The sequence below is a fragment of the Triticum aestivum genome, chromosome 1D (genome assembly GCF_018294505.1).
Source record: "Triticum aestivum cultivar Chinese Spring chromosome 1D, IWGSC CS RefSeq v2.1, whole genome shotgun sequence".
Classification (NCBI taxonomy): domain Eukaryota; kingdom Viridiplantae; phylum Streptophyta; class Magnoliopsida; order Poales; family Poaceae; genus Triticum; species Triticum aestivum.
In genome coordinates this window covers 72345270-72413885 of record NC_057796.1, presented here as the reverse complement: position 1 = coordinate 72413885, position 68616 = coordinate 72345270, and the positions used below count along the sequence as shown (strand labels likewise).

The following is a 68616-nucleotide window of genomic DNA, read 5'->3' as shown; positions in this document are numbered from 1 at the left end:
GGCGGTGGGGTGGGATGTTAAGTTTTTGCCAAACGGGCAGGGGGTGGGGGCCACCTCTCTCTTTGTCGTCTGCCAGCGGACGGCAAAGATTCTTTGCCGTCTGCTAGCAGACGGCAAAGAGCTCGCAGATGGCAAAGACCTGTTTTGTCGTCTGCCATTTCTTTGCCGTCTGCTTTTGGGTAGCTGATGGCAAAGAGCCTCTTTGCCGTCAGCTAGCAGACTCTTTGCCGTCAGCTAGCAGACGGCAAAGAGCTGGCAGATGGCAAATTAGCTGATTCCAGTAGTGTATCATGCCTTGTTTGGGCGGCCGGCTTATGCTAAGTTTATGGCAAGGCCCTATTATGTCTATCTGCAGCTCAAGATGCTGGGTCATAAGGGGACCATCACGGTACATGGGAGTCGTAAGATCGCTTTGGAGTGTGAAGAAGGTGATGCGGCTTATGCTGAGTCGGTTTGTGCAACAGAGGAGTTGAAGTTCTACAAAGACAATGTTGATCCGGCGGATATGACTTCTTTGAAGAAGCCAACTATAGAGCATGATCCGGCCTTGAAGTTTAAATCAGCTGATGAGACTAAGCTGGTTGATTTTGTTCCTGGCGATTCATCCCAGCAGTTTAGCATCAGCGCTAACTTGGATCCAAAATAGGAAAGCGCGCTCATCGAGTTCATCCGTGAAAACCGGGACATCTTTGCATGGAAACCTTCTGACATGCCAGGTGTACCGAGGGAACTCGCTGAGCACACTCTTAATGTTGATCCCAAGTTTAAACCGGTCAAGCAGTTTCTCCGCCGTTTCAATGAGGAAAGACGCAAGGCCATTGGTGAGGTGGTAGCTAGGCTCTTGGCGGCTGGGTTTATCATTGAAGTATTTCATCCTGAGTGGTTGGCTAATCCGGTGCTAGTACTTAAGAAGAACGGCACTTGGCGTATGTGTGTGGACTACACAGATTTGAACAAGGCTTGTCCAGCAGATCCTTTTGCTCTTCCTCGTATTGATCAAATCATCGATGCTACGACGGGTTGTGAGCGTTTGAGCTTTCTGGATGCTTACTCCGGTTATTATCAGATCAAAATGGCAGTTAAGGACCAGGAGAAGACAACTTTTATAACTCCCTTTGGAGCCTTTTGCTATGCGTCTATGCCTTTTGGGCTTAAGAGTGCCCAGGCGACTTATCAGCGATGTGTGCAGAATTGTCTTCATAATCAGATCGGGCGCAATGTTCATGCTTATGTGGATGATATTGTGGTGAAGTCCAGAAAAGAGGAGACATTGATAGATGATTTGAAGGAGACCTTTGATAACCTTCGGGTTTATAAGATGATGCTTAATCCGGCTAAGTGTGTCTTTGGTGTACCGGCGGGCAAGCTCTTGGGTTTTCTGGTGTCTAAACAGGGGCATTGAAGCTAATCCGGAGAAGATGAAGGCTATTACCTCGTTGGCTAAACCGAAGTGTGTCAATGATGTTCAACGCTTGGCAGGCCGGATTGTAGCCTTAAGCCGGTTTATCAGTCGCCTTGGGGAGAAGGCCATCCCTTTGTATCAGATGCTGAAGAAGATGGATGATTTCGTCTGGAGTGATGCCGCCAATGAAGCATTTGAGGATCTAAAGCGGCAGTTAGCTGAGCCGCCTGTCCTTGCTGCTCCCGTCGATAAAGAGCCCTTGTTGTTATATGTGGCTGCTAATGCCCGGGCTGTTAGCGTGGCGATTGTGGTGGAGCGCAAGGAGGCTGGAAAGGAATATCCGGTTCAGCGGCCGGTTTATTATATCAGTGAGGTGTTATTGAGTCTAAGCAGAGGTACCCACATTGGCAGAAGCTGGTGTATGGAGTTTTTATGGCGAGCCGGAAGCTTAAACAGTATTTCCAGGGTCATCCTATCATTGTGGTCAGCTCTGCCCCTTTGGGGGATATAATCCAGAACAGGGAAGCAACTGGCCGGGTTGCCAAGTGGGCCATTGAGATTGGACCTCATGGGTTGAAATATATGCCTCGAATGGCAACCAAGTCCCAAGCATTGGTGGATTTCATCAATGACTGGACAGATTTACAGGCGCCAGAAGAGAAGCCGGATCATACTTATTGGACTATTCATTTTGATGGGTCCAGGCAATTGGAGGGCTCGGGGGCTGGAGTCGTGTTAACTTCCCCACGAGGTGATAAGTTTTGTTATGTTCTCCGTTTAATGTTCCCTTGCACTAACAATGCAGCTGAATATGAGGCCTTGCTCCACGGTCTTCGGATGGCTAAGGAGATGAACTTAAGCCGGGTTAAGTGCTTCGGTGACTCGGACCTGGTGGCTCAACAAGTATCTGGTACTTGGGATTCCAAGGACCCTCTCATGGCAGCATATCGTCGAGAGGTGCATATTGTTGCTGGTCACTTCAAAGGTTATTAGGTTGACCATGTGGACCGGCAAAAGAACGAAGCGGCGGACGCTTTAAGCCGTTTAGGTTCCCAACGTAAACCGGTTCCACCCAATGTTTTCCTGGATGTTTTACATAACCCGTCGGTCAAGCTACCTACAGAGGAGGATTTGGCTGTTCCTGATCTAGAGGCTCAGCTGGTGGCAGCTCTTCATGTCATCCCGGATTGGACGGTCCCATATTTGGCGTATATGAACCGGGGCAAGTTACCGGAGGATGAAACTTCGGCCAGGCAGATAATCCGGCGGTCCAAGTCAATGACTATTGTCAATGGAGAATTACATCATTGCAGTGTGACGGGGGCATTTCAGCGTTGCGTGTCTCCTGAAGAAGGTCGTGAGATTTTGCGGGAGATCCACGAAGGAGATTGTGGTCACCACGCTGGTTCAAAGTCTCTGGTGGCCAAGGCTTTTCGTCACGGTTTCTATTGGCTGACGGCTCATGCCGATGCTGAGGACTTAGTCAAAAAATGTGATGGCTGTCAAAAATTCTCACGACGCGCTCATGTACCGGCTCAAGAGTTGAGGATGATTCCGATCACTTGGCCGTTTGCGACTTGGGGGCTGGATATGGTTGGGCCCTTTAAGAGATCTAAGGATAAGAAGACCCACCTTCTGGTGGCGGTTGATAAGTTCACTAAGTGGGTGGAGGCAGAGCCAGTTAGTAAGTGTCACGCAACTACGGTGGTTCAATTCCTCAAGAAGGTGATTTTCCGGTTTGGCTTTCCACACAGCATTATAACTGATAATGGCACTAATCTGTCCAAGGGTGCTATGAAAGAATTTTGTCAACAAGAGCACATCCGGCTTGACGTGTCATCAGTGGCCCACCCCCAATCTAATGGTCAAGCGGAGAGAGCCAATCAAGAGATTTTGAGAGGCATCAAGCCCCGGCTTATGGTTCCCCTGCAGAGGACGCCGGGTTGTTGGGTGGAAGAGTTACCTTCCGTATTATGGAGCATTAATACCACCCCCAACAGATCTACGGGTTACACGCCTTTTTCATGGTTTACGGAGCAGAGGCGGTTCTCCCTAGTGACATCCGTCATGACTCGCCTCGTGTGGCGGCTTATGTAGAAGCTGACAATGAGAAGGCACGACAGGAAGCACTTGACCTGTTAGATGAGGAGCGTGACATTGCAGCAGCTCGTTCGGCGATTTACCAGCAAGATCTGCGTCGCTATCACAGCCGCCGGGTTAGAACCAGAACTTTTCAGGAAGGCGATCTGGTGCTCCGACTCATCCACGATCAGTCTGATAAGCACAAGTTATCCCCGCCTTGGGAAGGACCCTTTGTGGTCAGCAAGAATCTGCATAACGGGTCATACTACCTTATCGATGTTCGAGAGCACAAAGACTCACGTAAATCAGAGGAGGAGACCCACCGGCCGTGGAATATCGCTCATCTTCGGCCTTATTACACTTGAGCCACAGGCTCTTCTTATGTACATAGTTATGACAATGTATATATTATGATCAATATAATAAACCGGAGTCTCAGCTAAAGCGGGGTCTCTGTTGTTGTTTTTTTACATCATGTGCGGTTACACGGGGGCTTCTGTTTATAAAGCGGAGTCCTGTTTACCCATTGATCCGACTTATAAGGCCATATATATATATCACTTGGGGGCTTGGTCATATTCGAACCATAGATACACCTCTTGATCGGCGCAAGGCCACCAGGGAAATCACTTGGGGGCTTGGTCGTATTTGAACCATAGCTACACCTCTTGATCGGTTTACAGCCAAAAGGAAATCACTTAGGGGCAAAAGAGAGTGTTGCAAAAGCACAAGTCAAACATAGGCACCCACTGAGCACAGCTCAAAATATTGCTTGGGGGCTCTTTGCTTCTCAAAGAACAAAGAGTCTACACCCTTGTAATAGGCTATCAAGCCAGGCTTGGAAGCCAGGTGTATTCACCTAAAACCCCGGGTTATCCTGCCTCTTTAAGTAAGCCACTCCGTCCAGGTAATCCTGGTATGACCCGCCGAACGTTTGACAAGTCAATCTCATAGACCCTGAACTTGTCAAAGTTAAAACGACGATTGGTTAATGTGAGGTCCATCTTGAAAGGCTTTGTAAAATGGTTTAACTCAGTGGCCTGGCAGCCCATGAAAAGCCTCGCATGATCTTTTTTGCTTATTTGCCAAGTTTTTTCTCCTTTGATGAGGTTTATAATATTTTATGATAGACCGGCGTTTATTGACCCGGCTTGGCTTTCAACTACAAGTTGTCAGTACATGATCAATTATAATCCGGCGTTTATTAACCCGGTCTGGTTTCGACTATAAGTCGCCAGTGTTATATATGGTTAATCCGGTGTTTATCACAACCCGGTACGGTTTTATCATAAACCGGCACAATATGGAAGGAGTTATCAATACTCAAGATTGGGGTTATCACCCTTACTACAATAAAGTTGGCCAACCAACGATGTGATTCAATGTCACAGGTATCATCTATTTCATATTTGATTATTTTCACATACAGCCTTGGTTATAAACCCTAGCTGTATATTTGGGCATCATGACCCGTCCGGTGGTAAACCGCCAGGACACTTTCAACTTCTTGTATGCAGGAACAGCTTGAATAAACCGCTATGGATTATGAACATAATATATCCTAAGCATGGCAGATTAACAGTGTCAGGCAAAATAAATATGCGCGATGGCATAGCAGACCAAGTGTTTGAACTAGCCTATTACAAGGCGCTTTAATGCCCAAAAGGATAATTGTTTTCAGCAAGTGTTGCAGTACGCAGAAGGCTAAACCGGCCTCCGGATCATGACTCATCACAAGGCTGACTTGACGGCTGCGGATCACCTTGCGCCGGTTCATCCTCCTCCTCTCTACCCAGTGGCTGGAAGTCAATGGTTGCCCAATCGATCCCAGTTAGGGCTTGGAATACAGCTTCATCACTTATAAGTGTGGACGGTTCAACGTCAGGGGCATAGGTATGCTTACGGATTGGCGGGATAAGATTTTGAGCGTCCGGAGTTGGTGCAGCAACCCGTTTATTGTTGACGTCATAAATCGCATGATAGTATGACATATCAGTTTCTTCAGCCAATTGGCAAGCCAGTGGACGCACTTCTTTGGTTATGGCTCGGAGGGCATCATTGTCAAAATCTGATCCGTCTTCCTTTAAGCTTGGATACCCTTTACCCACATCCACCGGATCAAGATCAGGCACCCATGCTTTGTCCCAGGTTAGCGCGGTCAGAGCACCTGCCCTTGCAGCCGATCTTTTTAACTCTTCAACCCGGGCAGGCAGCATTGACAACCTTTCTAAGGTTTCCTTGATTAAGGTTGGGGCGCCTTGTTCTGAGAAGTAGTGCAGATGATCCGTTGCGCGCCAGTATATAATTGCTCTATAAGAGTATAGGCAGCCTTCAACTTCTTCTGCATGTCAGAGCCCAGATGGGTAATGCGAGTTCCTGCATCATTACAAGCATCAGTGAACCGGCAACGGATAGGTTAATATATGTTAAAAACTTAAAGTGAGGATATTTACCAAACACAGCAGCGGTCATGGTATTTATCTACCGCTTCAAGCCGTTCAATTCTTCTGTCACTGGTTTAAGGGCTGCTTCTGCATCCTCAGCCCTTTTCTGCAAAGTGGATTTCTCTATATCCCAATCCGCCCACTCCTTCTTGAAATTTTCCTTCAACTTCTCCATGGCTGATAAGGCACTGGTCAGCTCATCTTTGGCTTTGGAGGTTTTTGCTTGCTGGGACTTGATGTTTTCTTGAAGATCAGCGGTTTGGGCTTCTTTTTTGCTCAGCTCAGCCTATAAGAGACAGACATATCATGAGTTGATAATACATATTTGAAGTACCAAGAACATAACAAGTTATACACTTGGTACTTGGGGGCTAATGCCTATTTGCTTGTTATCAGAAATTTTTACAAAGTCCCAAGCACAATACAAGTATTACTCTTGGCACTTCGGGGCTAATGTATATTTGCTCAAAGTAAACAGTGGTAAAAGTCCTGGTTCAGCTTGGAAAGATAAACCGGCCCTTGGGGACTACAGAGGCAAAAGTGACAAGATTATTATTCTAAAGTCCCGGCTCATCTTAATAAGTTAAACCGACCCTTGGGGCCTACGCAAGCAAAGTTCAAGTATTCTAAAGTCCCGAACCGGCCCTTGGGGGCTACTGGAGTTAGTATTTGGACAAAAGAGGAACAGATATGCAGAGTTCAGCGGTAGTTACCTCATATCGTTCTTTCATCAAGTTCACTAAGCCGGCTTCATAGTTGCGGCTTGTGTATAGACGGTTCAAGAAGCCAGAGTGAATATCTTGGGCGTTGAGATGGGCGTAGCTTGATAGATCTGTATTCCACTTGCCTTTGTTCAGGACAGAAGCTTCTTCGTTGGCACTATGCTTTGATAAAGCGACAGGATTGCCAGGGGTGGTATGACCGAAGCCGGTAATCATAACATCATCCGTCGTGTCATTAGCAGCCTTCACTGGACTTGACGGTTTATCGGCAGCCTTAACTGGGCTTGACGGTTTATCAGTGTCTCGGACCGGGCTTGTCGGTTTATCGGACTGGCCTGTTGGGTCAACCTCCGCTTGTTCAACAACAAAATCATAATCTTGCAGCGGCGGGTCATTAAGCATGGCGTCAGCAATTGTATCCTCCGGATCTGGAGTTTTTTCCGGTTCAATAGCTACATTGTCGCCAGCCGGTTTATTTAACCGGGCCTTCTTGCTGGGTCTAGGTTTGGCACTGAGGAGAACAAACATAAAGGTCAATACATTAGACAAATATAATATATCAATGATAAAACTAAACCATAACTCCCCAGGAACCGTCTTGAGGGGTGGAAGTTGTGTGGCCGTTGACTCGCCAGAGGATGAATGAGGGGTTCCCTGATAATTCGAATCAGACGGATTAAGAGGCTGTCGGAAACAACCTGCCTTGGGGCAAGAAGTATTAGGAATATAAGAGACCTCTGATCGACGTTTCCGGACTGGAGTATTCGGTAAACCGGCAGAGGTAACTACCTGGCCACTGTGCCGGGTTGTGCGGTGAGCTTCGTGTTGCTGCTTCTTCAAAAGAAAGTTTGGGTCCAAGTGAGCTAGGGGGTGAGAAAATCTTACTTTCCGGTTTGCTTGACGGATTTTCTGTGTTGGCAGAGGATCTGAACCGGAGGAAGGAATAATTACCTCTACATCGTCAGCATGGCTGCCTTCAGCGTCATCCTGATAATAGTCATTGTCAATGGGGTGTATGAAAAATGAACCAAGAGAGTCAAGTTGTACCTCTGAATCCGGATTATCCAGATCATCATCAGCATTTGGTTCAGAGGACTCAGTGGTTTTCTTCTTGGTAGGTTTTTTAGTAACCTTGGTCTTGGGGCGAGATGTCTTGGCCGGTTTATCCTGTGATTTTTTCTTCCAGAACGGATCATCACCCTGTCAAAGATTAACACAATTTTGAGGGAATATTTAAAAGGACCGAGTTAAAGCAGGAGTTATATGATTCTTACAGCTGGCGATTTATTGGAGGTACAGAAGGGGTTCAGCCCTGTTTTGCTGCAGACAGCCATCGATTCATCCAATATTTTCTTAACAGCTTCAGTAACTTCATCTTCTGTTAGCTGAATGTCGATATGTCGTTGAGGATCTTTCAAATCCCCTGTGTACTCACACATTAAACCGGGGCGTCGGCTTAAAGGTAGAATGCTCCAGGAGATCCAGCATCGAACAAAATCGACGTCTGTTAAACCGTTTGCAACGAAGGCCCGAAGCTTTGAAAACGGTGGTGCGTATTTGGATCATTCCTTGGCGTTAAGACGTTGGGGAATGGATGTGTATTGCTAAGCCGGTGAGGACGATAACCCGGCAGAGGATTTTCGTCAGTTGGAGAAGTATCTCGGCAGTAAAAGAAGGTCTGATTCCAGTCCTTGGGGTGACTGTGATGCTTGGCGTGAGGGAAGCTGACATCTTTCCTCTTCTGAATTGCCATCCCGCCAAGTTCAGTATTGGGTCCATCTGTGAATTCTGTACGACGGTTCAAGTGGAAGAAATCCCTAAACAGTTCAACTGTGGGCTCCTCTTGAAGATAAGCCTCGCAAAATACTTGGAAGTTGCAAATATTGGACACAGAGTTTGGTCCAATGTCTTGAGGATGGAGTTGGAAGCTAGCAAGCACATCTCGGAATTTTTTTGATCCGGGAGGGCTAAACCCTCGACCCAAATGATCAACGAACACAATCACTTCTCCGTCCTTAGGCTCAGGAGGATTTTCTGGGCCAGGGACCCTCCAGTGGATGGCCTCCTTTTTTGCTAAAGTGCCCATGTTGACTAAGTTGTTCAATTATTCCTCGGTAACCCGGGATGGAACCCAATTGCAGGAGTAAAATTGCTTGGCCATTTCAAGGAAAAGCTGAAAGATTGAATGCTGGTTTAAGATTTATGACGGACAGACATAAAGCGACACAAGATCAGAAGGAGAAGACAGAGGCATATACACATTGTTAAACTGGAGTCTGATATTGGAAGGGGTTACAAAGATAAACGAATTGGCGGTTTAAGAGGGGACTAATGGTACCTACCGGATTATTATTTTCTAAAAAGTTAAACCACCTACATTGGTGTGGAAGGTACAGATCTCAAATATCTAAGTAAGGGAAAAAACAAGTTTCACAGATTGATACGGTAATTTCAGATCTGCAGCGTATCAATAAATCAAAATATATTCAGATTTAAAATACAGGTGTTTAAGTAGTTCATCAGGTCCAGATGAGTTTTTTCTATACGAAGAAGATGTTTTAAGGAGGAAAAAGGGGATTATGACTGCGACTGCGTAAGAAAATATCGGATCTGAGGTCGCCGCTTGCACTACGGAGATGAACAGAGAAGAACAACTTCGAGCTTTGAGGAACACCGAAACCCTAATGGCGGATCTACAACAAGGAAAGGGGAGACTTACTGTTGCTGACGGAACAGCGAACGCGCCGCGTTTCTCTGGTACGATCAGGTTGATGCAGCGGCCGGAGATGAGGTCGAGGGCGGAGCTTGACGACGACGGCCGCGCGTGAGGGTCAGGTCGGCGCAAGGAGGAAGAAGAAGTGAGGGGGCACGGGGGGGGGAATGAAAAGGACCCCCCGGTCTTATTTATAAGGTGAAGGGATAAGTGACAGGCGCGAAAATCGAGGAGCCCAAAAGTTGGATATGTGACAGAGCTGTCGCCTCGATTGTCGGAGGCTCATTAATGAAGGTGAGGTATATGCCATTTTTTATAACAGGTGACGTCATGGCGGTTTATTGTGATCTTGGAAGATGACGTCATGGCGGTTTACAAGATTTACGTAAAGGTGCCGAAGGAGGAATTTTACAAGTGTTGAAGATTGCCATGAACAGGTTCAAATCAATCTGGGGCCTAATGTTGGGGATATTACTACTGAGTATAAACCGGCCATGAGGGGCCGGGTTATACCCATAATGAATTATTCATATTTGAAGCCCATGAAGACAAGGAGTATGGCGCTTTACGGAGGAGATCTAACAAGGAGGCCCAGGGCCCAAAAGACGGATTAGGGACTGTAGATGTAAACCGCCATATGATATGTAACTTGTGTTGTAAAAGAAACCGAGCCGGACACGTTTATGAGCCGGCCTCGGGATTCTGTAAACCGACGGGCGTCAACCTATGTATATAAAGGGACGACCCGGCGGCGGTTTAGGGACAAGAAACAACAACTCGAGAGCCAGGCATAGCGGATTCGCTCCCTGGTCATCAAAACCCTAGCAATTCCACATCAACTAGATTAGGCCTTTACCTTCACCGCAAGGGGCCGAACCAGTATAAAGTCCCTGCGTCCTTTGTCCGCTTTAACCCCTTTAAGATAACCCGTCGCAATGGCTCCACGACTAAGTCCTTTCCCTAGGACATCTGCCGTGACAAAACCACGACAGGTTTTGTTTGCCCAACTTGATCTATTTATCTTGCAATGGGAAGAGGTGCTTTGTAGTGGATTCAATCTTACGGTGCTTGATCCCAGTGACAGAAAGGGAACCGACACGTATGTATCGTTGCTACTAAGGATGAAACGTTGGGGTCTATCTCTACATAGATAGATCTTGTCTGCATCATGTCAGCGTTCTTATTGCATTACTCCATTTTTCATGAACTTAATACACTAGATGCATGCTAGATAGCAGTCGATGTGTGGAGTAATAGTAGTAGATGCATGCAAGAGTCGGTCTACTAATCTTGGACGTGATGCCTATGTAATGATCATTGCCTGGATATCGTCATGATTATTTGAAGTTCTATCAATTGCCCAACAGTAATTTGTTCACCCATCGTTTGCTATTTTTCTCGAGAGAAGCCACTAGTGAAACCTACGGCCCCCGGGTCTCTTTCTCATATATTTGCCTTTGCGATCTACTTTTCCTTTGCATTTATTTTCAGATCTATTAAACCAAAAATACAAAAATATTTTGCTGCACTTTACTTTATTTGCGATCTATTTATTCAATCTATTACAAATTTCTCCCGTCCACGCACCAATTTCTGGCGCCGTTACCCGGAAGGGGTTGACAACTCCTTTAACACGTCGGGTTGCGAGGTGTTGTTATTTGTGTGCAGGGGCTGTTTACGTTGTGTAGCTTGGTTCTCCTACTGGTTCGATAACCTTGGTTTCATATCTGAGGGAAATACCTACCGCTGCCGTGATGCATCATCCCTTCCTCTTTGGGGAAATACCGAACTAGCTTCAAGCCGCATCAAAAGGAATTCTTGGCGCCGTTGCTGGGGGGGATCTTCAACATATACCAGGTTCCTAATCACAAATCTCATCTCCTCGCAATTTACATTATTTTCCATTTGCCTCTCATTTTCCTCTCCCCCACTTTACAAAAAATTGTCGTTTTATTCGCCTCTCTTTTTCGTTTGTCGTTTTCTTGTCGGATCTGTTTTTGGGTGCAATCTTTTTGTGTAGTCATCATGACTCAAGAGAACACCAAGTTATGTGATTTCTCAAATACCAACAGCAATGATTTTATTGGCACTCCGATTGCTCCTCCCGCCACTAGTGCGGAGTCTTGTGATATTAATGTCGCTTTGCTGAATCTTGTCATGAAAGATCAATTTTCCGGTACTCCTAATGAGGATGTCGCGTCCCATCTGAATACCTTCATGGAATTATGCGATATGCAAAAGAAAAAAGATGTGGACAATGATGTTGTGAAGATGAAATTATTTCCATTTTCTTTGCGTGATTCTGCAAAAATTTGGTTCTCTTCTTTGCCTCGCAATAGTATCGATTCTTGGAATAAGTGCAAAGATGATTTTATCACTAAGTATTTTCTGCCCGCAAAAATTATTTCCCTTAGAACCCAGATCATGAATTTCAAGCAACTTGAACATGAGCATGTTGCACAATCTTGGGAAAGGATGAAAATGATGCTAAGGAATTGCCCAACTCATGGGTTAAATCTTTGGATGATCATACAAAAATTTTATGCGGGATTGAATTTTGTTTCTCGTAATCTTTTAGATTCCACCGTGGGTGGTACTTTTATGGAAGTTACTTTGGATGAAGCTACCAAATTTCTTGATAATATTATGGCAAATTATTCACAATGACATACCGAAAGAGCTCCTACTAGTAAAAAAGTTAATTCGATTGAAGAAATTTCTTCTTTGAGTGAAAAAGTTGATGCTCTTATGAAATTGTTTGCTAGTAAAAGTGCTCATATTGATTTTAATAATATGCCTTTGCCTACTTCGATTGAGCAAAATAGTGATGCCATTGATGTGAATTTTATCTCTCGAAATAATTTCAACAACAATGCTTATGGAGGTAATTTTAATCATATGCCTTTTCCTAGTAATTCCTCTAATAATTATTGTAATTCCTATGTAAATCAATCTTATAATAATAATAGGAACACCTCTGATCTTGAAAATAATATTAAAGAATTTATCAACACGCAAAAAGTTTTCAACACTTCCATAGAAGAAAAGTTGAATAAGATTGATGGTTTATCTAGAAGTGTTGATAGAATTAATCATGATGTGGTTCTCAAGATGAATAAGAAAAGTTTAATAAGATTGATGGTTTATCTAGAAGATTGATGGTTTGTCTAGAAGATTGATGGTTCTCAAGATGAAAATTTGTGTGCCTAAGGTTGATGAATCAATTAAAGCTCTTTATGTTTCTATGGATGAAAGTAAGAAAAGAACCGCTATGCTTAGAGCTAAAAGAGAATTTTTAGAAAAAGCGTTTTCTAGTGATTACTTTCGCAAAAGTGATGAAGATCTTAAAACGATTGGTGTTTCTTCTATTGATTCCTTGTTTAGTAAAGTTAAGATTGATGAAAAAGGGACTGGAGAAGAGTCAACTTTAGCTAGAAGGCGTCCCTATAACTCGGAGGGTGAAAATCTTGTTGAGAAAATTGATGAAAGTGGGTTTGAAGAGGTCAAAACTTTAGCTAGTGATGTGCCCACTCTTTTGGATTACAAATACTTTAATTACGATAGTTTCTTTGTGATTGATTGTATTTGTTTGTTGCAATCCATGATAAATCCACCCCATGCCTATGAACAAAATAAAGTTGTTACTAAACATATTGTTGATGTTATGATGAAAGCTTTTGAAGAAAAATTGGAATTAGAAGTTTCTATTCCTAGAAAATTGCATGATGAATGGGAACCTACTATCAAAGTCAAGATTAAAAATTATGAGTGTTTTGCTTTGTGTGACTTGGGTGCTAGTGTTTCTACAATTCCGAAATCTTTATGTGATGTGCTTGGTCTTACCGATCTTGAAGAATGTTCTTTGAATTTGCACTTGGCGGATTCTACTATTAAAAAGCCTATGGGAAGAATTAATGATGTTCTTATTATTTCAAATAGAAATTATGTGCCCATATATTTTATTGTTCTTGATATTGATTGCAATCCGTCTTGTCCAATTATTCTTGGTAGACCGTTTTTACGCACTATCAGTGCCGTGATTGGTATGAAAGAAGGCAATATTAAGTTCCAATTTCCTTTGAGGAAGGGTATGGAACACTTTCCTAGAACAAGAATTAGGCCACCATATGAATCAATCATGAGGGCATCTTATGGATCTCGAACCAAAGATGACAAAACTTAGATCCTTGCTTTATGCCTAGCTAAGGGCGTAAAACTATAGCGCTTGTTGGGAGGCAACCCAATGAATAAAATTTATTTTTGCTTTTTGCTTTCTGTTCTTAAGTGTTTGCACAATTATGATACTGTTATGATTGTGTTTTTTGTGTTTTAGTTAGTGTTTGTGCCAAGTAGAACCTATAGGATCTTCTTGGGTGATAGTTGTTTGATCTTGCTGAAAAACAGAAACTTTTGCGCTCATGAAAACAATTCTTATTTTTTACCAGAGCGTGATAAAATGCCAATTCTTTTTGCAGAAGATTAATATACAAAGGTCATCCTATTTTTTCATAATTTTTGAAGTTCCAAAAGTTTTCGAAATAGTCAGATTACTACGGACTGTTCTGTTTTGACAGATTCTGTTTTCTTTGTGCTGTGTGCTTATTTTGATGGCTCTATGGTTTTCTTTGATGAGTTTTTGCCATAGAAAAGTTGGAATACAGTACATATAATGCAAAAACTAAATATGAATTGGTTTTATACAGTACTTATAGTAGTGATTTTTTTTCTTACACTAACGGATCTCATGAAGGTTTTGTTGAGTTTTGCGTGATTGAAGTTTTCAAGTTTTGGGTTATCTTACGATGGATGAAGGAATAGGGAGTAAGAAGAGCCTAAGCTTGGGGATGCCCCGGCATCCCAAGCTATTATTCAAGAATGAGCAACCGACTAAGCTTGGGGATGCCCCCGAGTGGCATCCCCTCTTTCTTCCAACGACCATCGGTATTTTACTCGAAGCTATATTTTTATTCGTCACATACTATGTGTTTTGCTTGGAGCGTCTTGTATGATATGATTCTTTGCTTGTTTTATTTTGTGTTTTAAGTCTTGATTCCTTGCTGGACACACCTATTTGAGAGAGCCAAAATTATGTCATGACTTGTTAGAATTGCTCTCTATGCTTCTCTTAAACCTTTTATGAGCTATGGACTTGCTCTAGTGCTTCACTTATATCTCTTTTAGCACGGTGTGCTTAGTTATTTTTGAAGAAATGCTCTCTTGCTTCACTTAGATTTATTTGAGAGTTAGTAAAATTTTCAAGAAATTCTCTCTTGCTTCACTTAAATTATTTTGAGAGAAAGAAAGAAAAAATTATGCTCATGATCTTCACTTATATTTGTTTGAGCTTATCAAAAGCAACATATTAAAATTAGTTCCAAAGTGATAGATATCCAAGAGGGGTATATAAAAACTTTCATGAAGATCATTGGACAAAATAATCTTGATTCTTAGTAATAGTTTTGAGATATGATGATGTGATATCTGAGTTATGTTGGTGAGTAATTATGCTTTAGTAAGAATATTGTTGTTAAGGTTTGTGATTCCCTATGCAAGCACGAAAGTCAATAATTATGCAATGAAATTATATCCTACTTGTGGTGCATTATTTGGTGTTAATTATGCTTAATGCTCGCTTATGAGATTATTCGTTTCTTGGTTGGTCGCTTCTCAATCTTTTGCTAGCCTTCATTTTGCACTAAGTATGATCTCTACTTGTGCATCCAAAAACCTTTAAACCAGTTTTGCCACATGAGTCCACTATATCTACCTATATGCGGTATTCTTTTGTCGTTCTAAGCAAATTTGTATGTGTCATCTCTAACTTTCAAAATAAACTTCTCCTTTGTGTGTTCGTTTCGCTCACGGAGCAGTGAGGGGTGGCTAATATTTTCCATGCTAGCTGTGTTATTCTCAAGATGAGTGTTTATTCACCTGTCATTGCACGAGAGTCATGCAAAGGTACTAGGGATGCCCAGTCCCGAAATGAAAAATTAATTAACTTTATGTTGTCAAATAATAAATCCTTGGAAAGTGTTGGTATGGAGGGCAACCGTGGATACGGCTAGCCATGGAAAGTGAAAGTATGGTTGAAAAAGTAATAAACTTTATTTTCTGTTTGGAAACCGCCTATGATATATTTAGCATGGAAAGTGTTGGGAACTCTAAGTCGTTTTCGTTGGTGGGAAGGATACACCTCCCAAAATGTTTTTTATCTCTTAATTTTTCGCTTTGAGCTCTGGCACCTCTACAAATCCCTACTTCCCTCCGCAAAGGGCCTTTCTTTTACTTTATGCAATTTTTATTTTTGAATTTGAGTCTCCATCTTCTCTTATAAAAGCACCAACTAGGAGACAATATGATCGTACTTGAGTATTGGGTGTAGTTAATATGCGAATGTGTTTCATGAATTGATCAATGATTGAGCATGATGGGCTAGGGATAACTTATTTTAGTGTTGATATTTTGAGAGACATGGTTGCTTGTTGATATGCTTGAGTATTTAAATTATCATGTCAAAACTAGACTATTGCTTTGAATCACATGAAAGTCCAAATGTCCATGCTATAAAGAAAATAAATATGATATGACATGATAGGCAGCATTCCACATCAAAAATTCTGTTTTTATCACTTACCTACTCAAGGACGAGCCGGTGTTAAGCTTGGGGATGCTGATACGTCTCCAACGTATCTATAATTTTTTATTGTTTCATACTGTTATATTATCAATCTTGGATGCTATATAATCATTTTATATCAATTTTTTGGTACTGACCTATTGACATAGTGCCAAGTGCCAGTTGCTGTTTTCTGCATGTTTTTTACATCGTAGGAAATCAATACCAAACGGAGTCCAAATGCAACGAAACTTCATGGAGATTTTTTATGGACCAGAAAACACATAATGGGCCCTCGCTGCGCCTGGGGGGTGCTCCGAGGAGAGCACAACCCACCAGGGCGCGCCAGGAGGCCCAGGCGCGCCCTGGTGGGTTGTGCCCACCTCGGGTGCCCCCGGACCGCCTCTTTGCTCTATAAATACCCCAATATTCCCAAAACCCTAGGGGAGTCAATGAAATATTGATCCAGCCGCCGCAGAGTCCAGAAACACCAGATCCAATCTAGACACCATCTCGGATGGGGTTCACCACCTCCATTGGTGCCTCTCCGATGATGCGTGAGTAGTTCTTTGTAGACCTTCGGGTCCGTAGTTAGTAGCTAGATGACTTCCTCTCTCTCGCTGAATTCTCAATACAATGGTCTATTGGAGATCCATATGATGTAACTCTTTTGCGGTGTGTTTGTTGGGATCGATGAACACAAGAGGTGAAAGAACCTACAGCTTTGCCTGCATCTGTTGCAATGATAGACGAAACATTAGATGCTACTGTACAATTAAGACATGCATATGGACACTAGATACTGATCAACACGACACTCACAAGCAGCAATGGACCATCTCTACTTCCTGCAGCTCCAGTAGAGATCTCCTCGGTCGTCGATAATACAACGATTATGCACGATAACAAATGGGACCACCGTCTCTGAAGCAAGATTTCAAACAGGCAAGGTAGTGCAGCTCCTTTCACCTAGGCGCTGTAGAACCAGGGGTGGGGCCCAGCTTGGCCCCGGGGTGCCACGCTGACCAGGAGAGCCTGTCAGTCAAGTGCTACTCAGTGTAGTGCAGCGCCGACCTATCGGGCGCTACACAAAAGGGTTAGCTGGGTGAATTTGTTGCATACGGTTTAGTTTGTGATATAGTTGCGCCTTGAGGTCAGTTTTGTCCATTTTTACCTAATTCTGTTGGGTTGAAGTGCTTTAAAATCCTTCTTTAGTGTATAAACATATAAGAACGGAAGATGGAGAATGAGAGGGCAATCATTAGTCAAGCGAATTTATCTACATTAAACTAGACTAACAGACAAGATCAACATGGGTGCGGGCTTATGATGTCTGGGCACCAAGGAGGCCGGTATTTTCAAAAAAAATAAAAAGCATATTTAGAAGTTATTAAAAAAATCCTGGAAAACTTGTACATGCTCACTACGGATCCATAAAACTTTGTTTGCAAAAAATTGCAATTAGTTTTTGAGTCTTTTTTTTTGTACTTAGTAAGCTCTACAGAAAAAAAAAAACCTAGCCCAACAACAACAAAATCGACCCATTTGAAACTACAAAATTGTCTTTTTTTGTACGCTGCGTATGAAAGTAAAATGTGATGAAATTTTGCACATACTAGTATACATGTGTATGTGTGTTTACAAAAAAAATATTTTTTGTGTGTGTTATAGAAAAGGGCAACACTACGCGTCGGCCGGCGGATCCGCCGCCTCGCGAGCCGTGGGATCAGGCAGATTTAGTGACTGAGCGTCATCCTCTATTACTACAACACAGGTGGTGTTGCAGAAAATACCTGCAACACGGATCATATTATGAAATTTTTTGCAAACAAAGGTCAAGTTGCAGATTTTTTTTTTGCAAGAGGCCTGTTGCAAAATAACTATTTTTGCAACAAAGCTCTGTTACAGTTTTTCTGGCAACAGAGGCCGTGTTTCGAAAAAGAAATTGCATCAGATCCGACAATTGAGCGACTGAGCGTCACCCTTTTATCATTGCAACATAGGTCATGTTGCCGGAAATTTCTGCAACACGAGTCATGTTGTAGACATTTTTGCAAGATATTTTTTTTGCAAGTGAGGTCTTGTTGCAATTTAGTTTTTTTGCAACAGAGGTCTTGTTTTTTTTTTTGCAACAGAGGTCTTGTTGCAATTTAGTTTTTTTGCAACAAAGGTCTCGCTGTAAATTTATTTTTTCTGAAACAGAGGTCATGTTGCAGTTTTTACTGCAACAGAGGCCTTGCTGCAGAAACTCATCGTAGTGGGCATTGAGGAGCGAACAATGAGCAGTGGTCAGGTTGACCGAAAGAAAGAAATAAGACCGCTCCCAGGGGACACGTGTCATACTGAAAATGCTCCACTTACGGACTCTATCTACGCTCAGAGTCCTACGGACAGACGTGTTGCCTCCTAATGCATCCCTCACTCCGTGATTTGCAGGGTGGGGCCTCCTTCCCCCAAATTAGGTGAGGCCACCTCTGCCTGTAGGTCTTGTTTCGCGAAAAAACGCCCGTAACTGTAGGATTGCTCCGTGTCATACGGACGAGCCGGCCGATGCTTGTGTGGGATCCGCCGGTAGAAGCCAAGAGTTTTCCTATAGAAAATGGTGCTTTGAAAACGGCCTCATTGGCATTTTCCGAGACCAACATGCTTTTTCTTTACAATCATTGAGCCATAAAGAGTTTTATACTCCCCATTAATACATGAACTACCTGCACTGCCAGTAATGCGTACCCTTTTTTGAGCAAAAAGGCTTTCCTCTCCAATTTCCATTAGTAAGAGAAATCAGGGCTAGCGACTGCGTACCTAATTCCACTGCAGAAGGATTTGCGTGCGGCGTGCACCTGCAGAAACTTTTGTGCTCGTGGTTGCATGCTGATCGGGTCGAAATACAGTAGTGACGACGAGAGATCCTCTATAAGATTCAGCATCAGGCGATCACCTCAAAAACACACAGAGCATCTGACCTACAGAACAGAGTCAGGCACACACGCACGCGGGGTGCAAATTGCAATGACGCCCACCTTCGCCGTGCGCCGGCGAGAACCAGTCCTCGTCGTCCCGGCCTCCCCGACACCCCGGGAAACAAAGCGCCTCTCCGACATCGACAGCAAGGAGTCTCTGCGGGTGCTCATGCCGGGCGTCTTCGTCTACCGCGGTGGCCCGGCGCGCGGCGACGACGACCCGGTGGACGTCATCGGCCGAGCGCTGTCCGAGGCGCTGGTGCACTACTACCCCCTCGCCGGGCGCTTCAGGGAGGTGGAAGGTGGCAAGCTGGTCGTGGAGTGCACCGGCGAGGGCGTGCTGTTCGCGGAGGCCGACGCCGACGTGCGGCTGGCGGAGCTCGAGGAGGCTGCCGGTGGTGGTCAGGGGCTGACGCCGCCGTTCCCGTGCATGGATGAGCTCCTCCTCGACGTGGATTGCTCCGGCGGTGGCGTGCTCACTTGGCCGTTGGTGGTGATCCAGGCCACGCGGCTCCTCTGCGGCGGCTTCGTCTTCGGCATGCGCATCAACCACGCCATGTGCGACGCCGCAGGAGTCTACCTGTTCATGTCCGCCGTCGCCGACCTCGCCCGAGGGCTCCCCGCGCCGGCCGTCGCGCCTTCCTGGTCCCGCGGCCTCCTCGACGTGCCGCACACCAAGCACGACGTCGCGCCGCCCCTGCCGTTCCCGGCCCACGGAAGCGACGACACCGTCATGCGTTCATTCGTCTTCCGGCTCGCCGACATCGCGTCGCTGAAGAAACGCCTCCACGTCCACGGTGCGCCGGTCGCGACGACGTTCGAGGTCCTCGCGGCGCTCCTCTGGCGCGCCCGCACGGTGGCGCTCGCACTCCCGGCGGGCGAGGTCGCGCGGCTGGGCATCATCGCGAGCTTCAGGAGGAACGCCGCCCTGCGGCTCCCCACGGGATACTACGGCAACGCGTGCGTGCCGCTCAGAGCGTCGGCGCCCGCCGACGACATGGGCGGGAGCTCGCTGGGCGACGTGGTGGAGATGATACAGAAGGCTAAGGCCACCGCCGTGCACGTCCGGTCGGCGGCCGACATGTTGGCGCTGCACGGGCCGCCCCCGTTCGACTCGCCGAACATGTTCCTCCTCTCCGACCTCCGGCACGTCGGGTTCCACCGCGTGGACTTCGGGTGGGGCGAGCCGGTGTATGGCGGGCCGTCTCAGGTGCATCTCGGGGGTACGTTCTTCGTGGCCGTCAAGGACGGTGACGGGGAGGACGCCGTGGCCGTGCCGGTCATGCTGCCGAGGACGGCCATGGGGCTGTTCGCGGCGGAGATAGAAACCTCGCTGAAGGCTTGATTATACACCTGAAAAATAAGCTGCGTCGACGTGCGTACGTAGTACTCTCCTATTAATATGTCTTCTCCGAAATAGAAAACCAGTTTTTTCACAGATCTCATGCTGCTTATATCTGATATTCTGAACTTCACCCACTCATACTGCTTATATATGAACTTCACCCACTGGGTTGTGTACAACATACTACCAGATAGTATAAGCATGCTGTATATAAAAAAGAAAGAAAAATTAAAGCTCTGATGGTGACAACATCCACATGCAAAGGGTGCAACTTATACATCCTGCAACATCTCTGAAGGAAATATCCTGTAACTTACACACTGGAGTTCACAAGTAGTGCAATTTATACCGAGATGAGAAGTACAAAATGACCACCAGGTACCAGCACCAGCACATGAAACAAGCTTGCAAAGCATTCTCGGAGGCCCTGCGGTGCACCTGGAGTTTCCGACAAGATCGGTCCATGGTAAACTTTGGTATGAGTAGATTAGGCAAAATGTTGCCCCCTTCATAGATATTTCTGGCCTAGAGAAACTTTGAAGCATCTGGCAGAACTCCTTGGCCTTGCTTTCAGCGACTGAGCAATGGAAAGTTACTGTCATCTTTTGTAGCACTGTTGCCCAAACGAATAACCGTTCTACAAGAGCAGCTTCATGTTCAGTTCCTATCAAGTTACAGACTTCTACTTCTCGAAGGCAATTCAGCGCGAGTTCTTTGGTTTTCCAGCTTGGTGGCTGATCACAAACACAACCTGATGGGCACAGGGTCTGTGCCGGAAGCAAGGAGCATATCAGCTCAATAAGATTAAACGATATGATTGAATGCCATAAATAAGAAAGATGGAACTAGAAATTGTAGGACTGCCTGGATACTTAAGAGATGTCTTTAACAAATTTACAGAAGAATCCAGGAAATTGGTATAAAGCCAACCTACTGCAGAGAATATGATTGTTCTAAAATTATACAGCAACTTATTTTAATAATTATACAAGAACGAGATCTTAATTGACCTTAGGCCATTATTACGCATTGATGCGATCTTTTAAAACACATGTCCCAAGCATATTATTATATTAAAATTATCTCCTAAACCCTAACTATTTTATGGCGCAGTCAAATCCACATTAGTGATATCGATGAAGATGTGAGTCACCGAATAAAAGCTGGATGGATGAAGTGGTGCCAAGCTTTTGGCGTTCTCTATGATAAGGGAGTGTCATAAAAGCTAAAAGGCAGGTTCTATAGGACATCAATTCGACCTGTGATGTTGTATGGTGCTGAATGTTGGCCAGCTAAAAGGCGACATGTCCAACGGCTAGGTGTAGCAGAGATGTGCATGTTGACATGAATATATCATATGTGGCCACACGATAAAGGAGTAGGTCTGGAATGATGATATACATGATAGAGTTGGGGTGGCACCGACTGAAGAGAAACTTGTCCAACATCGTCTGAGATGGTTTGGGCAGATACAACGCATGCCTCCAAGAGCGGCAGTGCATAGTGGTCGGTTAAGGCGTGCTGATAATGTCAAGAGAGATCGGGGTACACCAAACTTGACATGGGAGGAGTCACTAAAGAGAGATATGAAGGACTGGAGTATTACCAAAGATTTAGCAACAGACAGGGGTGAGTGGAAGTTAGCTATCCATGTGCAAGAACCATGACTTGGCTTCAATACCTTATGGGTTTCAACTCTAGACTATTCCAACTTGTTTGGGACTGACAGCCTTTGTTGTTGAGTCAAATTCACATTAGTAATATTTCTAGTGGGAGCCAGGGGTGGTCACCCACGGGTTGAATCAAACCCAGCCAAAACCAGCTACTGCTTGCACCTGCCAGTTAATTTTTCTTCACAATCTTACCTGTGAACAGGCTGCAGCGGTACAACATTTTGTACAGGGCGTTTGCCAGATTGAAGCAAACCCGTTTTTTAACAGCCCTGGTGGGAGAAGCCATACTCTCCTCCAACTCCACTAGAGCCTCCTGCAGACCTGCACTGCTGCCCCGGCCTCCCCGGTGGCTGCCAGTGACCTCACAGCCTTGCAACACAGTCATCTGCTCCCCTGCACCCCCAACACCACCTAACCTAACAATCACAGGATCACGCCGCCCTCTGGAGAGAGAGGTCACTCAAGAACGATCTTGAAGAAATGCAGAGAAAATGAAGGAGGTACACCATTTCTTTTGTTGGAAACAAAATCCTGAATCATGCCCAATGGTTTCTCATTTTCAACAGACTTAACAATCTTTAAACGTGAAACCTATTACCAAGTAAATACCAACGCAATTGACATGCAATGCCAATGGGAGATACATAAGCCATATATCTGCCACAGATATAATTTCGAGCACAGCATTCGGTATCAGACCAGAACCTAGTGTAGAGCAACTTGCAGCTCAAGCATAGGTGTGTCAAGAAATATACCCAGGTACTCCCTCCGTCCGGAAATACTTGTCGGAGGAATGGATGTATCTAGACATATCTTAGTTCTAGATACATTCATTTTTATCCATTTTTTCGACAAGTATTTCCGGACGGAGGGAGTATTAGATTTTTTTTTTCAAAGGATAGTATTACCTCCGGGCGTCTAGTTGTGCCACAAAATGTAAGAGACAACTTTCTCAAACCAGTACACATCCTGAGAAGATGGAATGAACTGGGTCCAAAGGAATGCCCGTTTCCCGTTATATCCAGGAACATGAATGTAATGTCTGGGAGCCTGGTAATGTCTTCCATCAGGTACTGTTGGTTAGTAATAATGTCCTCCTGTAGATTCATAGGAAGTCACAAAAAGGGATTATTTATTTGCAATAGTTAGAAACTTGGGAAGGACACAAGCATCTCGTTTACAAAGTCAATAACAAACAAGAAATGATTCTTTTAAGCTATCAAGTTCGAGCTCATGTGCCCCCATGATAAGGAATAACCATATACTAGTACTGCTAGTGTGTAATTCAATGCTAACTACTCAAAGGAAGAAAAAAGTACTGGCATATCCAAGGATATCATGCTACTAGGGAGGATAAACGATTGGATGCACAAAGCAATTTTTCACGGACTGAGGCAAAGAAAAATAAGTTGACAATTTTGTATGCTTATGACACATTCCTTAAACTGAACTGCAAGTTTATGCGTTGATGGCATAACTCACATAAGAATCAACTCACCAGATCATTCACAAGTTGGAATCTGAGACTGTGGATGAGCTCAAAGCGCCGCAAAAGCCTCGTACAGTACCTATTCTGTAACTCACGTACATAGTCAGTTTCTTCATATACAGTAAAAGGGAAGGTGCTCAGGCACTGTAGATTTTCCATCTTGCTGAGCTGGGTGAACTTTGGATCATAATCATCCCACCACATTAGGGATTCCAGCTGAGGGGCGGAGATGTTTGCAACCGGTAGGATCAAAATCATCCTACCTTTAGTAAAGCAGGACAGCACTTCTAACTGTTTGAGTGCCGGCGCTGTGACATTGAGCTGCTGCAAGCCGTGCACGCGCGTCAGTGTCATTTCCAAGAGAGAATCCGAGTGAATGGTCAAGTTGCCCAGACCCGAGGTACCACTGAGAGTCAGTTTCTGTAACGTCGGGCAGCGCGGCGAGGAGACAGCCTCGCCGAGCATGCTCGGACCACGTAGCCGGATGCAACCTAGGTGGAGATTGGTGAGCCGGGCGAATATGCCGGAAGGCGGCATCGTGAGGCAAGACCCTCTAGTTCGAGGGTGATCGAGGTGGCCTTCTCGAAGCATGGCAGCTCAAGGGCGCCTCTTTCCCAGACCTCGTAGTCTGATATGTTGGTCTGCAATACGAGGAGTAAATCGCCGGAGATGCGGCGTGCGGCGATGGGAAGCCAGGCCGCCATGGACTCAGGGGTCGTGTGACTGGCTTCCATGACGCGCACGTCGAGGCGGCTGAGGGCCGGCGCTTCATGGGTGACGAGGGCGAGGCGTATGCGCTGAGGGTCACTCTCGGGGGGGGGAAGTGGAGCTCTGGTAGTAGCGTCCAGACGCGGCGCCAGCGGCTGGAGAGGACGCTGGTCCGAGCGGCGACGGCAGCATCGCGAAGCTTGAGAAGGATGTGGATAAGAAGGTCGTCGGGAACCGCGCTGAGGCGGTCCTCGCTGCCGTCGCCGTTGGAGAGCTTCGCGGCGATCTCCCCGTCGCAGTGCTCCATGGAGGAAGGATTTGGCGCGTAGGAGCTCCGGCTCACAGGTTCACACTGGCCAGTTGAGATATCGGGAATGTGTGGTGGAGTTGCCGCCGCCATCGCCGTTGCCGCTGGATGGGGGAATGGCTGGAGCCCGGAGGTGGGGTCGCCGCCTGGTCACTCACAGGTGCGGATGGGGAAAAAGGGTGGCGAGTGGCGACGCCGCCGCTGCGGAGAGGGCCAAATCTGTGGGTCTAGGTTTATACAAATGGGCCGGGCAAGAAGCGCGTTACTCTTCAGAAATCTGTGGGTCTAGGTTTGGGACTGGCCCATTGGACTGGAAGTTTACCAAGCTTCCTGAAGAAAGCGCGGTTTACCAAGCTTATTTGAGAGCAACTAATTGAGGAGCGCTTCTTCGGGAGCTTCCTCAAGGATCATTTGGGGTGGGTTAAGAGCGCGTCACTTGGCGCGTTCTCAGCCGTCACCACGTGTCGCGCTGTGAGCGCTCCCTTCGGAATTTATCTTTCTATATTTTTTGCACGCGTTTTTGGCTTTTCAGATGGTTTTTTTCTTCGGTTTTTTGGATTTTTGGTTTTTCAGTGGTCTTTCTTAGTTTTTTGACAAAAAAATTTACGCAAAAAATATTTTTTTTTTGCTTCCGTGAGAGGCATGGTTTAGCTTCCACGAGGGACACGGCCGTGCCTCTCGAAAACGGGAAAAAACATGTTTTCTTTTTTTTCCCTTCCGCGAAAGGCACGATCGTTCCTCTCGAAAATGGAAGAAACATGTTTTGTTTTCTTCTGCGAGAGGCATGACCGTGCCTCTCGAAAACGGAAATAAACATGTTTTTCCCTTACGCGAGAGGCACAGATTTGCTTATGCGAAAGGCACGGCCGTGCTTCTCGGAAACAACTTTTAGAAAGGGGAAAGAAACGTGCTCCCACTTCAGTTTTTTCGTCCGGTTTCTTTTGTGAAAAAAAGTTCATGAGAACCTATCAACATGGGATCTAATTTTAAAAATCTTGACACGAGAAATCCAACGGTGGAAACAGTTCGAGATTTGGACGCACGGTTTTAAAAAAATGTTTTGAATAAACGAATCTATGAAAAAAAAGGAAAACTCCAGGTTGCGGCAAATGGAACACATGCAGCGTGCCACTTGTCACAATCTGGGAGGGTGGAAGTAGTCTTTGCAAGGAGTGCTACTCAATAAGTGATTTCGATCTTCTTCCGTTTCTACAAGAAAAAAAAAAGAACAAGCTTCTTCCATTGGTATGTTCCAAAAAAAAGTTCTTGCACTGGTTTGGAAGTTTTCACACGGTTTTGTGCAGCTTTCAGCCAGGTCTTTTCTTTGTTTCTCCACTGGTTTTCTGAAGTTCTTTTTTCTTTTCCCCTTTTTTCTTTTTTTTTTCTTCTTTCTTTTTCCAAAAAATGGCGAATTTTCCTAAAATTCATGCAAAACAATTAGGTTCGGGAATATAGTTTCAAATTCTTATTTTTTTGAACTCACCAAATTTTTTAAAATTACATGAACGCTTTTGAATTATAAACCCTTTGGAAAATTTGTGAATATTTTTTCGAATTTATTAACAAATTCGTCAATATTTTCTGAATTCACAAACATTTTTGGAACCCAAGACCATTTTTAGAATAGAAAAAATATTCATGAAACATCTATTTAATTTGTGAACATTTTTTCATATTCATGAGTATTTTTCAAATTCATGGGCATTTTTAAAATTCATCACCATTTTTCTAATTCCTGAACATTTTCCATTTTGATCAGTTTTATTTTAATAAAAAAATTACGAAATTAAAAGGTCAAAATAGAAAAAGTTGCACACCAAGAAATAAGAAGGTGTGAATATGCGACGATGGAAACGTTGAGAGAGTGAGGAAGTGGAAGGATGGGTATGGGGGTGGGCAGAGCGCGACCAGCTCGCTAGCAGGAGCAGCACTGCCCCTCAAAGCCCTTGAGCAGCGCCGTAGTAGGCGTTGACGACACACCACTCGTGCTGGCCTATCATGCGCGATGTTTTGTCTTTCGCCTACGTTGTCCTACACCGAAGGTGACACTCACCCCACCTACGAACCGGCCTAGTGACGTGCATCTGAATATCAAGAGAAGAAGCTCATGCGCTGAGCAAAGGATTCCACCGGCGGACCAGTCAGAATCATGCACCCAATTTAAAACTGAAGACCTCGATTGATCAAGAGAGCTTCATGATTAGGGAGCCTGATTAAGTTAAAGATAACTATGAGCAGAGTTAAAGGCAAAGGTGTCCTTCCTAATACACGGCGCACGAAGGAGGGTGGAGCCTTTTTATTTTACGAGGAACGACGATGAGCACCTGCACACCAAGTGCTTGATGAAATGCCTAGAAGAAAAAGAGAAAGATGAGAAGAGAGACGAATGTGAAATGGTTTAGAAGTAAGCAGATGTGTCGACGTGAGGACGTTGTACTCTTTCACCCTTGTAATATGTCCTAATAAGGCTCTTGAAACCAAAATTGCTAAATAGAGGAAATCACATTTTTTTAAGTCTCAAAACATTCTAAAAAAATTCACACGTCCATACGGATGTGTACTACTACATGTGTGCAAAATTTGAACATGCTATACATTATGATCACCATAATGTATTACATTGTCAGACTATACACATGTAAAATGAATCCATATGACCGTGTATGATTTGTTTCAGAACTTAACTTAAAAATGTGATTTTTGATTTTTGCCCAAAAAAAGCTCCATGGTGCTCGTCCCAAAATCAGAATTTTCACAGATCTCGGACTGATTAAAGCTCTGTTACCCCGCAAAAAAAGAGATTAAAGCTCTGTTGGCAACAATAACTGAAGTTCAGACAACATCCACATGTATAAAGTGCAACTTATACATCCTGCAACATCTCGGAAGGATCTAACAAACTCTGAAGTTCACAAATAGCGCAATTCATACCAAGGTGCCAACTACAAAAGACCACCAGGCACGAGCACCAACACAAGTGACAAGTTGGCAAAGCGTTCTGCGAGGCCCTGCGGTGCACATAAAGTTTGCCAACAAGCTCAGGCCATTGTTACCTATGCTACCACTAGATTAGGCGAAGCGTTGCCCCTTAATAGATATTTCTGGCCTACAGAAGCTTCGAAGCATCTGGCAGAACTCCTTGGCCTTGCTGTCAGCGACTGAGAAATGGAAAGTTACTGTCATCTTTTCTAGCACTGTTGCCCAACGGAATAACCGTTTCATAAGAGCAGTTTCATGTTCAGTTCCTCTCAAGTTTTGGATCTCTACTTCTCGAAGGCAATACAGCGTGAGTTCCTCGGTTTTCCAGTTTGGTGGCTGATCACAAACACAGTCTGATGGGCATCCAGTTTGTGCCTGCAATGGGAGCATGCCATCCCAATAAGATCAGCGGAAATAATTGAATGCCATGAAATAAGAATGATGGAGCTGGAAATCCCAAGATTGCCTGGATAATTATGATATGTCTTTAACAAATTTACAAAAGAATACCACCTGGAAATTAGTTTGAAGCCAACCTACTGCAGACTATATAATTATTGTATGCAAATAGAAAGTCAAATAAAAAACATTATTTCAATTTTCGACAGTTAGGTATTGTGCCTTCTCTTTTGAACAAAACAAGGTATTGTGCTATCGATAAGCTGTATTGAATGACATCTTAAATTGGGACCATTGTTATTGATGCAACCTTTAAAAACAAATGGCCGAAGCATAGTACTATATTAATATTTCCCCATCCCAAAAATGCTCGTTGGAACATAGTGCATATCCTCACTGCACGTGACTCTCAGATTCATGCTGAACCAATACCAAAACTCACATATAATTTGCGTACACAAATGCAAATATTCATATAAGATCCGTATAGCACCACATCCCAATATACGCAATTCTAGAGTGCCAACAGTGATTCCTTTCCTCCTACCCCAAGGCCATATGGATCTGATTTTTGAACTTCTGGTGCCCCTTTTCAATGAGAACGATTCCATTAAACATAGGTATCCTTTCCGGTTGCTAGAGTTTGCTATACCCACCCCAGGGTGACCAATAGAAGGAAAACGACTGCTTGTGACTAATTAACTGCTCGACCTGGGGTGAACCAACTAGTTGCATTAATTACGTTCGAATGTTCAGCCCACACATCCAGCTCACCGTGCGCACCCCTCCTTAACAGCTCTATCCAGTTGTCACTCATCGCTCCGTCTATTTTCTCTCCTCACTCATTCCCCCTTCTCTGCTCACGCAACCTCACTCTTTCCTCTCTGCTTGCAACAGCTAGTTCATCCCCATGTGTTCGTCCATGTCCCACTCAAGCCCCTCGGCCCCTCGATCGCATCATCATATGGATGAAGTGTTGCCACTCCCGCTGATCCGGTGCCTGGAATGCAACATGGTGTATGTTCTATAGTTTGTCTCCCAAGAAGGCCAACTTCTACAAATGCGAGCGCCAGGGTGTAAGTATCCTCACCCTTGCATCGTCAATCTACTCGCACTTTGCATGCTCTCAATCCACCAGCACTGAAGAAAGATGTGGAGCTTTGCCATCCCGCACCAGCTGGTGACAGTGTTGATTAGCGACCTTTCTACCCACTACAAGAAACCTGTTAATCCATGACAGATTTCTGGTGACATTTTCGGAAACTGTCATAGACGGTCCAGTACAGCCCCGCAAACCCACTCAAGCCCGCCCAAACTATTCCTGTATAAAACCTAACCCTAACACACTCCCTTTCCCAATCTCTTTCTCCCTCCGCCACTGCTCCCATCATCTTATCCCTTCCCCTCCACTATCCCTCCTCCGCACGCCCACTGTCCCGGCGGCCCCTCCTTCCTCCACCTTCCCACCTGCTCCCACCCGAGGCTCTGCTCTAGCGAGTTCGACGGAGTCCTCATCCATAGGCACAGTGGCGGCGGCATCTTGGGCGCACGCAGATCTGGCACGGAGGTCAACCCCGACGTCGGCCTTGTTGGAGCGGAGCGTCCATGCAGTGGCCGGTTTACTGCGACAGCTCGCTACACGGCTGGAAGCAGCAGAGAACCCTAGTCGCCACTGGTTACCAGCGTGACTCTCACCTCTCCTGCTGGCTTCCTCGATGTCGTGGCCTTGTGCTGCTGCGGCCTGTGCTGCTGCGCGACTGTCGGCCAGGTTCTTTTGCAGGATCGAGACTGACGCTGTGGTCGTGGATCCGTGCAAAGTAAGGGTACTTCGCGTCCCTCTCTCTGGTGTACTGGCGCACACATCCCTCTGGCGGCTGGTGCCAGAAGCTAGCACAAAACAGCACGACAGGAACAACGGACGTTCATCTGCCTCGAGTTCCGCCCGAGCCACCATGGGTAACTTGCGTTGCTCCTGCTCTTCTGTTGTGGGTAGTTGTTCCTGTTGGCAAGTCAGTAATTCACCACTTTTACTGTTTTTTGCTTTGCTATCAAATTAGTTTCATAAGTTGATGGATTTATCATGGATGTAGGAGGCATGACTACCCCAGCCTCCATGGGTAACTAGCGTTGCTCCTGCAATTCTGTTGTGGGTATGCTATTTGTTGCCTAAATTAAAGTACACATAGGGCTGTGAGACTTGATCATGCTGTAACCACTGGGTAATGTGAATTGAACGGATAAATGCTATATTGGACCATATGGTTTGAGCACTGCAACAAATCTGAATGGTTTCACAAGACTCTTTCACAATTATGCGCACCAACTGTTTAATTGCTATAATATAATGCAATGAATAATAACTATTACATCATTTTATGCCAACTATTTACTTATGGAACTGATAATTGATTATGTCAGTACTACGTTTATTTAGTGGAATATGAAACTACCTAATGAAGTCTCAGTTTTTCTTTCCTTTTCTTGCCTAATTTTCATAGAGGTTTGTTCTGTGTAACTTGATCTCAGCTTTCAAATCAATATTGAACATATGAAACACCTACAATTATCCACTACGATTTTGCGTTGAGATTAACACCCTAGCATGTCCTGAGATTCACAATACATTAACATGCTAACATATCTTGAGGTTTAGCCTGTGTTACCATGACATTTAGTTTCTCTTATATATGCAAGAAGTATATATGCAGTTAGTTATTTTCATGTCTTTTGGAATATTATCAATTTGTCTACCTGTCCTTTTGCAAGTGCATTTCTCTGCAAATGCTTCTCTATTATCCATGGGAATGGAGCTGAATATGTGAAAGCTTTAAAGCTTGCGCTCATTAGTGTAAATTTCTGCCCTTCTTTTCTCTACATTCATGTACTGCTGTTCTGTAATTCAATAATTACCATAGAACTAATAAACTTGGAGCACCAACGTATATAGTTCTCTTTCGAAATGTAATTTTCATTACGCCTGGTAAAGAATTGTGTTGTTCCTTTATAGAGTTATAATCCACACGAGAAAGGCTTCTGCATTTTTAAGGCTGCTTTTTCTCCCAAACATATATCGGCTTATTGTTTTAACCCTCTTTATTTGGTTAATTTCGTACAGCCAATTCACATTGTTTGACTGATAAATAATAACTTAATATTTAAAAGATGTATTGCTTGTTAAATATACAAGTATTCGACTTATTGGTGCTGAATTGCTATTGTACTGAAATGTTGTTGCTCAAATATTGTTGTTGTTTGCTATTGTACTGAAATGATGTTGCTGAAATATTGTTGTTGTTTGCTACATAAACATACTATAATGCCTTTAAAAAATTGTTGTTGTTTGCTGTTGTCGAGAAACGAAGCTGCTGTAATACTTACCCGTTTTTTATTTAAATACTATAGTTAAGGATTATTGTGTTGAACCATTTCCTCGAGAATATTTTGTTATTTATGGAAGCATAGGTCTCAAAAAACACAAACAGTGTGAATCTAATTAGTTTGCCCATGTTCCTTTTTTTAGTGCAGTTAAATATCTATCATGGAATTGTCAAAGAAAATGCGGCTTTGTCTGATGATGAAGAAAGAGAACTGGACCAAGGAAGAGATGGAAAAAAAAAAGAGAAGTGTTGACTACGCTACGATCATCTTTATTTTTATGTATATTTTTTGTTGCCTTGTAGTTATCTATGATTTTGATGTAATTTGTGATACATTCATGTGATGAATGCATGGTCTGATATAGCAAGAGTTTATGATACATCGTTGTGCTTTTGTGATCATTATAAGTGTGCTGAAAAAGTAATAGGCAGAACAAATGATTGTATGCCCGTTTTACAATGTAATGGGCAAAATTGGTGTTAAATGTTAAATGGTCCATATAGAAAAAAATGGGCCAAGCATAAACTGGATTGAAATTACTGGGAGGTACTGTGACAGCCAAAAACCGTCATGGAAGGTACTGTGTCAAATTATGACGCGAGATACATGATGGATTTCAAATCCATCATGCATGCACATCCACGACGGTTTTTTACTGATCGGTGACGGATAAATACTATCATAATTAACAAGTTTCTTGTAGTGGCCGTCAGTGAGCTGTACCCCATGGCACTCTTTCTCCGGACAGATCAGCACCATGTTGACAAAGGGGCTATGGCGTGCCGAGACTGTGATTTTTTTTTGGAAAAGGGGTGATACCCCGGCCTCTGCATCAGGGGGATGCATACGGCCACTTTGATAAATAAAATAGGTTCCACAATGTCAAAAAGTCGTTTTAAAAATGGGAGAGATTTTCACTTCCCGGCCTCTGCACCAACCAGGGATGCATATGGCCATTTTAGTATGAGTATCAAGATAAACATGGTCCTCAATTTTTTTTTAAATGAGTATCAAGATATTTCTTGATGAGAGGTTCCACCACACACCAAGCTTGATCCTCAATAAACGGGGAAAAACCCCTGTGCATCACCTGTCAATTCTAGGAATTGAACTCGGGTCGCTAGGCTGCACAACCACATGCCCAACCACTGTGTCTACAGCTGGTGGTCATATGCACCTACGCACACACCTAATTGGGATGTATCACTTTGTCATATCTGACACACGATGGCACATATTCAGCTTCGTATCGGGTATTACGAGTGCGTATTTGGGCGGTATTGAGATAGTCACTATAATAAACCCAAACCACAAAGCAACAACCGATGCATGGGATTCCATCCTCGCCTGGCACCATGTCTCAAAAATCTGCGTCCCCTAAATCCTAACTATTTTTTCAAGATTGAGGCTGACATGCAATGACTCTAGTGAAATTCACATCACTGCCTCTCCGGCAGCCATCTCTTTACCCCTCCTATACCGCCTCCCCCACCTCCGTCCCTCGTGGCCAGGGGGCGTACCCAGGCAGACGTACCATGGTGCACAGTACACCATGCCAAAATTATTTTCCTTAATATTCTACGTATACTTTGTGACACCCAAAGCCTAAATGAGAAACATGTATGGCTTATATTTGGGGCACTGGTTCATTTCTGCACTGGGTACGGCCCTGCTGGCGACCTCGCCACTTGCAACATCTCCATCTCCTCCCCTGTAAGAGCATATCCAGCCAGGCCCCTAAACGGGACCCCTTAACAGTTTTTTTTTTGGGTTGGGGGGGGGGGGGGGGGGCTAAGGGCAAGAAATGAGGTCCAACTGGGCCCCCAAAATGGGAAACTTATGACGTTACCAACACCTCAACTAATATGCATTGTCTTTGGGAGATACATATGCCATATAGTTGCCACATAATTTGGTGCAAAGCATCCAGTATCAAACCAGTAGGGCAACTAGCAGCTCAACCTTAGGCATGCCAAGAAATATAAATGCATACTATGGTATTAGATAAACAAAGTAAGGATAATATTACCACCAGATGGCCAGGTACGTCAAGAAGTTTAAGAAGAAGCATTCTACACGTGCTGAGGACATGGAATGAACTGGCTCCAAAGGAATGTCCACTTGCCACTATTTCCAGGACCATTAATGCAGTGTTTGGGATCTTTTTAATGTCTTCCATCAAGTACTCATGGTTAGTAATTTCCTGCAGTAGAGTAATGGGAGGTCACATAAAATATTATGTACAAATAGAAAGGACACACGCAACTTGTATAGAAAGTCAATAACACACAAGAATAATCAATATATTAGTGCAGTGGTAGCGGTCGCTTTTTTACGGTAGCAAGTCCGAGCTCAAGTGCCATCTTGAATTACAAATATACTAGTGCAGCGATAGTAGTTTGTAACCTCAACGCTAATTGATCAAAGGCAGATAAAAGTAACACCATCTGATAGGATATGAAGCTGCTAGCAAGGATAAACTACGGAAAATAATCCTATGAGACAAGGTCTTTTCTATCATGAAATTAGACCCACCATAGTATGCACACACGTGTCCACACTAATGTCAACACACTATTGGACTTCGTCTTCCCTATTACTCAAAACTGTACCGCTGGCACTGCCCTCCTCAACAAATCTCTCTACTGGTAGTTACTTGATAGCATTACAAATGGCAAGTTCGACGTGACGTCAAGGAGCAGGACAGGCGAATGTGAGCCATGGCATGAGGCGGGGGACGCTTCGTTCGAGTGAACGCCAAGATCTCAGTTCAACAATGAGGCCAAGACCATGTTGCATCAGCGCATGACTACATGAGTTCTTGTCCAATTTACAAGTATAGGACTACACGTGTGCTTGTCCATTACCATCCGGGAATCAACCAGGCAGGTCTATTCCATGACCACGCTACTACGAGAGTTGCAGTTTACTATTGTGTAAGTGAACTCACCGGCAGATAGAGAAGCATTAATTTGAGAATCCAGATGACCTCAAAGCGCCGTAGAAGCCTCGTACAATTACTATTGAACGTCTTCTGCGACTCTTGTCCATATACGTAAAAAGGGTGGGCACTCAGCCTTTCTAGATTTTCCATTTTAAGCTGGGTGTAGCTTGGATGATAATCATCCTTCCACTGGAGGGATGTCAGCTGAGGGGCCGAGATGTTTGCAACCGGTTGATCATTTCTCAAACTATAATAAATGCAGGAGCTCACACTTAGAAATTGGAGTGCCGACGCCATAACAGTGAGCTGCTCCAAGCCATGCAGACTCGTGAGAGTCATTCGCAGTAGAGAGTCTGAACGAATGGTGAAGTTGCCCAGACCAAGGGCATTATCTGACCGGAGATTCCTCAGGTCCATTTGTAGGAGAGAATCGGAGTGGATTGCGAAGTTGCGCACACCGTCGGCATTATGAACGATGAGTCTCCGCAGGGATGGACACCGTGGCCAGGAGACAGCGTCACCGAGCATAGACGGACCATGTAGCCGGACGCGATTCAGGAAGAGATTGGTGAGCCGGGCGAATACACCCGAAGATGGCACAGCGAGGCCAAGATGGCCTAGTTCGAGGCTGATGGACATGGCATCCTCGAAGCAGGGCAGCTCGAATGCGCCTCTTTCTCCGGCCTCGTCTAACGAGGTGTTCTCCTCAGTGTTGATGAGACGTAGATGGCCGGAGAGGCGGCGCGCAGCGATTTGAAGCCAGGCCACCATGGACTCGGGGGTGGCGTCAATGACGGCGACGTCGAGGAAGCCTAGGGCCGGCGCTTCATGGGCGGTGAGGGCGAGGCGTATTCGGTGGGGGTCATCGTGGGGGAGAAAGTGGAGCTCCGGGAGGAGCGTCCAGACGCGGCGCCAGCGGCGGGATAGGACGCTGGTCCGCGCGGCGGCGGAGGCATCGCGGATCTTGAGAAGGATGTCGATAAGAAGTTCGTCGGGAACCGCGCTGAGGCGGTCCTCGCCGCCATCGAAAGGCTTGGGTGGTCGCTTGGCGGGGATCTCCCCGCCGCGGTCCTCCATGGCGAAGCGATCTGGCGCGTCGCACTCGCTAGTTGGAGATCTGGAAGCGGGGCGGAGTTGCCGCCGCCGTCGCCATTGCGGGCGATGGGGAGTGGGAGGGGGAAACCTGATTCTGAGGAGTGAGGAGTCGCCGCCGTTTCTCTTTTTGGCGAGAGAGAGGAAGTGCTGGGCTGGTGGCATTGTGATTACGGGCTGGGTAAGAGAAATGGACGGCTCACAAGCCTTGTGATTGTGGGCTCTAGAATACGGGCTTGTTGGCCCGTTTACCATAAAGTCGGCTGGACCAGAAGGCTCAACAATGGCGATCGACTGTTTCATCGCCCAGAAACATGTAGCAGCTTCGCCTAAGCGGCGGGCGGTGCAGCTCGGAGCACACTCGGTCACTCGGACGCGGCCGGTGTCACCACGTGGTTGAGACAGCTGCGAGACTCGTGCCACGTTTGCCGCCACGCGCCATGCCCGCGGGGCTTCGTCCCCCCTTTATATCGGCCTCTCGCCACCTCGTGCCTTCCACCGTGCCATGAGCGCACTCCTCGCAACACCCACCAGAGCCCAGCCGTTTCTCCTTCTTCTTCACCACCTCCGACCGAATCAGCTGCGTCCACTCCACACAACCAGAGCTCTAGCTTCGTTCGCCGCGTCGTCGCCAAGAGCACCGCCCGCTCGCCGAGGGACCAGAGCCATGGCGTCGCAGAAGTTCCCGCCGCAGCAGCAGGACTGCCAGCCCGGCAAGGAGCACGCCATGGACCCCCGCCCCGAGACCCTCATCAAGAACTACAAGTCGGCCAACAAGCTCCAGGTAAAGCGGTTTTAACACTGCTAGCACTGCTTGTCGATGGTCTTTCGTTAAGCTGCGGTCTGATATGATATGCATGTCGTGTGCGCGTGCAGGGCAAGGTGGCGCTGGTGACCGGCGGCGACTCGGGCATCGGGCGCGCGGTGTGCCTGTGCTTCGCGCTGGAGGGCGCGACGGTGAACTTCACGTACGTGAAGGGGCACGAGGACAAGGACGCGGAGGAGACCCTGCAGGCGCTCCGCGACATCAAGTCCCGCACCGGCGCCGGCGAGCCCAAGGCGCTGGCGGGCGACCTCGGGTACGAGGAGAACTGCCGCAGGGTGGTGGAGGAGGTGGCGAGCGCGCACGGCGGCCGCGTGGACATCCTGGTGAACAACGCGGCGGAGCAGTACGTCCGGCCCTGCATCACCGAGATCAGCGAGCAGGACCTGGAGCGCGTGTTCCGCACCAACATCTTCTCCTACTTCCTCATGGCCAAGTTCGCGGTGAAGCACATGGGGCCCGGGTCCAGCATCATCAACACCACCTCCGTGAACGCGTACAAGGGCAACGCGACGCTGCTGGACTACACGGCCACCAAGGGCGCCATCGTGGCCTTCACCCGCGCGCTGTCGATGCAGCTGGCGGAGAAGGGGATCCGCGTCAACGGCGTCGCGCCGGGGCCCATCTGGACGCCGCTCATCCCGGCCTCCTTCCCGGAGGAGAAGGTGAAGCAGTTCGGGTCCGAGGTGCCCATGAAGCGTGCCGGGCAGCCCAGCGAGGTGGCGCCCAGCTTCGTCTTCCTGGCCAGCGAGCAGGACTCCTCCTACATCTCCGGCCAGGTCATCCACCCCAACGGTAACCCCTTCACCAGCACCTTGTTGATTCTTCCCATCTCTTGACCATGAAATTCATTGCGTTTTTGTGTGTGTTGCTGGGTTGCAGGTGGTACCATCGTCAATAGCTAGATCGGGGATGGAGAAGCTCGCGAAGAAGAGTGAAGTGTGTCCGTGGTGTGTGGTCTGTACGAGCAAGTGTGGCGTGCCGAGTCTGGTAGTAGTAGTACGGTTGTGTGTTCGGTAGGGGCTTTTGGCGCTGTAGCCGCGTGGAAGCGTCAAGCGTTAAACAAATAATGTAACTTGCATGCAATGCAAGTTGAACTATCAAAGGCCCGTTTTGTCAGAGGCCGTTTGGTTCAGTTTTTATCGACGGATTCCGCTGCCGGCTGCCGAACAACAGAATCTGGAGAATCCGATTTGAGAAATTCGCTGTCAAAGGCCCGTTTGGTTCGATTTTTATCGACGGATTCCACTGCCGCACAGCAGAATCTGAATGGCAAACCCAGCAGAATCTGATTCCAGAAATTCGCTGCCAAAATCTGAAAAAAAAGGAAGCAGCCCAGGACTTGCTTTTTAAAATCTGATTCCGTTACGGGTCAAAATCTGAAAAAGCTGAACCATCTTTTTCACATCAAATTTTTCACAGCTGTTTTTCTCAACAGATTGATTTTTCACAGCTACTTTTAAAAATCCATGGCCGAACCAAACAGCGCCCAAAGACGGCTCCATCTTCTTTGATGGTGGATCAGACGTGAACAGGGTGATAGTGCCTCCGGATGGTGGAGTCTGAATCTTTTCTCCAGACGTGAACAGGGTGATAGTGCCTCCGGAAGGCTCTCTCTACAAAAAGCGCAGTTAGAAAGTGATAGTTTCCCTACCTTCTATATGGGGCTTCAAAGAGAAGCTTAATTTGGATGAACGGAAGTGAAGTGTTGACACAAATTAAATATCAGGTGAAATATTATTATTACACTAGTAGAACGCCCTGACCATCACCTCGACACGGATTCTTTTTTTTAGCGTTCACATATCCATTTTTAGCTCTCTCATAATCTGCAAAAATAAGAGTGCATATTAAAATAAAATAAAATATATAAAACTTATATTTGCATTATCAAATATATAAAGAAAAACAATTATTTATATGCATCTCTTTTGATTGTGTAGAACTCGGTGAGTTTTCAGTCCGGTTCATTAAAAAGCTTTGTCAACATTTGTAAAGCACCATCTGAAGCCTAGGTTTTTATCTTTGATCTACAAAAGTGAATGTATAAATATATATTAAAATAAGACATAAACTAAGATAAGCTCATAGGCAATATATATTCATTGGTTAGCTTCTAGATACGAGGATCGCTTTTAGTCAAAGTGACTGGCATCATGCTTTTTGGTAGAGTGAGTCATATAATTTTAATAAAGGAAACACTTTCTATCTATGGTAGAGCGAGTCGTATAATTTTAATAAAGGAAACACTTTTTATTTATAGTTTGAGAGGAGACCATCTTCAGACCGCGACCGTCAATTCTATTAGAATCATCTTACGGTGTAGATACGTATCTTACGGTGTAGATGCGTTTTATCTCATCGACTGAGGGGCTAATTACCTGCACCATTCTCGCGTAATAACTCCTTCCTAATCACTTGCCCGTATCCCGTCTCTCCTTCTCATCTCGCCTCCCACGGAAGCTACCCCATTGTCGCCGCCAACCGCATCAACCCGGCATCCCCGATCTCGGCGATCATCTGTTGCCTCCTTCGCAGCACATCAAACTCACCAGGCTCTCCAGATCCGTTTCCCTGCTGCCTGATGACTCCCAGATCCGTTCCATTGCTCCTCCCTGCCCCATGGTGCTCTCCACTTAGACGACTTTGAGAAATATCACATGCAGATGTGTCGTCTCGGCTTAGATTGAGTACTTTACCATGTTGCCCATCGGATGAATCGGCTGCCAGAGTCGGACCCAATGCGAAGAGAACCAACGACGGCTTCCAACATTTTATAAGTAAGTTCCTGTAAGCTGTTGACTGCCCATCGCCCCTGATTGAAAATCTATGGTATGGCAGTGCATCGATCGTCCCCGTTTTGTTAAATTGCAATTGCCACATAGCAATTTTGTTTGTAATTCATTGGCTGCCCGGTGTTAGGAGTAATCTTTAGTCTAGCTTAGTTGAGTTAGATTCGATTTTTGTTGGAATCATGTTCGCTGGTTGTATAGGCCTCCATTCTGAATTTAGACGAATAGCAATCATGGTAGCTGGTAATTAGGAGTACTACATCTGTACGTGTACTGCTAGGAATAGTCATGTAAGTTTGGAATATCTAACACAGAGTACTGATTTGTATTTATGTTCTTTGTCTGCCTAGTATTATTATGTTCAGGTATTAGGGGTTGTGAATCATCAAACAATTTTGTAGTCAGAGTATTTAAATCATTTTATGACCGATAGATATGAAAGGTAGGCAATTGTGCTTCGAATTAAGATGAGAATTATCCACAAATATGATCGACGGTTGGCGGCAGATTTTTCTTTCAAAATTGCATGCTTCCAACTAACAATAATATTGCACCCACTGTACTATTTTCCGGCTTCTTACCCTCACCGCCAACCGCGTAATCCCCGTCGCCACCCTAGTGCACCTCCAGATCATGTCCCGTTGCCGTCCCATCCATGGTGCACGTTCAATTGGCAAAGAAGGTATACGTGCATCCCTGGCGTCCCCCCTACTCACTCGACCCACGGTTTAATTCATCTCATGATTGATTCATTTTTAATCACTTGGTTTGCTTTGCATTACTTTGGATGCTTGCTTCGATGAATTTTGTGGAGTGTATCTATGTTCTATCCGATGTGTAATGGATCGCGCTATGCCATCTACGATTTTCGACCTAGTTAGAGTGCATTTTATACCAAACGTCATGCCTTGATTCCATCTTTTTTGTCACATTTTATTTGATATAATCTCACAAAACACACAATTAGGTTAGATAAAATTTGTTTGAAGATGACAAATTTCCGCCCTTGGCTATCAGCGGCAAGCATGTTATCTATCATTTTCAGATTTAGGTGCTTCCAGTCAAATTTGTGTGCATCCAATAGGTCTCACTTATGTTGTGATAACTATTTTGTTTTACTTTAGTTCATCCATGCTTCTTATGTACATATAGTCCTTCCATGCTTTTGACAGATGGAACTTCACTCTATTGGCATGATTTTTAGGTGTACATATGTCAAGATTATTGCTTCAGAACACGCATGCTCTTCCTATGGCCGGGCAGTGGCTTGCCTTCAGAAGAGGACCTTTTCTGGCAGAGGTCACCAGATCTAGCAGGCGATGCTCTGGTGCCGTGCTGTCTGACAAGGAGATATGACGTTCAAGATAGGATTAGCGGTGGCATGTGTTGGGGAACGCGGTAATTTCAAAAAAATTCCTACGATCACGCAAGATATATGTGATGCATAGCAACGAGCGGGAGAGTATAGTCCACGTACCCTCGTAGACTGTAAGCGGAAGCGTTATGACAACGTGGTTGATGTAGTCGTACGTCTTCACGATCCGACCGATCCTAGTACTGAAAGTACGGCACCTCCGCGATCTGCACACGTTCAGCTCGGTGACGTTCCACGAACTCTTGATCCAGCTGAGTGTTGAGGGAGAGCTTCGTCAGCACGACGGCGTGATGACGGTGATGATAAAGCTACCGGCGCAGGGCTTCGCCTAAGGACTGCAACAATATGACCAAGGTGGATTATGGTGGAGGGGGACCGCACACGGCTAAAAGCAATCAACTTGTGTGTTCTAGGATGCCCCCTGCCCCCGTATATAAAGGAGCAAGGGGTATATAAAGGAGCAAGGAGGGAGGCCGGCCTTGTAGGTTTCCAACAAGGGGGAAAGAGGGGGAAGGGAGGAGAGGGAGAAGGAAAGGGGGGCGCCACCCCCCTTCCCTTGTCCTATTCAGACTCGGGGGGGGGGGGGGTCCGGTAACCCATCCGGCACTCCGGTTTTGCCCGAAACCACCCGGAACACTTCTGGTGTCCGAATATAGTCGTTCAATATATCGATCATTATGTCTCGACCATTTCGAGACTCCCCGTCATATCTGTGATCATATCCGGGACTTCGAACTACCTTCCGTACATCAAAACACATAAACTCATAATACCGATCATCACCGAACGTTAAGCGTGCGGACCCTACGGGTTCGAGAACTATGTAGACATGATCGAGACACATCTCCGGTCAATAACCAATAGCGGAACCTGGATGTTCATATTGGCTCCCACATATTCTATGAATATTTTTATCGGTCAAACCGCATAACAACATACGTTGTTCCCTTTGTCAACGGTATGTTACTTGCCCGAGATTCAATCATCGGTATCTCAATACCTAGTTCAATCTCGTTATCGGCAAGTCTCTTTACTCATTCTGTAATGCATCATCCCGTAACTAACTCATTAGTCACATCGCTTGCAAGGCTTATAGTGATGTGCATTACCGAGAGGACCCAGAGATACCTCTCCGACAATCGGAGTGACAAATCCTAATCTCGATCTACGCCAACTCAACAAACACCATCAGAGACACCTGTAGAGCATCTTATAATCACCCAGTTACGTTGTGACGTCTGATAGCACACAAAGTGTTCCTCCGGTATTCGGGAGTTGCATAATCTCATAGTCAACGGGTCTGCAACATTCAGATCTATATGTATTTTGCAAATCTCTATGGCTCCCTGCTACCTCTTGAGCACTGCGTTGGTTTTCCCTTGAAGAGGAAAGGGTGATGCAGTAAAGTAGCGTAAGTATTTTCCTCAGTTTTTGAGAACCAAGGTATCAATCCAGTAGGAGATCACGTTCAAGTCCCACGCACCTACACAAACAAACAAGAACCTCGCAACCAACGCGATAAAGGGGTTGTCAATCCCTTCACGGTCAGTTACGAGAGTGAGATCTGATAGATATGATAAGATAATATTTTTGGTATTTTTATAATAAAGATGCAAAGTAAAATAAACGGGAATAAAAATAGCTAAGTGTTGGAAGATTAATATGATGGAAAATAGACCCGGGGGCCATAGGTTTCACCAGTGGCTTCTCTCAAGAGCATAAGTATTACGGTGGGTAAACGAATTACTGTCGAGCAATTGATAGAATTGAGCATGAGAATATCTATGTATGATCATGTATATAGGCATCACGTCCGCGACAAGTAGACCGAAATGATTCTGCATCTACTACTATTACTCCACACATCGACCGCTATCCAGCATGCATCTAGAGTATTAAGTTCATAAGAACAAAGTAATGCTTTAAGAAAGATGACATGATGTAGAGGGATAAACACATGCAATATGATATAAACCCCATCTTTTTATCCTTGATGACAACAATACAATATGTGTCGTTTCCCTTTCTGTCACTGGGATCGAGCACCGCAAGATTGAACCCAAAGCTAAGCACTTCTCCTATTGCAAGAAAGATCAATCTAGTAGACCAAACCAAACTGATAATTCGAAGAGACTTGCAAAGATAACCAATCATACATAAAAGAATTCAGAGGAGATTCAAATATTGTTCATAGATAAACTTGATCATAAACACACAATTCATCGGATCTCGACAAACACACCGCAAAAGAAGATTACATCGAATAGATCTCCACGAGAGAGGGGAGAACTTTGTATTGAGATCCAAAGAGAGAGAAGAAGCCATCTAGCTAATAACTATGGACCCGAAGGTCTGAGGTAAACTACTCACACATCATCGGAGAGGCTATGGTGTTGATGTAGAAGCCCTCTGTGATCAATGCCCCCTCCGGCGGAGCGCCGGAAAAGGCCCCAAGATGGGATCTCACGGGTACAGAAGGTTGCGGCGGTGGAAATAGGGTTTTGGCTCTCTTTCTGATCGTTTGGGGGTACGTAGGTATATATAGGAGGAAGAAGTACGTCGGTGGAGCAACGTGGGCCCCACGAGGGTGGAGGGCGCGCCTGGGGGGGTAGGCGCGCCCCCTGCCTCGTGCTCTCCATGTTGATTGCTTTGCGTAGACTAAGTCCTCTGGATCACGTTTGTTCCGAAAATCACGTTCCCGAAGGTTTCATTCCGTTTGGACTCCGTTTGATATTCCTTTTCTGCGAAACACTGAAATAGGCAAAAAAAACAGCAATTTGGACTGGCCCTCCGGTTAATAGGTTAGTCCCAAAAATAATATAGAAGTGTATAATAAAGCCCATTAAACATCCAAAACAGAATATAATATAGCATGGAACAATAAAAAATTATTGATATGTTGGAGACGTATCAAGCATCCCCAAGCTTAATTCCTGCTCGTCCTCGAGTAGGTAAATGACAAAAATAGAATTTTTGATGTGGAATGGTACTTAGCATAATTTTCAATGTAATTCTCTTATTTGTGGTATGAATATTTAGATCCGAAAGATTCAAGACAAAAGTTTAATATTGACATAAAAATAATAATACTTCAAGCATACTAACTAAGCAATTATGTCTTCTCAAAATAACATGGCCAAAGAAAGTTATCCCTACAAAATCATATAGTCTGGCTATGCTCTATCTTCACCACACAAAATATTTAAATCATGCACAACCCCGATGACAAGCCAAGCAATTGTTTCATACTTTTGGTGTTCTCAACTTTTCAATCTTCACGCAATAGATGAGCGTGAGCCATGGATATAGCACTATATGTGGAATAGAATGGTGGTTGTGGAGAAGACAAAAAGGGAGAAGATAGTCTCACATCAACTAGGCGTATCAACGGGCTATGGAGATGCCCATTAATAGATATCAATGTGAGTGAGTAGGGATTGCCATGCAACGGATGCACTAGAGCTATAAGTGTATGAAAGCTCAACAAAAGAAACTAAGTGGGTGTGCATCCAACTCGCTCGCTCACGAAGACCTAGGGCAATTTTGAGGAAGCCCATCGTTGGAATATACAAGCCAATTTATATAATGAAAAATTCCCACTAGTATATGAAAATGATATCATAGGAGACTCTCTATCATGAAGATCATGGTGCTACTTTGAAGCACAAGTGTGGTAAAAGGATAGTAGCATTGTCCCTTCTCTCTTTTTCTCTCATTTTTTTAGTCCGGAGTCTCATCCCGACTTGTGGGGGAATCATAGTCTCCATCATCCTTTCCTCACTTGGTACAATGCTCTAATAATGATGATCATCACACTTTTATTTACTTTACAACTCAAGAATTACAACTCAATACTTAGAACAAAATATGACTCTATGTGAATGCCTCCGGCGGTGTACCGGGATATGCAATGAATCAAGAGTGACATGTATGAAAATTATGAACGGTAGCTTTGCCACAAATACGATGTCAACTACATGATCATGCAAAGCAATATGACAATGATGGAGCGTGTCATAGTAAACGGAACGGTGGTAAGTTGCATGGCAATATATCTCGGAATGGCTATGGAAATGCCATGATAGGTAGGTATGGTGGCTGTTTTGAGGAAGGTATATGGTGGGTGTATGATACCGGCGAAAAGTGCGCGGTATTAGAGAGGCTAGCAATGATGGAAGGATGAGAGTGTGTATAATCCATGGACTCAACATTAGTCATAAAGAACTCATATACTTGTTGCAAAAATCTACAAGTTATCAAAGCAAAGTATTACGCGCATGCTCCTAGGGGGATAGATTGGTAGGAAAAGACCATCGCTCGTCCCCGACCGCCACTCATAAGGAAGACAATCAATAAATAAATCATGCCCCGTCTTCATCACATAACGGTTCACCATACGTGCATGCTACGGGAATCACAAACTTTAACACAAGTATTCCTCAAATTCACAACTACTCAACTAGCATGACTCTAATATCACCATCTTCATATCTCAAAACAATTATCAAGCATCAAACTTCTCATAGTATTCAACACACTCATAAGAAATTTTTTACTAATCTTGGATGACTATCATATTAGGACTAATTTTATGATTAAAGCAAAGGGATATTTAAATTAGTGCCCCTGGTTCCTTAGTTGTGCTCACTTTTCCCCACGCTCCAAACTTTTGCTCACTTTTCCCCTCTTCCTTAGCTGAAACTCTCACAAATGCTCATAGCGGGCGTTTGTCGTCTTGACCGTCCATTGACCGTTAATTGCTGACAAGTGGGGCCGAGTCTTCGTCTGACTATTGCTTGCTGACGGGTGGGACCGCAAGGAGACACGTATTGGGCAGCTTGTCTGAATCTGAAACAAAACTAGACAGGCCGCACTGCACCGCGCCGCCCCTCCCCCTCCGCCGGCGTCGTGCCGCGTCCACCGCAGTTGTTTCCTCCACCCTATGCCCCTATTCAGTTCGTCGGCGACGCCGCGTCTCCGCCAGATATAGCCCACCTCCCCACCTGGGATTACATAGCGATGTTGAGTGAGGACGGCCGGAATGCAGTCGACCGTGGAGAGGATTGGGTGGAATCTGCGGCAGATAATTCATGGATTAAACCTGGGTAAGCATTGTTTCCTCTCGAATTGACGTTCTAAGTCGTATTGTAGGCCGTATTTGACTTCTGTTTGCTTGAATCGTTTGAATTTGTGCTCGATTTTACCCGGCTAACTGAAGCCTTTGTTTCCTTCAACAAAATAGGATTGATCCCGCGCTGGCTTTCCGGCTGGCGATTAGAATGGAAACTAGTGTGCTGCGTGGTACTAAACCGCATTTGATTTCATCATTTTTCTATCCCAAAGTGGTAGAAACCAGCATATCTTTCAAAGATTTGCGAGCTGAGCTCCGAAACCCCTATCCCTGGAGTGATGCCGATGCTGTTTAACTGAATTACTTCAGCAGTGACGAGCAAAGATTTCTCCCACTAACTTGCGACGATCATATGCCGTTGCTTTTTGCTGGGATTGCTGGCTGCCGATTTGGTAAACTCCAAATCGATGTGCTTCAGCCACGCGCAGAACGGGCGAAGGGGAAGGGAGTTCAGACATCATCTGTCTATGCTAATAGCCAGCACCCCGGCACTCCTTGTAGGTCGACACCAAGTAAAGAAAGTGGTTCATGGAGCCACAACATGCCTGCTGCCAATTCTGGTTTCGATTCAGCTGCTGCTTCTCGTGTACCTTCTGCAGTTGGTGTAGAAGAAGATGCAGAACCTGACGAGGCAGTGCCTACAAATGATGATGAAGACGAGATGATGTTTCCTGAACTGGTCGATGTAGCCAGTCAGCAAGCAGTGGATGACGAATATATGGAGGAGCCCATCAGCCAAGCTAGGTTTGATGACACTGACGATGAAGAGAAGGTGGAGAACATGGACAGCTTAATCGAGGATGAATACGATGGTGATGACATGCCAACAATTGAGTGGAACAGGGAAAAACCTGAGCTTAGTGTAGGTACCATTTTCCAATCAATGGTGGACTGTCGGAATGCAGTGACAACATGGTGCATTATATCTGAAAACACCTATAAGATTAAAAGGAGTGAGCCAGCAAGGTTCACAGTATTTTGTCCATATCCTAGGTGTAGGTGGAAGTTGCATGCATCTCGTATGAGAAAGAGCAAATATATTCAGGTAATCCAAGTTCAGTTAGTAATTTAGTTTCAGATCGTTGAGTAAGGTTTCTTAACTATTTTTTACCCTTTTATTTTGTTTCAGATAAAGAAAAACCCACACAAGCACACATGTCCACCTGGAGGGGGAGGGGGGAAGGCCAAAATCAAGCTAGCAAAAACTAGGTGGGTGGCAGATGCTATATTGGATTGGCTGAGAGAAGAACCTGGACTTGGTCCAACAGCACTCCATGGGAAGCTTTTTGAGAAGTACAAGATAGAAATTCCTTACATGAGAATTTTCAATGCTAGGGAAAAGGCTCTTGACAGAATTAATGGTCAATGGAATGACAGTTTTCAGCTGCTTTACACTTTCAAAGCTGAAGTGGAGATGGCAAGTCCAGGGAGTGTTGTAGAGATTGACAAGCATACAGTTCCATTCAAAATAAAAGGGAAGTCATTTCAGAAGGAGTGCTTCAGAAGGACTTTTGTTTGTTTCAAGGCTTGCTGGCAGGGGTTTCTAGATGGTTGCAGGCCCTATTTGGCTGTAGATGCTACACATTTGACTAGAAGATGGAGAGGACAACTAGTAGCAGCTTTTGCAGTTGATGGACACAACTGGCTATTCCTAGTTGCATTTGGTGGTGTGGAGGCAGAGTCTGAGGAAAGTTGGGTCTGGTTTCTGCAGCAGTTGCGCAACATTATAGGCACACCCCCAGGTTTAGCTATACACATATGCTTGCAAGGGTTTAGAGAGTGCAGTGGAAATTGTATTCCCTTGAGTGGAGCATAGGGAATGTATGCGACACCTAGCGCATAATTTCAAAAAGAAGTTCAAAGGTAAAGTTTATGATGAGAACTTATGGCCAGCATCATACACATGCATCAAAAGGAAGCATGAACACCATTTGAGAGTGTTGTATGCTCAAAATCCTCTTGTGAAGGAGTACATGGATGCACATCATGGTAAGGTGTGGTCAAGAAGCAAATTCAATGAAATCTGCAAAGTAGATTATGTGACCAGTAACCTTGCAGAATGCTTCAATTCAAAGTTCAAGTCAGTGAAAGGGCTCTTGTTGTGGCAAGCATTTGACAAGATGAGGCAAATGATCATGATAAAGATGGCTCTTCGCAAAAGAATTGCAGAAACACAATATGTTGGTCATCAAATGCTCCCATCACTGATTAAGGCATTGCACTCGAAGGCAAGAGGACTGAAGATGAAATGTATTCGATCTGGTACATATGAGGGAGAGGTTACCTATACTGACACTAAAAATAGGGTATGGAGGTATCATGTGAACCTAAGTACTAGAGAATGTACTTGTAGGCAATGGCAGATCCGTGGGAATCCATGCATACATGCCCTACATCTGATGACCGTTATCGGGGGTGCAGATGGTGAAGTTGATCAATATTGCTCTGAGTATTTCTCTGTTGCCAAATTTATGTCTGCTTATGCTGACAATGTGCCTGCACTATTGGGGAAAGATCAATGGAACATAGTAGATCCAGGGTTCAAACTCCACGCTCATGTCATTACTAGACCACCAGGAAGACCAAGGAACCAGAGGATTAGAGCAGGTGAGGAGAGTCGTCTACCAAAGAAGCGTGCTTGCAAAAAATGCGGAGTTCTGGGGCATATTGCTAGGCTTTGTACCAATGCAGTGGATGCATCATTTGAAGAGGAGGAAAGATGGACAACAGCCAATGCTGAGGAGAATGCAGCAGCAATGGAGACTGAAGATGCAGTGGAGAATGCAACAGCAATTGAAGCAGTGGAGAATGCAGCAGCAAATGAAGCATCTTGGTATGTGTTTGCACCCTTTGTAGAATGCAGCTACCCTTTTGTTTGCATTTGTTGTCTTTTTTGCCTATGGCTTATAATTTTATTTACTAGCTCTAGGGAGAAAAGGCCAAGAGATGAAGAAGCAGAAGATTTTGAAACCATGGCCTTTGATGGTTTTGAAGCTATAAGAGAGGAAGAGGAGGGGGGTAATTTTTCCAATTGTGCCTTTAAAGACTATTGAACCCATAGATGACCATCAAATGGTCGTCAAGTGCTCGGCGAGTGGAACTACTCCATCAACACCTCCACGGGGAAAACCCCAAGTAAAGCCCAAGATCAAAAGGAACAAGAGTCTGAAAGAAAAGAGCATCTCAACTAGGGAAACCAGGAGCAACACGGTGAAGCCAGCTGCAAACACAAGGAGCAAGTCGAAAATTTGAATTAAGTTGTTGGGAAATGTTTGTGTTGTCAATTTGAGGGCGAGTCGATCGCTTAAAACTTGGTAGATTTGTATTAAGATGTTGGCATCTTAAAACTTGGTATATTTGAGCTACTGTGAAAACTTATCAGTTGTAATAAGGATCCTTGTAATAATGTTGCTTCTACTTTGGTTTCTTATTTGTGTCAGAATTCAAATTTCCATCAAAATTTGAATTTAAATCAATATTTTAATTTGGGCCAAAATTTGGATTCGAGCCAAAGTTGAAGTTGAACATTGGAGGTTCATTGCTCTGTGCGGTGTATTTGATCGAGCATTTGAAGTCCAATATTCGTAGGTGAACAGTCCGAATGAGAAATGTGCTAGAAACAAGCTCGAAAGCTAGGGTAAACAGCCCTATTTGAAATCAAGTTTTTTTGACCTTGGCTAAATGAGGCATATATATTTTTATTAACACTTGTTCCATATATATATGGGTAAAAACGAAGTCTCACTATTTATTGATTAATATTCATATTACTACATTTTTTTGAAAAAATATGCTTTTAATTCAAAACCGTCAAATAACACGTTTTAGATATGAAAATGAAAAAGTAAGTTCAGATCCTTCTTATTCACTCGAAAATGAAGCTATGGAGATTTTTCTGAATTTTTTTGAATTTTTTGATTTTTTTCAAACCCTAAACCCTCTCTCCCTATTCTACGAACTCTGAACATGTTCATAGGTGATAGCTCATTTGTGTGAAGCCTTTTTTCATGAAAATGACCTACACCAAGTTTATATTTTTTTCTCATAACCTTGTCACATATGACGGCTATGTGCACAAGAATTACAACATTTTGAGTTTTTTTGAATTTTTTAAAAACATTTGAACTTGATTTTGACAGATCACTTCAAAAAATGATTTTTCAAAAAAATGCCCCTATACCGAGTTTATATATTTTTATGGTAACTAGGTCTCATAAACGGACGAACTACGTTTGTTTTATATTTTTGTGATTTTTTCTAATTTGGTTATGGCCATTTGAAATCTGGTCAAACCCTAATAACCCCGTTGACTCGCTCATAACCCCGCAGAAATGCTCCAAACCCTAGCGTCGAACGTCCGCCGTCGGATCCTACCAAGCGCCAAACACCACCCGTCAGATGTGGGGCAGGCATGCGCGATCCGCGTGATGCATCCTGATTGGCTACTGCACTGTCCTTCTCGGGTTTTTACGATCTGCCCCACTTTACATATGAAATTGTATTTTTCGCACATGACCACCACATGTCAGTGTTAAGAGTTGGTTCAAATATTCAAACTACAAAATACAATGTGGCAAATCGTCAATATAGCTTCCCCTTCTCCTCTTCTCCATCTGACAGACAAAGGCATCGAGCAGATCGGGCAATTCCTCTGTTTCTTTCCCCATCTTCTCGTTCTTCTTCCTCTCGAGCAATTCCTCTGTTTCTTTCCCCATCTTCTCGTTCTTCTTCCTCTCGAGCAATTCCTCTGTTTCTTTCCCCATCTTCTCGTTCTTCTTCCTCTCGAGCAATTCCTCTGTTTCTTCCTCTCGGGCGATATGTCGACCTCCTCGTCAGCCCCCCGTTCCACGTGGCCGGTGTATGGTCCAGTGCCGATGACTCGATGCACTGACTGCCCACGGACTGCGCCACTGAAGCGGTTGACTTCGAAGGAGGAGAAGAATGGGAACTTTGGGCGCGAGTTCGTCAAATGCGAGAGCAAGCCGGAGGGGCAGGTTAGATCTGAGTTTTCCTCGCATCCTTTATCTCTAATTTCTCAAAAAATCTATCAGATTTGGATTTAGGTTACATGATTTCGTTTTCAGATCGTGAAGAAATGCCACCATTTCGAGTGGATGGATGATTACATCCAGAGGCTTCAAGGGTTGGGCTTGCTGGATTCGAGGGGGAATGCAATCCGCGAGTTCAATCTGCCCCATGACAGTGCCGCTCCGGCAGCAGCAGCGCGTCCGGAATACCCGACGGTGGTAGATGTCGAACTGAAGACGGAATTGAAGAAGATGAACAAGAACTTCAAGCAGCTGATTGAGTTGAAGAAGCAATCCAATCTGATAGCTTTAGGAATACTTGCTCTAGGAATTTTTTACTTGATGGCCATCTCTCGTTAGAGATGTTTGTCTACTGTTGTTGCCACTGTTTAGCAATCCAAGTCTGTTTATCTCAAATGCAACTCTGTTTAGTGCAACTGTCGATCTCTGAATGTATGCAGTTTACTGTTAAGTTTCGACACTTTCAGTTTCGGCAGAAGACAACTACCAGTTCAGTGATAGGATTATTTTGTTAGCAAATAACCTCGAGTGTTGGATCATACCCTAGCTCGTCAGATGACAGTAAGCAGTACTTGAGCAGCACAAGGGATATACATCAAGTTCATCTCTTCTCTCTCGCACTTGCCAAACTTTTGTCCTCGAGTTCGTCAGTTCTGCTAGAAACCTAGTTCGCGGGCCCAAAGAGAATCAAGCTGCAATAGGCCCACAAAGGATAAATGAGGCCCAGAAACAAGCGATGTTTCTTTTTTTTGTTTAGGAACGATTGCTTTGTCCTTTTTTGTTTCTGATTGCTTTTTTCATTAATTTGATTGCCCAATCTCTTCTATCTCATTGAGGATTTTTTTTGCTTTCCTTTATGGGTCCCTTCATTTTTTAGAATCAAAGTATTTGCAAACCGCAGTATTATTATGCCTAGCGAACCAATACTTCATGATTGGAAAAAGAGGTCCAACCCTCTTTTTTATATACTTCAAACATAGTGTAGTTTTCTACATATTAAAGTATATAAAACTACACTTTTGACTAAAGCCAAACATCTCAAAGTATTTGATACTTCAATATTTCTGAAAACCAAAGTATTCTTGGAATACCTAAAAAATACAGAGCTCTCAAACCAAAGCCGTGTACAAATGTACAATATGTTCTTATTTTTAGAAGGCATCTATAAACACATCATTTTTAGTTAGTTTGGTTAATTTCCCCCACGCCAATTAGCCGTGTCTAAACTTGGGACAAACAAAATACAAACATAACAAAGCATTAATATAACACACATAACTTAAATTAGATAGGGTTGCTAGGGCAACATAAGTTCTTACATAAGTCCTTACATAGATAGGGTAACTAGGTCGGGCAACACGCACACCAAACTCACACTACATAGTAGATAGGGTAGCTAGGGCAACACCGCCATGTCTTCACCGTCGTCTTCACCTTAACCGCCGGCTTCACCGTCTTCTTCGTCGTCGGCTTCAGTACTGCTCCTCCTCAAGGCCATTGTCGTCGAGGTAGTACGGGAGGTTGTGCATGCGATTGCGAGCGGGGAAGACGCTCTCGAAGTCGGTGAAGATGTTATAGGTGGTGAATGCGATGAACTCGCACCCACACCAATACACCTTGCCGAGCGGGTAGTAGGCATCGAACCTGTTGGTGAAGTGGACGACGAGCCCTACCACTGGAGCGTTGGCGTGGGCACGCTGCTCCACGAGGTTGAACATGGGCGGCGAGCCCGCCGGGAGGTGGTGGAAGCCCGCACGGAGGAACCCCCGTGCAAGCTCAGTGCTACCCCTCCAGCGTGAGATCGCCCACACGCGGAGCGATGCCTCGACGACGACGTTGGCGGGGTACCGCCGTTCCGGCACGGTGGGCGGCGCTTGGAACGTCGGCCCATTGTACTGCATCTTGAACGCTTCACTGAGTGGAAGGGCTTTGGCTTTTGGGGGAAGAAGAGAAGTGGGAGGCGCAGATGGATCTGTAGAAGAAGAGGCAATGAAGGGCAGTTTAAATAGCCAGGAGAGACGAAGTGGGTACACGTGCAAACGGCGTAGATCGTGACTCAGTGCGTGCGTGAACCGATGCGATCATCAATGTGTGAACGTGAATCCATGCGAACGTGCTTTGCGTGCTCTGCGTTGGCGGCTGCCTGCCTCCCCCTTCTGCGTGCTCTGCGTTGGCGGCTGCCTGCCTCCCACAACTGAATCGAGCGGCAGTCGTGCGGCGTGAACCGATGCCTCGACATAGACGCGAGCGTGCATGCAGCCTGCCCCTTCTGCCACCGGCACGTATGCCTGCGACGCGTGAAACGACGCTGCGGAGCGACTGAATCCACCGGCAACCGTGCGGCACGGATCGATGCGTGCGTGTCGGCGTGCATGCATGCGTTTAGGTCTAGGTCACTAGATGCGTGCGTGGCGGTGTTCGCATGCATAGCAGGCTACATCGATGCCAAAGCCGGGCATGCATAGCAGGCTGCATCCATCGATAGCAGGCTTTTTTTATTTATTCCCAACAAACTAACGGGCCCGTCCTATGAACACAAACACGGCCCAACCAGCGAAGCCACAACCACAGTCAACAGAGTCCAACGTGGCCCCACAAGTCAGTTAACGGCCAAGATGGCAAACGTCTGTTATGAACATTTGTGAGAGTTTCAGCTAAGGGAGTGGGGAAAAGTGAGCAAAAGTTTGAAGCGTGGGGAAAACTGAGCACAACTAAGGAATTGGGGGGCACAGATGGAATAAGCCCTAAAGCAAATTACCATGCTGTTTTGTAGGACTCTCAAAATAATATAAGTGAAGCATGAGAGAACAATAGTTTCTATAAAACATAACCACCACCGTGCTCTAAAAGATATAAGTGAAGCACTAGAGCAAAAACTATATAGCTCAAAAGATATAAGTGAAGCATATAGAGTATTCTAATAAATTCCGAATCATGTGTGTCTCTCTCAAAAGGTGTGTACAGCAAGGATGATTGTGGTAAACTAAAAAGCAAAGACTCAAATCATACAAGATGCTGTGAATAAAAATATAGCTCCAAGTAAAGTTACCGATGGAATTGACGAAAGAGGGGATGCCTTCCGGGGCATCCCCAAGCTTTGGCTTTTTGGTGTCCTTAGATTATCTTGGGGTGCCATGGGCATCCCCAAGCTTAGGCTCTTGCCACTCCTTGTTCCATAATCCATCAAATCTTTACCCAAAACTTGAAAACTTCACAACACAAAACTTAACAGAAAATCTCGTGAGCTCCGTTAGCGAAAGAAAACAAAACACCACTTCAAGGTACTGTATTGAACTAATTATTTATTTATATTGGTGTTGAACTTATTGTATTCCAACTTCTCTATGGTTTATAAACTATTTTACTAGCCATAGATTCATCAAAATAATCAAACAACACACGAAAAACAGAATCTGTCAAAAACAGAACAGTCTGTAGTAATCTGTAACTAACGCAAACTTCTGTAACTCAACAAATTCTACCAAAATAGGAAGACCTAGACAATTTGTTTAGTGATCAGCAGCAATTGGAATCAATATTTTATCACGTTCTGGTGATTTTTAACAATTGTTTTCGTGAACAGAAAGTTTCTGGAATTTTCAGCAAGATCAAATAACTATCATCCAAGAAGATCCTATAGGTTTCACTTGGCACAAACACTAATTAAAACATAAAAACAAATCTAAACAGAGGCTAGATCAAATATTTATTCCTAAACAGAAGCAAAAAACTAAAATAAAATTGGGTTGCCTCCCAACAAGCGCTATCGTTTAACGCCCCTAGCTAGGCATAAAAGCAAAGATAGATCTAGGTATTGCCATCTTTGGTAGGCAATCCATAAGTGGCTCTCATAATAGATGCATAAGGTAATTTTATTTTATTTCTAGGGAAGTGTTCCATGCCTTTCCTTAACGGAAATTGGAATCTAATATTCCCTTCCTTCATATCAATAATTGCACCAATCGTTCTAAGAAAAGGTCTACCAAGAATAATAGGACATGAAGGATTGCAATCTATATCAAGAACGATAAAATCTACGGGCACATAATTCCTATTTGCAACAATAAGAACATCATTAATTCTTCCCATAGGCTTCTTAATGATGGAATCCGCAAGGTGCAAGTTTAAAGAACAATCATCAAAATCACGGAAACCTAGCAAATCACACAAAGTTTTTTGGAATCGTGGTAACACTAGCACCCAAGTCACACAAAGCATAGCATTCATGATCTTTAATTTTAATTTTAATAGTAGGTTCCCACTCATCATAAAGTTTTCTAGGGATAGAAACTTCCAACTCAAGTTTTTCTTCATAAGATTGCATCAAAGCATCAACGATATGTTTAGTAAAAGCTTTATTTTGACTATAAGCGTGCGGAGAATTTAGCACGGATTGCAACAAGGAAATACAATCTATCAAAGAACAATTATCATAATTAAATTCCTTGACATCGAACATAGTGGGTTCATTGATATCTAAAGTTTTGACTTCTTCAATACCACTTTTACCAAATTTCGCATCAAGATCTAAAAACTCCAAATTTTTGGAACGCCTTCTAGGTAAAGGTTATTCATCTTCAATACCATCATTATCAAGATTCATATTGCAAAAGAAAGATTTAATAGGAGACACATCAATAACTTTTAGATCTTCATCTTTATTCTTATAGAAACTGGAAGAACACACTTTCACAAAGCAATCTTTCTTAGCACACATCCTAGCGGTTCTTTCTTTGCACTCATCAATGGAAATTCTCATGGCTTTGAGAGACTCATTGATATCATGCTTAGGTGGAATAGATATAAGTTTCAAAGAATCAACATCAAGAGAAATTCTATCAACGTTCCTAGCCAATTCATCAACCTTAAGCAATTTTTCTTCAAGCAAAGCATTGAAATTCTTTTGCGAATTCATAAATTCCTTAACACTAGTCTCAAATTTAGAGGGCATCTTATTAAAATTTCCATAAAAATTGTTGTAGGAATTACCATAATTATTAGAGGAATTACTAGGGAACGGCCTAGGATTAAAGTTTCCTCTATATGAGTTGTTACCAAAATTATTCCTACCAACAAAATTCACATCCATAGATTCATTATTATTCTCAATCAAGGTAGACAAAGGCACATCATTAGGATCAGAAGAAACACTTTTAGTAGCAAATAATTTCATAAGTTCATCCATCTTTCCACTCAAAACATTAATTTCTTCTATCGCATGCACTTTTTTATTAGTAGATCTTTCGGTGTGCCATTGAGAATAATTAACCATAATATTATCTAGGAGTTTAGTAGCTTCTCCTAAGTGATTTCCATAAAAGTGCCTCCCACGGCCGAATCTAAAAGATTTCTAGAAGCAAAATTCAATCCGGCATGAAAATTTTGTATAATCATCCAAAGATTCAAACCATGTGTAGGGCAATTACGTATCATTAATTTCATCCTCTCCCAAGCTTGTACAAAATGTTCATGATCAAGTTGCTTAAAATTCGTAATATCATTTCTAAGAGAGATGATTTTAGCGGGAGGAAAATACTTAGAGATAAAAGCATCTTTGCACTTATTCCAAGAATCAATACTATTTTTAGGCAAAGAAGAAAACCAGGCTTTAGCACGATCTCTAAGCGAAAAAGGAAATAGCTTCAATTTAACAATATCATTGTCCACATCTTTCTTCTTTTGCATATCACACAAATCAACGAAGCTATTTAGATGGGTAGCGGCATCTTCACTAGGAAGGCCGGCGAATTGATCTTTCATGACAAGGTTCAACAAAGCAGCATTAATTTCACAAGATTCATCATCGGTAAGAGGAGCAATCGGAGTGCTAAGAAAATCATTGTTGTTGGTATTGGTAAAGTCACACAATTTAGTATTGTCTTGAGCCATCGTGACAAACAAGCAATCCAACACACAAGCAAACAAGAAGCAAGCGAAAAAGATGCGAACGGAAAAGAGAGGGCGAATAAAACGGCAAGGGTGAAGTGGGGGAGAGGAAAACGAGAGGCAAATGGCAGATAATGTAGTGCGAGGGAGATGAGTTTGTCATGGGTACTTGGTATGTCTTGACTTGTGCGTAGATCCGGCAACGGTGCCAAAAATGGCTCGTTAACAGGAAATCAAATCTTGACTTGACTTCGCGCGAATCTCCCCGGCAACGGTGTGAGAAATCCTTCTTGCTACCTCTTGAGCACTGCGTTGGTTTTCCCTTGAAGAGGAAAGGGTGATGCAGTAAAGTAGCATAAGTATTTCCCTCGGTTTTTGAGAACCAAGGTATCAATCCAGTAGGAGATCACGTTCAAGTCCCACGCACCTACACAAACAAACAAGAACCTCGCAACCAACGCGATAAAGGGGTTGTCAATCCCTTCACGGTCAGTTACGAGAGTGAGATCTGATAGATATGATAAGATAATATTTTTGGTATTTTTATAATAAAGATGCAAAGTAAAATAAATGGGAATAAAAATAGCTAAGTGTTGGAAGATTAATATGATGGAAAATAGAACCGGGGGCCATAGGTTTCACTAGTGGCTTCTCTCAAGAGCATAAGTATTACGGTGGGTAAACGAATTACTGTCAAGCAATTGATAGAATTGAGCATAGTTATGAGAATATTTGGGTATGATCATGTATATAGGCATCACGTCCGCGATAAGTAGACCGAAACGATTCTGCATCTACTACTATTACTCCACACATCGACCGCTATCCAGCATGCATCTAGAGTATTAAGTTCATAAGAACAGAGTAATGCTTTAAGAAAGATGACATGATGTAGAGGGATAAACTCATCCAATATGATATAAACCCCATCTTTTTTATCCTCGATGGCAACAATACACTGGGATCGAGCACCGCAAGATTGAACCCAAAGCTAAGCACTTCTCCCATTGCAAGAAAGATCAATCTAGTAGACCAAACCAAACTGATAATTCGAAGAGACTTGCAAAGATAACCAATCATACATAAAAGAATTCAGAGGAGATTCAAATATTGTTCATAGATAAACTTGATCATAAACACACAATTCATCGGATCTCGACAAACACACCGCAAAAGAAGATTACATCGAATAGATCTCCACGAGAGAGGGGGAGAACTTTGTATTGAGATCCAAAGAGAGAGAAGAAGCCATCTAGCTAATAACTATGGACCCGAAGGTCTGAGGTAAACTACTCACACATCATCGGAGAGGCTATGGTGTTGATGTAGAAGCCCTCCGTGATCAATGCCCCCTCCGGCGGAGCGCCAGAAAAGGCCCCAAGATGGGATCTCACGGGTATAGAAGGTTGCGGCGGTGGAAATAGGGTTTTGGCTCTCGTTCTGATCATTTGGGGGTACGTAGGTATATATAGGAGGAAGAAGTACGTCGGTGGAGCAACATGGGCCCCACGAGGGTGGAGGGCGCGCCTGGGATGTAGGCGCGCCCCCTGCCTCGTGGTCTCCACGTTGATTGCTTTGTGTAGACTCCAAGTCCTCTGGATCACGTTTGTTCCGAAAATCACGTTCCCGAAGGTTTCATTCCGTTTGGACTCAGTTTGATATTCCTTTTCTGCAAAACACTGAAATAGGCAAAAAAAACAGCAATTTGGCTGGGCCTCCGGTTAATAGGTTAGTCCCAAAAATAATATAAAAGTGTATAATAAAGCCCATTAAACATCCAAAACAGAATATAATATAGCATGGAACAATCAAAAATTATAGATACGTTGGACACGTATCACTCCCTCCTTGACTTGATAGCGGATGGAATTGAAGCGTCTCTTGATGTGCTTGGTTCTCTTGTGAAATCTGGATTTCTTTGCCAAGGCAATTGCACCAGTATTGTCACAAAAGATTTTCATTGGACCCGATGCACTAGGTACAACACCTAGATCGGTTATGAACTCCTTCATCCAGACTCCTTCATTTGCTGCTTCCAAAGCAGCTATGTACTCCGCTTCACACGTAGATCCCGCCACGACGCTTTATTTAGAACTGCACCAACTGACAGCTCCACCGTTCAATATAAATACGTATCCGGTTTGTGACTTAGAGTCATCCGGATCAGTGTCAAAGCTTGCATCGACGTAACCATTTACGACGAGCTCTTTGTCACCTCCATAAACGAGAAAACATATCTTTAGTCCTTTTCAGGTATTTCAGGATGTTCTTGACTGTTGTCCAGTGATCCACTCCTGGATTACTTTGGTACCTCCCTGCTAAACTAATAGCAAGGCACACATCAGGTCTGGTACGCAGCATTGCATACATGATAGAGCCTATGGCTGAAGCATAGGGAACAACTTTCATTTTTTCTCTCTATCTTCTAGAGTGATCGGGCATTGAGTCTGACTCAACTTCACACCTTGTAACACAGGCAAGAACCCTTTCTTTGCTTGATCCATTTTGAACTTCTTCAAAACTTTATCAAGGTATGTGCTTTGTGAAAGTCCAATTAAGCATCTTGATCTATCTCTATAGATTTTGATGCCCAATATATAAGCAGCTTCACCGAGGTCTTTCATCGAAAAACTCTTGTTCAAGTATCCTTTTATGCTATCCAGAAATTTTATATCATTTCCAATCAGCAATATGTCATCCATATATAATATTAGAAATGCTACAGAGCTCCCACTCACTTTCTTGTAAATACAGGCTTCTCCAAAAGTCTGTATAAAACCATATGCTTTGATCACACTATCAAAGTATTTAGTCCAACTCCGAGATGCTTGCACCAGTCCATAAATGGATCGCTGGAGCTTGCACACTTTGTTAGCATCCTTTGGATCGATAAAACCTTCAGGTTGCATTATATACAACTCTTCTTCCAGAAATCCATTCAGGAATGCAGTCTTTACATCCATTTGCCAAATTTCATAATCATAAAATGCGATAATTGCTAACATGATTCGGACGGACTTAAGCATCGCTACGGGTGAGAAGGTCTCATCATAGTCAACTCCTTGAACTTATCGAAAACCTTTCGCAACAACTCGAGCTTTGTAGACAGTAACATTACCATCAGCGTCAGTCTCCCTCTTGAAGATCCATTTATTCTCTATGGCTTCCCGATCATCGGGCAAGTCCACCAAAGTCCACACTTTGTTCTCATACATGGATCCCATCTCAGATTTCATGGCCTGAAGCCATTTTGCGGAATCTGGGCTCATCATCGCTTCCTCATAGTCCGTAGGTTCGTCATGGTCAAGTAACATGACGTCCAGAACAGGATTACCGTACCACTCTGGTGCGGATCTTACTCTGGTTGACCTACGAGGTTCGATAGTAACTTGATCTGAAGTTACATGATCATCATCATTAGCTTCCTCACTAATTGGTGTAGGAAGCACAGGAACTGATTTATGTGATGAACTACTTTCCAATAAGGGAGCAGGTACAGTTACCTCATCAAGTTCTACTTTCCTCCCACTCACTTCTTTCGAGAGAAACTCCTTCTCTAGAAAGGATCCATTCTTAGCAATAAGTGTCTTGCCTTCGGATCTATGATAGAAGGTGTACCCAACAGTCTCCTTTGGGTATCCTATGAAGACACATTTCTCCGATTTGGGTTCAAGCTTATTAGGTTGAAGCTTTTTCACATAAGCATCGCAACCCCAAACTTTAAGAAACGACAACTTTGGTTTCTTGCCAAACCATAGTTCATAAGGTGTCGTCTCAACGAATTTAGATGGTGCCCTATTTAACGTGACTGCAGCCGTCTCCAAAGCCTAACCCCAAAATGATAGCGCTAAATCAGTAAGGGACATCATAGATCGCACCATATCTAATAAAGTGTGGTTACAACGTTCGGACACACCATTACGCTGTGGTGTTCCGGGTGGCGTGAGTTGCGAAACTATTCCGCATTGTTCCAAATGAAGACCAAACTTGTAACTCAAATATTCTCCTCGATGATCAGATCATAGAAACTTTAGTTTCTTGTACGATGATTTTCCACTTCACTCTGAAATTCTTTGAACTTTTCAAATGTTTCAGACTTATGTTTCATCAAGTAGATATACCCATATCTGCTCAAATCATCTGTGAAGGTTAGAAAATAACGATACCCGCCGCGAGCCTCACTATTCCTTGGACCACATACATCAGTATGTATGATTTCCAACAAATCTATTGCTCGCTCCATTGTTCCGGAGAACGAAGTTTTAGTCATCTTGCCCATGAGGCATGGTTCGCACGTACCAAGTGATTCATAATCAAGTGATTCCAAAAGTCCATCAGAATGGAGTTTCTTCATGCGCTTTACACCAATATGACCCAAACGGTAGTGCCACAAATAAGTTGCACTATCATTATTAACTCTGTATCTTTTGGCTTCAATATTATGAATATGTGTATCACTACTATCGAGATTCAACAAAAATAGAACACTCTTCAAGGGTGCATGACCATAAAAGATATTACTCATATAAATAGAACAACCATTATTCTCTGATTTAAATGAATAACTGTCTCGCATCAAACAAGATCCAGATATAATGTTCATGCTTAACGCTGGCACCAAATAACAATTATTCAGGTCTAAAACTAATCCCGAAGGTAGATGTAGAGGTAGTGTGCCGACGGTGATCACATCGACTTTGGAACCATTTCCCACGCGCATCGTCACCTCGTCCTTAGCCAATCTTCGCTTAATCCGTAGTCCCTGTTTCGAGTTACAAATATTAGCAACATAACCAGTATCAAATACCCAGGCACTACTGCGAGCATTAGTAAGGTACACATCAATAACATGTATATCACATATACCTTTGTTCACCTTGCCATCCTTCTTATCCGCCAAATACTTGGGGCAGTTCCGCTTCCAGTGACCAGTCCCTTTGAGGTAGAAGCACTCGGTCTCAGGCTTAGGTCCAAACTTAGGCTTCTTCACTTGAGCAACAACTTGCTTGCCATTCTTCTTGAAGTTCCCCTTCTTCCCTTTACCCTTTTTCTTGAAACCGGTGGTCTTGTTGACCATCAACACTTGATGCTCCTTCTTGATTTCCACCCCCGCAGCCTTTAGCATTGCGAACAGCTCGGGAATTGTCTTATCCATCCCTTGCATTTATAGTTCATCACGAAGCTTTTGTAGCTTGGTGGCAGTGATTGAAGTACTCTGTCAATGACACTATCATCAGGAAGATTAACTCCCAGCTGAGTCAAGTTGTTGTGGTACCCAGACATTCTGAGTATATGTTCGCTGACAGAACTATTCTCCTCCATTTTACAGCTGTAGAACTTATTGGAGACTTCATATCTCTCAATCCGGGCATTTGCTTGAAATATTAACTTCAACTCCTGGAACATCTCATATGCTCCATGACGTTCAAAACCACGTTGAAGTCCCGGTTCTAAGCCGTAAATCATGGCACACTGAACTATCGAGTAGTCATCAGCTTTGCTTTCCCAGACGTTCTTAACGTTATTAGCAGCATCTGCAGCAGGCCTGGCACCTAGCGGTGCTTCCATGACGTAATTCTTTTATGTAGCAATGAGGATAATCCTTAAGTTACGGACCCAGTCTGTGTAGTTGCTACCATCATCTTTCAACTTAGCTTTCTCTAGGAACGCATTAAAACTCAACGGAAAAACAACACGGGCCATCTATATAGACATGCAAAATACTATCATGTACTAAGTTCATGATAAATTAAAATTCAATTAATCATATTACTTAAGAACTCCCACTTAGATAGACATCCCTCTAATCATCTAAGTGATCACGTGATCCAAATCAACTAAACCATGTTCGATCATCACGTGAGATGGAGTAGTTTTCAATGGTGAACATCACTATGTTGATCATATCTACTATATGATTCACGCTCGACCTTTCGGTCTCAGTGTTCCGAGGCCATATCTGCATATGCTAGGCTCGTGTGCAAAACTGGCTTGCACCCGTTGTATGTGAACGTAGAGCTTATCACACCCGATCATCACGTGGTGTCTCGGCACGACGAACTTTCGCAACGGTGCATACTCAGGGAGAACACTTGTAACTTGAAATTTAGTGAGAGATCATCTTATAATGGTACCGCCGAACTAAGCAAAATAAGATGCATAAAGGATAAACATCACATGCAATCAATATAAGTGATATGATATGGCCATCATCATCTTGTGCCTTTGATCTCCATCTTCAAAGCACTGTCACGATCACCATCGTCACCGGCGCGACACCTTGATCTCCATCGTAGCATCATTGTCGTCTCGCCAACTATTGTTTCTACGACTATCGCTACCGCTTAGTGATAAAGTAAAAACAATTACAGGGCGATTGCATTGCATACAATAAAGCGACAACCATATGGCTCCAGCCAGTTGCCGATAACTCCGTTACAAAACATGATCATCTCATACAATAAAATTTAGTATCATGTCTTGACCATATCACATCACAACATGCCCTGCAAAAATAAGTTAGACGTCCTCTACTTTGTTGTTGCAAGTTTTACGTGGCTGCTACGGGCTGAGCAAGAACCGTTCTTACCTACGCATCAAAACCACAATGATTTTTCGTCAAGTGTGCTGCTTTAACCTTCAACAAGGACCGGGCGTAGCCACACTCGATTCAACTAAAGTGCGAGAAACTGACACCCGCCAGCCATCTGTGTGCGAAGCACATCGGTAGAACCAGTCTCGCGTAAGCGTACGCGTAATGTCGGTCCGGGCCGCTTCATCCAACAATACCGCCGAATCAAAGTATGACATGCTGGTAAGCAGTATGACTATTATCGCCCACAACTCTTTGTGTTCTACTCATGCAAATAACATCTATGCATAAACCTGGATCGGATGCCATTGTTGGGGAACACAGTAATTTCAAAAAAATTCCTACGATCACGCAAGATCTATGTGATGCATAGCAACGAGCGGGAGAGTGTAGTTCATGTACCCTCGTAGACTGTAAGCGGAAGCATTATAACAACGCGGTTGATGTAGTCGTACGTCTTCACGATCCGACCGATCCTAGTACCAAAAGTACGGCACCTCCGTAATCAGCACACGTTCAGCTCGGTGACGTCCCACGAACTCTTGATCCAGCTGAGTGTCGAGGGAGAGCTTCGTCAGCACGACAGCGTGATGACGGTGATGATGAAGCTACCGGCGCATGATACGTCTCCATCATATCTACTTTTCCAAACGCTTTTGCACTTGTTTTGGACTCTAACTTGCATGATTTGAATGGAACTAACTCGGACTGACGTTGTTTTCAGCAGAATTGCCATGGTGTTATTTTTGTGCAGAAATAAAAGTTCTCGGAATGACCTGAAACTTCACGGAGAATATTTTTGGAATATATAAAAAATACTGGCGAAAGAATCAACACCAGGGGGTCCACACCCTGTCCACGAGGGTGGAGGGCGCGCCCACCCCCTGGGGCACGACCCCCTGTCTCGTGGGCCCCCCGAGGCTCCACCGACCTCAACTCCAACTCTATATATTCACGTTCGGGAAGAAAAAAAATCAAAGAGAAGGATTCATCGCGTTTTACGATACGGAGCCGCCGCCAAGCCCTAATCTCTCTCGGGAGGGCTGATATGGAGTCCGTTCGGGGCTCCGGAGAGGGGAATCCGTCGCCGTCATCATCATCAACCTTCCTCCATCACCAATTTCATGATGCTCACCACCGTGCGTGAGTAATTCCATCGTAGGCTTGCTGGACGGTGACGGGTTGGATGGGATTTATCATGTAATCGAGTTAGTTTTGTTAGGGTTTGATCCCTAGTATCCACTATTTCTGAGATTGATGTTGCTATGACTTTACTATGCTTAATGCTTGTCACTAGGAAGCATTCATTTTTCTGCCATACATTATTTTGCTCTCTTTATAGGTAGATGCATTAACGGTAAAGATGAGGCCTGTCACATGTGCGTTCCAGATCTTGGTGTCCTGAAGGGTGCGGGATTAGGAGATAAACAATATAACTTGGGGGCTATTGTTGCATGAAGGTTGCATCATAACAGTATAAGTGGAGATTTGTTTGGTGGAATTTATGCAACCCGTTTAGCTAATTATCTTGATGTACCCATACATGAAAATGATATGGAGTTACCTCCCGCTTATCTAGATTTTAATGCTATGGTTCACCATCAGTTTATTGAGAGGAATGAACAGCCCCTCCAGTACCAACTAATCCTCGACAGACGTCGCGCTTCCATATTGCTCTCCCTGCTCCTACTTTCTTTGATTTTCAGGCAAAAAGGAGATATGTTATAACCAGGGAGGAGGCGAACGAGTACGAGAGGAGAACGGAGGCAGCTCGCCTCCAAGCTGCAGCTCGTGAGGCAGTAGCTGCTGCATCTCAGTACGACCCCAGTTACAGCTTTGGATATCCGCCAGGCCAGCCATGGTCATAGACCAACTTAGGCCAAAAGCCTAAGCTTGGGGGAGTACGTATTTCTCACCGACATTACATTCATGTTCACAAACTCATGCTAGTTGTCGGTGCTCATACTTTTTCATTGTACTATCCATGCTAGTTTATTTTCTTTTCTAAGCCTTCTTCTTGTACGATAGGGTGGTTTATAATGGTTTACCTTGCGTGCCAACATGCTATTAAAATGGTTGTGATGTGGTATGATAGGGTGGTATCCTCCTTTGAACGATTCGAGTGGCTTGACTTGGCACATGTTCACACATGTAGTTGAAACAAAATCAACATAGCCTCCACGATATTTATGTTCATGGTGAATTATATCCTACTCATGCTCGCACTTAGTGTTGATTAATTTCAATGCAAGTTCATGACTGTTGTCGCTCTCTAGTTGGTCGCTTCCCAGTCTCTTTCTAGCCTTCACTTGTACTATGCGGGAATACTGCTTGTGCATCCACTTCCATAAACCCCAAAGTTATTCCATATGAGTCCACCATACCTTCCTATATGCGGTATCTACCTGCCGTTCCAAGTAAATTTGTATGTGCCAAACTCTAAACCTTCAAATGAAGTTCTGTTTTGTATGCTCGAATAGCTCATGTATCAACTAGGGCTGTCTGTATCTTCCATGCTAGGTGGGTTATTCTCACGAGGAGTGGACTCCGCTCCTCACTCATGAGAAAATGGCCGGTAACTGGGATGCCCAGTCCCATGCTCAAATCAAAATAATTGCAAACAAAACTCCCCCAGGACTGTTGTTAGTTGGAGGCACCCGTTGTTTCGGGCAAGCCATGGATTGATGCTTGTTGGTGGTGGGGGAGTATAAACTCTACCATTCTGTTTGGGAACCGCCTATAATGTATGTAGCATGGAAGATATCGAGATCTCTCGGTTGTTATGTTGACAATGAAAGTATGCCGCTCAAAATATTATTTATCTCTATTTCAAAAATCGAGCTCTGGCACCTCTACAAATCCCTGCTTCACTCTGCGAAGGGCCTATCTATTTAATTTTATGTTGAGTCATCATCCTCTCATTAAAAAGCACCAGTTGGAGAGCACCGCTGTCATTTGCATCCATTACTATTAGTTTACATTGAGTATGAGTGTGACTGGATCTCCTTTACCATGAATTACAATGTCTAGTCAGTCCTTGATCTTCAGAGGTGCTCTGCATTTATGTTTTGCAGTCTCAGAAAGGGCTGGCAAGATACCATCTTGTTATATCATATTATGATTGTTTTGAGAAAGTGTTGTCATCCGAGATTTATTATTATTGCTCGCTAGTTGATTATGCCATTGATATGAGTAAACATGAGACCTAAGTGTTATTGTGAATATGCTTAGTTCATAATCTTTGATGAAAACTTGAATGCTGGCTTTACATATTTACAACAACAACAACAACAAACAGAGTTTGTAAAAGTTTTTGTTTATCACTTTCAGTTTGTCAACTGAATTGCTTGAGGACAAGCAAAGGTTTAAGCTTGGGGGAGTTGATACGTCTCCATCGTATCTACTTTTCCAAACGCTTTTGCCCTTGTTTTGGACTCTAATTTGCATGATTTGAATGGAACTAACCCGGACTGACGCTGTTTTCAGCAGAATTGCCATGGTGTTATTTTTGTGCAGAAATAAAAGTTCTCGGAATGACCTGAAACTTCATGGAGAATATTTTTGGAATATATAAAAAATACCGGCGAAAGAATCAACACTAGGGGGTCCACACCCTGTCCACGAGGGTGGAGGGCGCGCCCCCTATCTCGTGGGCCCCCTGAGGCTCCACCAACCTCAACTCCAACTCTATATATTCACGTTCGGGATAAAAATCAGAGAGAAGGATTCATCGCATTTTACGATACGGAGCCGCCGCCAAGCCCTAATCTCTCTTGGGAGGGCTGATCTGGAGTCCGTTCGGGGCTCGGGAGAGGGGAATTCGTCGCCATCATCATCATCAACCTTCCTCCATCACCAATTTCATGATGCTCACCATTGTGTGTGAGTAATTCCATCGTAGGTTGGCTGGACGGTGATGGGTTGGATGGGGTTTATCATGTAATCGAGTTAGTTTTGTTAGGGTTTGATCCCTAGTATCCACTATGTTCTGAGATTGATGTTGCTATGACTTTGCTATGCTTAATGCTTGTCACTAGGGCCCGAGTGCCATGAATTCAGATCTGAACCTATTATGTTTTCATGAATATATGTGAGTTCTTGATCCTATCTTGCAAGTCAATAGTCACCTACTATGTGTTATGATCCGGTAACCCCGAAGTGACAATAATCGGGATCACTCTCGGTGATGACCTTAGTTTGAGGAGTTCATGTATTCACGAAGTGTTAATGCTTTGGTCCGGTACTCTATTAAAAGGAGGCCTTAATATCCCTTAGTTTCCAATAGAACCCCGCTGCCACGGGAGGGTAGGACAAAAGATGTCATGCAAGTTCTCTTCCATAAGCATGTATGACTATATTCGGAATACATGCCTACATTACATTGATGAATTGGAGCTAGTTCTGTGTCACCCTATGTTATAACTGTTGCATGAGGAATCGCATCCGACATAATGATCCATCACTGATCCAATGCCTACGAGCTTTTCACATATTGATCTTTGCTTAGTTACTTTTTTGTTGTCACTGTTACGATTACTACAAAACTGCTACTGTTACTTTTGCCACCATTACCGTTACTTCCATACTACTTTGCTACTAAATACTTTGCTGCAGATATTAAGTTTTTCAGGTGTGGTTGAATTGACAACTCAACTGCTAATACTTGACAATATTCTTTGGCTCCCCTTGTGTCGAATCAATAAATTTGGGTTGAATACTCTACCCTCGAAAACTATTGCGACCCCCTATACTTGTGGGTTATCAAGACTATTTTCTGGCGGCGTTGCCGGGGAGCATAGCTCTATTCTTTGAGTCACTTGTGATTTATATCTGTTGATCACTACGAGGAACTTAAAAGACGAAAAAACCAAGATTTATCCCTCAACTACGAGGGGAGGTAAGGAACTGTCATCTAGCTTTGCACTTGATTCACCTTCTGTTTTGAGTAAACTTGCGACACCGAAACCTACTCCTGCTATTGATTCTGATATGTCGCATGATATTGATGATGCCACTTCTGCTATGCATGATGCTTATGATGAAACTACTTCTATGCTTGATAATACTGTGCCATTAGTTGAATTTCTGGATGAACAACTTGCTAGGGTTAGAGAGAATGAAATTATTGAAACTAATAATATTGATGAAAGTGATGATGAAGATTCTCCCCCTAGATATGAATTACCTGATGTACCTGAGGGTTATGTTATGGATGAAGAAACTGCTAGAGATCTTTTTGCTTGCAAAGATATATATGATCTTAAGAAACTGTTAGCTAAGCTGAAAGAAAAGTCTCTGAATGCTAGAATGAAATATGACCCTGCTTTTGCTACTTCACCTATCTGTATTTCTGATAAGGATTATGATTTCTCTGTTGATCCTGAGTTAATTACTTTGGTTGAATCTGATCCTTTTTATGGCTATGAATCTGAAACTATTGTGGCACATCTTACTAAATTGAATGATATAGCCACCCTATTTACTCATTAGGAAAAAATTCGTTACTACTATATCCTTAAGTTATTTCCGTTCTCATTAAAGGGTGATGCTAAAATATGGTTTAATTCTCTTACTCCTGGTTGTGTGCGTAGTCCCCAGGATATGGTTTATTACTTCTCTGCTAAATATTTCCCCGCTCATAAGAAACAAGCTGCTTTAAGGGAAATATATAATTTTGTGCAAATTGAAGAAGAGAATCTCCCACAAGCGTGGGGGA

The 68616-nt window shown here is 44.0% G+C and overlaps 4 protein-coding genes across 5 annotated transcripts; 2 read left to right on the top strand and 2 right to left on the bottom strand.

The window, feature by feature from the left end:
- The first annotated feature begins 18817 nt into the window (after positions 1 to 18817).
- On the top strand, positions 18818 to 20444 carry LOC123180371 (benzyl alcohol O-benzoyltransferase-like). Its single transcript, XM_044592420.1, has one exon. The coding sequence runs from the start codon at positions 18848 to 18850 to the stop codon at positions 20282 to 20284; it is 1437 nt and encodes a 478-aa protein (XP_044448355.1). The 5' UTR covers positions 18818 to 18847; the 3' UTR covers positions 20285 to 20444.
- Positions 20401 to 24649, bottom strand: LOC123180372 (uncharacterized). The gene is made up of 3 exons (XM_044592421.1): positions 23456 to 24649; positions 22866 to 23054; positions 20401 to 21051 (listed from the first exon to the last, which is right to left on the bottom strand). Exons 1-3 carry the CDS (start codon positions 24035 to 24037, stop codon positions 20557 to 20559), a joined length of 1266 nt encoding a protein of 421 aa, XP_044448356.1. The 5' UTR covers positions 24038 to 24649; the 3' UTR covers positions 20401 to 20556.
- Positions 24650 to 27242: 2593 nt separating this feature from the next.
- Positions 27243 to 35420, bottom strand: LOC123180369 (F-box/FBD/LRR-repeat protein At2g04230). 2 transcript variants are annotated; one of them, XM_044592417.1, is made up of 3 exons: positions 34168 to 35420; positions 33247 to 33420; positions 27243 to 27815 (listed from the first exon to the last, which is right to left on the bottom strand). In XM_044592417.1, exons 1-3 carry the CDS (start codon positions 35416 to 35418, stop codon positions 27531 to 27533), a joined length of 1710 nt encoding a protein of 569 aa, XP_044448352.1. In that variant the 5' UTR covers positions 35419 to 35420; the 3' UTR covers positions 27243 to 27530. The 2 variants fall into 2 exon arrangements, with proteins under 2 accessions (XP_044448352.1, XP_044448353.1); XM_044592418.1 differs by having other exon boundaries at positions 34432 to 35414.
- A 322-nt stretch (positions 35421 to 35742) lies between these two features.
- Positions 35743 to 37216, top strand: LOC123180370 (glucose and ribitol dehydrogenase homolog). Its single transcript, XM_044592419.1, has 3 exons — positions 35743 to 36037; positions 36130 to 36871; positions 36959 to 37216. Exons 1-3 carry the CDS (start codon positions 35759 to 35761, stop codon positions 36979 to 36981), a joined length of 1044 nt encoding a protein of 347 aa, XP_044448354.1. The 5' UTR covers positions 35743 to 35758; the 3' UTR covers positions 36982 to 37216.
- Positions 37217 to 68616: the final 31400 nt, after the last annotated feature.

Coding starts and splice junctions, on each gene's coding strand:
- LOC123180371 (XM_044592420.1), top strand. CDS start 18,848: ATGCTGATCGGGTCGAAATACAGTAGTGACGACGAGAGATCCTCTATA.
- LOC123180372 (XM_044592421.1), bottom strand. CDS start 24,037: ATGCTTCGAGAAGGCCACCTCGATCACCCTCGAACTAGAGGGTCTTGC. Junction 23,055..23,455: donor TCCAACTTGTGAATGATCTG/GTGAGTTGATTC, acceptor ATGAATCTACAG/GAGGACATTATTACTAACCA. Junction 21,052..22,865: donor GCACAACTAGACGCCCGGAG/GTAATACTATCC, acceptor CTTCCGGCACAG/ACCCTGTGCCCATCAGGTTG.
- LOC123180369 (XM_044592417.1), bottom strand. CDS start 35,418: ATGCCACCAGCCCAGCACTTCCTCTCTCTCGCCAAAAAGAGAAACGGC. Junction 33,421..34,167: donor TAATGCTTCTCTATCTGCCG/GTGAGTTCACTT, acceptor ACTCTACTGCAG/GAAATTACTAACCATGAGTA. Junction 27,816..33,246: donor ACGTACCTGGCCATCTGGTG/GTAATATTATCC, acceptor CTCCCATTGCAG/GCACAAACTGGATGCCCATC.
- LOC123180370 (XM_044592419.1), top strand. CDS start 35,759: ATGAGCGCACTCCTCGCAACACCCACCAGAGCCCAGCCGTTTCTCCTT. Junction 36,038..36,129: donor AGTCGGCCAACAAGCTCCAG/GTAAAGCGGTTT, acceptor GTGCGCGTGCAG/GGCAAGGTGGCGCTGGTGAC. Junction 36,872..36,958: donor CCAGGTCATCCACCCCAACG/GTAACCCCTTCA, acceptor GCTGGGTTGCAG/GTGGTACCATCGTCAATAGC.